At 41.8% G+C, this 72,089-nt stretch overlaps 1 protein-coding gene and 1 long non-coding RNA gene across 5 annotated transcripts; one reads left to right on the top strand and one right to left on the bottom strand.

Annotated features, from left to right (window-relative positions):
* Positions 1 to 21,978: 21,978 nt before the first annotated feature.
* ppp4ca (protein phosphatase 4, catalytic subunit a) lies at positions 21,979 to 34,634 on the bottom strand. 4 transcript variants are annotated; one of them, XM_062453130.1, is made up of 9 exons: positions 34,481 to 34,634; positions 33,545 to 33,797; positions 33,358 to 33,409; positions 33,204 to 33,254; positions 26,621 to 26,722; positions 26,166 to 26,339; positions 24,809 to 24,935; positions 22,510 to 22,699; positions 21,979 to 22,386 (listed from the first exon to the last, which is right to left on the bottom strand). In XM_062453130.1, the coding sequence occupies exons 2-9, from the start codon at positions 33,652 to 33,654 to the stop codon at positions 22,257 to 22,259; spliced, it is 936 nt and encodes a 311-aa protein (XP_062309114.1). In that variant the 5' UTR covers positions 33,655 to 33,797; positions 34,481 to 34,634; the 3' UTR covers positions 21,979 to 22,256. The 4 variants fall into 4 exon arrangements, with proteins under 4 accessions (XP_062309114.1, XP_062309123.1, XP_062309129.1 ...); XM_062453139.1 differs by having other exon boundaries at positions 34,478 to 34,594; XM_062453145.1 differs by lacking the exon at positions 33,204 to 33,254.
* A 542-nt stretch (positions 34,635 to 35,176) lies between these two features.
* LOC134038016 (uncharacterized) lies at positions 35,177 to 38,270 on the top strand. The gene is made up of 5 exons (XR_009932630.1): positions 35,177 to 35,347; positions 35,800 to 35,924; positions 36,010 to 36,173; positions 36,503 to 36,669; positions 36,941 to 38,270. It is a non-coding gene; the product is annotated as an uncharacterized LOC134038016 (long non-coding RNA).
* The last annotated feature ends 33,819 nt before the right edge of the window (positions 38,271 to 72,089 follow it).

Here is a 72,089-nt window from a genome sequence, read left to right as displayed (position 1 = left end):
TCCATGCGGTTTCCCTCTATCCCAGCGCAGGTCATGCCAAGGCATAAATGCGGCAGCCGTATGAGTATTAGAAGTAGCCCAAAAAACATACCATACACAGTCACACTGTTTTCAAAACTGAAACTGGTTAGAAGACCATGGCTATTAGAACTCTACCTGAATTGAGCTCTCTCTAGAGTCTCAGTCAAACAACTGTCAAGAGTCATGTAAGGAACTGGACCAAGGTATAGCTAATGTCCAGCTGTTAGCAAGTGTACCTTGTGATGGTACAGCAGCTTAACAATACTTTGTCATGGTCAGACTCTCTGATCCCATTAAACTACACAACATGCACAATCAGGGTGACCAACAGTATTATCTTAAGTAAAAAACAATAACATTACACACATTTAAGTGAACGAACACAACAACTGAAATCCCTTGCACAGCTGTTGTAACCAAACTATTTTCCACAGCTATTTGCGTTTTTGGTGTGCACTGCATGCTGGGTACCCAAGGGCGCTGACGCTACAATATTTATTATCTAGCTGTCTTCCAGCTGTGTAATATGACGAGATGCTAGCGATGCAAACATGAAAGCTTGTCTCGGGGGGTCATGCATGTGATCTCACTACAAGCTTTTGATTACACGTGAGGACTGTTAGCAAAGTATTTCTATTCGTGTTTTGTTAGTGATTGAATGGTAATGTCAGCTAGCTAAAAACAATGTTAGTTAGCTTGGCTAAAATGGTTTTCATAGCAACAGATATCAACAAATCAGATCAATCTAACTTTATTCAGAAGGGGGGGGGGGGGGGGGGAACATATAAACTAGAGGTGAAATGGTAGGCATTGTTCTGCCTTGAAGCTGCGTGCGCATCCTCATTGTTTGTAACCACCAACCCATCTATATGTAAAGATAACATCCAAGCTAGCAATTTCGCCAAATTTGACTGCAGATTTTTTACACCATATGTACTTCGTTATGGTTTTTGAGTCAAACAACTTGCTAAATGATTAAATGTCTGTTAAATGTCAAATCCAACTTTAAATGTATAAAAGAGAGAATTAAACCTAGAGGTTTAAAAGGCTACGTTTGTCTAAACTGACATGCACAAACTCAGAGCACTGAGTTTCAACATCCATGTACACATTTTGTCTCTATTTTTTACTCTACTCTTTAACGCATGACTTTGTTTAACTTAATGTCAGCACCTCTCTGTCATCAATTGTCTCTGGAGTGGGGGATGGGGGCTTCTTATCCAACAAATTACATCCCTGAACTTTTAAAACATATCAATGGCCTACTACAATTGTAAACATCCTTTGGCCTTCCCATGCTGGGAAGAAAACTACAGTTTTTCTTTGATTAAACGTTGACCTTGAATAAACGCTGCACCAAAAATGAACATTGTGTAATAAATGGCACCTTCGATTAAACGCCTCCCCCAAAAAATCAGAAAACGGTTATTTAATTGGTTTAAATTAAAACACAGTATTTATTACACAAGTAATTCACAAGTGTAGTGTACTATAATTCCCATGAAGCACTGGCAGGCACAAGTGTCTTACTTGCTACAGGTTTATTTGAAGCTTCTTCTCCAAATCCAATGTTAAAACTAAACTCACGCTGTAATGAGAAAATAAAGACCACATTAGCTTAATATGAACATGCAATGACATGTGCAGCATGTAAATAACGTTCACCAAAGTAAAATACAGACACAAAACAACATACTTTGTTTGCTGGATGCTGTAGTGTACACAAGGGAATAGAGGTTTCCTTAGATTGCTAACAACCTCTATAACAACCTTAAACTTATCACTTACAGTGAATGTGCATAAAGCTCCAGGACCTGACAACATCCCTGGCTGTGTTCTCAAGGCCTGTGCTCCTGATCTGGCAGGGGTGTTCACTGACATCTTTAACCTCTCCCTGTCGCAGTATGTCGTCCCCAATAGCTTCAAGGGGGCCACCATCATCCCAGTCCCTAAGAAACCATCAGTGAGCTGTCTCAATGATTACCGCCCTGTTGTACTCACTTCTGTTGTCAATGCTTTGAGAGGTTAGTCAAAGACCACATTACATCCTGCCTGTCACCTGCATTAGACCTACTCCAGTTTGCATATAGGCCGAACAGGTCTACAGATGATGTTGTAGCTTTGGCCTTGAACACTGCTCTCTTTCACTTGGATCAGAACAACATATACGTGCGGATGCTCTTCATGGACTTCAGCTCCGTTTTCAACACCATAGTACCATCCAGGCTCATCATAAAACTACAGGACCGGAACATCAGTCCTTCCATGTGCAGCTGGACAGGACACAGGCAGTACGGCTAGGTAACATCACCCCACCAGTCTAACACTCAGCACTGGTGCCCCACAGAGTTGTGTGTTAAGCCCACTGTTGTACTCTCTGTTCACCTATGGTTGTGCAGCCACAAAAAGGTCCAACACTATCATTATGTTTGCTGATGACACCACCATTATCGGCTGCATCAAGAATGGTGATGAGTCTGCCTACAGAGCAGAGGTGGCAACAATGACATCCTGGTGTCAGCATAACAGCCTGTTGCTTAATGTAGCAAAAACCAAGGAGTTGATAGTGGACTACAGGCGGCTGCAGGGAGAACATGCACCCATTCACATCGCGGGCACAGCTGTGGAGAGTCAAAAGTTTCAGATTTTTTGGTATCAACATCAGTGAGGATCTGAGCTGGACCACCATATTGGTGTGGTTACAAGGACAGCGAAACAGAGGCTCTTTTTTCAGCGGCGACTGTGGAAATTTGGCATGGACTGCACTATACTGACCAATTTTTACCGGTGCACCATTGAGAGCATACTGACTGGTGGCATTACAACATGGTTTGGCAACAGCACTGCCCAGGACAGGAAGACACTACAAAGAGTGGTCAAATCTGCACAGCGTATTACAAGGACTGCATTACCATCCATTCAGGACCTTTACAGCCAGCGGTGCAGGAGAAAGGCCAAGTGGATCATTTCTGACCCTAGTCATCCCTGCCACAGTCTTTTCTCCCTCCTGCCTTCTGGAAGGCGATACAAGAGTATAAGGTCCTGTACCAGCAGATACAGGGATAGTTTTCTCACACATGCCATCAGGATGCTGAACTGTCCTTGAAATATCTTTTTGCACTACAATTTTTCTTATTTTTTCTACCCTTTTTCTCCATTCTTTAGTATTTAATTTTTTTATTCTGCAAGTTGAACGGACATTGAGCACAAAGAATTTCATTACTTATAAATGCTGTTTATGAGTATATGATAATAAACTTGAACTTGAAACTTTTATCAGAGCTTTAAATTGTCTGTGCTTCGCTTGCTGTTAGGTTGTCGACTCTCTCACTCATGAGCGTCCCAAAAGGCCTTCAAAATAAAGTCCCGTAATAATTCTGAATACAATTATATAATTCTAAATTAAGACATTGCTTGAAAAAAAATTATACATTATTATAATGCAATTGCGACAATTGCATTCAGGCCTATAGATAGTTATACATATTGTATACAATATGGCGAGGTAGCTGACTTAACCATTCCTGAATGTGCTTTTCATCAACACCAAGTTTGCGTGCTATAGATCTGTTGCTGGTGGTGAGTGCTTTCTGCACAGGTTTCTGTTTGAAAGCTAAAGTGTAAGAATGTTACGGCATGCTGCGTCAGATTTGTACACAAAGTAGAGACACGCGCGGCATACATTTTACACTGGGCTTTTGTTTGACTTCCTTGTCTATTCTGTGTTTGTCTATGGCTGCACTGCAGCTACAATTCACTGAATCTCTCTTACCAATTAAACGTTGCCCTTGAATGAACGCCACCCTCAAATAAACGCTGCACCACTAACTGCTCTATTAAAAGGGTTCACTATGAAGCAAACCATTCTAACAAAATAATAACAACATTTACAATGATTTCAACAAGAAGTCTCTCTGACTTGACAACTCTCTAAACAAGCAACTTTCCAAAGCAATCTCTGAAACAGCTGACCAGTGTGGTAATTTTATGTTGACAACTAAACCGCTGATTGGAAGTGCGCGGCTGATTGCCAATCACGAGATAGGGAGACTGATAGCCAACCGCCAACAAACGCTGACTAGACCATACCTGCATGCAGCGAATAGAAAGAAAGAGGGGAGAAAAGAAAAAACACACAACCACAACTATACAGACTGAATTAGGACATTTTAAACATGGGTCCGTAACAAAGACGTTGTTAAAAATGCTCATTCACATTCATTTTTCTCAATTAATCTTATCACTTAAACACACTGGTTTAGCATTTTTTCCCACAAGGAAGTCTAACCTCAACAGTGGATCCTTGGTGCCTGGATCTCTGGCTGGAACATGGCATCTAAAAAACACATAGAAAAACCATCAAAAACTATGAAATGTAACATACCACACTACTGCTTAACAATTTCATAGTCTTACATTATCATAACTTCATACTCAACAGTTCTAGTATACAGACCTTTAAGAAAATATTGAAATGGTTAGGATTCTCAAAACACCAATCTCTGTACTTAAAAAAAATATTTAGACATCCATTATTTACCTTTATTCAATTTACACTGTCTACATTCAAATTTAAGTCTGTAAAATGTAAACAGAGAAACGGACTCGACTATAAATACAAATTAAGACCAATTGAGAACAATTTATCTTGCAAATGGTTTTTACTTTAAATTCATGTTTCACCAAAAGAATCATCACAGTTTAACACAAATAACCAAACCTTACTGTTAAAATACTGCCAAGCCACTGACTCACATTAGAAAATTAAAACAAATAAACATAGCCTAGAAGGTGTACCTGTAGGTCAATTACATAATCAAGAGCATGGAGTAGGAATGGATGGATGACAAAATACCCCGCCGAGCCCAATCCATTAAATATTTCCTACCCATAAGTTAATTTCCTGAAATGCAATAATTCACCAACATTTTGACAATTTCATGCTCCAAACTTTGTGGGAACAGTTTGGAGATGGCCCCTTCCTGTTCTAACATGACTGTGCAACAGTGCACAAAGCAAGGCCCATAAACACATGGATGAGCGAGATTGGTGTGGACGAACTTGAGTGGCCTGCACACAGTCCTGACCTCAACCCAATACAACACCTTTGGGATGAATTAGAGCAGGGAATGCGAGCCAAACCTTCTTGTTCCACATCAATGTTGGACCTCACAAATGCACTTCTGGAAGAATGGTAAAACATTTCCATAAACCTCTTAAACCTTGTGGAAAGCCTTCCTAGACGAGTTGAAACTATTATAGCTACAAAGGGTGGTCCGACATCATATCCTATGGTTTAAGAATGAGATGTCACTCACGTTCATGAGCGTGTAAAGGCAACCGAGCGAATACTTTGGCAATTTAGTGTATAAAATTGATACAAATATAAAATGTTATCAAGAGATGGGAAATTGTGCAGCATAGTACAACATGCCGATTACAAACGTATTGTAGCTCTATAGGCTTTCAATGGAACTCCTAAACGATCAAACCATGAACCCAAACAAAGCTAGCAAGCAAAACAACCATGGTACCATTGCTACTTGTTTAATGCTAGGTAGCTCTATCTGTGCAGCAAACTAGGCTACCTAGCTACAGTTTGGAAAAGAATAACTTACGATGTGAAGACCGTCAGAAAAACTTGGAACGAACAAACAAAATTACATCAACAATGACATGTAGCTAAAGATAGAATAACCCAACCGTAGGTACGTACAGTACATAAATTTGAAACGCCGTCCACAAAAGCAAAAACTAGCCTTAAGGGTTATAGCTTGCTCGGCATTTGTTTGACCTCCTTGTCTATTTGTTTGTGTATGGCCGCACTGCAACTACAATTCACTGAATCTGTCTTACTAATTAAACGTTGCCTTCGAATAAACGCCGCACCACAAATGATCATTGTGTAATACACGCTGCAGTGTTTAATCGAAAGACACATTTGGAACTCACCGTACTAATTTAAATTACATCAACAATGACATGTAAAAATAGAACAACACAACCGCATAGTTACGCACAGTATACAAATTTCAAACGCGTCTCACAGAAGCAAGTATAATGTTAAAGATTTTACGACTTGCTAGCCTGTAATACTGTCTGTACAAAGAGATATCCTTAGCTCAGCTAGCCTAGATAGATTAGCTGCTATCCTGTTTACGACAGTATAAAAGTCTTCAAGTTATCATACGAATACAAACGCTAAAATACATGTTTTGTACTGCCATTGTAGGATCTTATTACTCACTGTCAAATGTAACAATGAAAATCTCTGAGGGCTGCAGGAGTTCTCCAACGATAAAATAAAATGGTCGTCTTCTTGTGCGTGTACCAAGCTCGCGCGTGTGTCAAGGGGCTCTGGCCCCTTGTGTGTGTGAGAATGTGGAGCATGCGCGCACAGGAGCAAAGGGAGAGAGGATTTGGGGAAACAGCCCTAGAAATTAGCCAAGCATGCATGTTTCAAATATTCACTAAAAATCGAGTTTTCATGTTACAGTCAACTTTTTCTCAGATTTGTGTACTCAACATTCTCAAGAGTCTTCATATGAACTAGTGATTGAATCAGAGTATCATTTTTTGGCCGGCGGATGTGTAAAGCATTATTTTAGCATTAGCAATAAATTCAATTTGCTTTATATCAATCATTTTTAGAGGTATGAAGTTGCCTTTGCACATGGTAACATGTTGTAGTGTCTTCCACGTGACATACCAAGTTTGGTGTTGATATCTCAAAGATTTGCTGAGATTTGACCAAACGTCCTGTTTGGTTGCTTTGTTGCAGATTTTGATTGGCTCTACCGGACAAACGGTTTTGAAAATCAGAAATCCCTACGATAACTTTTGTGAGGCTCAGTCTGGATATCATCTATGGCAATTTTGAAGAAAATTCGACCAAAAATGTAGGAGGAGTAGTGAAAAAACGTGTTTCCTTAATCTTTATTGTACAGACAAATTCAATATGGCGGCCGTTATAGCTTGGCCTATGGCCTGCAAATGGCGTCAATTTGAAAATTGACATATTGGGGCGTGGCCTGTAGCGCCACCTATTGTCTCACATGGCCCATGTTTGGTATGGTAGTTACTAATGGTCTGCAGTTTCAACATGCCAAATTTCACAACTTTTTACGGTACTGGTCTAGGGGCTGCCATTGACTCCCATGGGTAAAACATAATAATAATACCACCAATAACAATAGGGTTCTCCTACCGGAGGAACCCTAATAATAAATATAGCTGCAAGCAGCAATGGCGGATTCCTCCAAACATTGCAAACCATTGAAAAATGTATATTCTTTACAAATTGTCACTGTATATAAAAATCCATGCTGCAGACTTACCAATGGGATACCAAATCTGAAATGCAATACCATCAAGATCCACAAGGGCCTTTATTTCAACCCAAGGAGTGAAGGGAGGGGGCTTAGTGAGCCTACCCATTCAAGAAAGCCTTGTATCTTTGTGCATCAGGGCGTGGCCAGTAGCGTCACCTATGGGTGATGTTGGGCCATTTGTGGTGTGGTAGTTACTGTTAACCTATACTATCAATGTCTCAGGATTTGAAGAACTTTTTACCATTGCATACAAAATCGGAAATGCAATACCATCAAGATCCACAAGGCCTTTGCTTAAGACCAAGGAATGAGGGGGGCTTGGTCAGCCCACACTCTCCTGAAATGTTGTGTATGCGTCTTGCCAAGCCTGCGCGTGTGTCAAGGGAAAGGCTGAGTGTGTGAGAATGTGGAGCATGCGCGCGCTGAAGAGCAGGGGAGACATTTCATTGGAAATTTTGTTAGCAATTAGCCAAGCATGCATGTTTCAAATATTCACCACAAATCGACTTTTCATCTTACAGTCAACTTTTTCTGAGATTTATGTACTAAACATTCTCAAGAGTCTTCATGAACTTGTGATTGAACCAGAGTTTTTTGACTGGCGGATGTGTAAAGCATTATTTTAGCGTTAGAAATAAATTAGATTTCCTTTATTTCAATCATTTTTTAAGATATTAATTTGCCTTCTCACATGGGAACATGATGTAGTGTCTTTCACGTGACACACCAAGTTTGGTGTTGATATTTCAAAGATTTGCTGAGATTTGATCCAACTTCCTGTTTGGTTGCTTTGTTGACGATATTGATTGGCTGTACCAGACAAACAGTTTTGAAATTCAAAAATCTGTTGAAGAATTCAGTGAGGGTTACTCTGACGATGATACCTGCCAATTCTGGGGAAGATTGGACAAAAATTGTAGGAGAAGTAGTGAAAAAACGTGTTTCCTAAATCTTTATTGTACAAAAAAATCCAATATGGTGGCTGTTATAGGTTCTTGAGGCTTTTTTGTTCCTCATGAGAAATAAGGCATATCTAATGAATTTCAGAATTTTGGGACAAATGGGATGCAAATGGCATCACTTTGTAAATGGACAATTGGGGCGTGGCCGTAGCGCCACCTATGGATAATGGTGCGTCATTTGTGGTGTGGTAGTTACTCCTGGCCTATACTATCAATGTTTCAGGATTTTGAGAACTTTTTCTAAAATGCATTACCATCAAGATCCACAGGAGCCTTCACTTCAAGCCAAGGAATGAGTGGGGGCTTGGTCAGCCCACAATTGCCTGAAATGTGTATGCGTCTCGACAAGCCCGCGCGTGTGTCAAGGGAAAGGCTGAGTGTGTGAGAATGTGGAGCGCGCGCGCTGAGGAGCAGGGGAGACATTTCATTGGAAATGTCTTTTACAATTAGCCAAGCATGCATTTTTCAAATATTCACCAAAATTCATCTTTTCATCTTACAGTCAACTTTTTCTGAGATTTGTGTACTAAACATTCTCAAGAGTCTTCATGAACTTGTGATTGAATCAGAGTATCAGTTTTTGACTGGCGGATGTGTAAAGCATTATTTTAGCGTTAGAAATAAATTAGATTTCCTTTATTTCAATCATTTTTTAAGATATTAATTTGCCTTCTCACATGGGAACATGATGTAGTGTCTTTCACGTGACACACCAAGTTTGGTGTTGATATTTCAAAGATTTGCTGAGATTTGATCCAACTTCCTGTTTGGTTGCTTTGTTTACGATTTTGATTGGCTGTACCGGACAAACGGTTTTGAAATTCAAAAATCTGTTGAAGAGTTCAGTGAGGGTTGCTCTGACGATGATACCTGCCAATTCTGGGGAAGATTGGACAAAAGTTGTAGGAGAAATAGCGAAAAAACGTGTTTCCTAAATCTTTATTGTACAAAAAAATCCAATATGGCGGCTGTTATAGGTTATTGAGGCTTTTTTGTTCCTCATGAGAAATAAGGCATATCTAATGAATTTCGGAATTTTGGGACAAATGGGATGCGAATGGCATCACTTTGTAAATGGACAATTGGGGCTTGGCCGTAGCGCCACCTATGGATAATGGTGCGTCATTTGTGGTGTGGTAGTTACTCCTGGCCTATATTGTCAATGTTTCTTTTTCTAAAATGCATTACCATCAAGATCCACAAGGGCCTTCACTTCAAGCCAAGGAATGAGTGGGGGCTTGGTCAGCCCACAATTGCCTGAAATGTTGTGTATGCGTCTCGCCAAGCCCGCGCGTGTGTCAAGGGAAAGGCTGAGTGTGTGAGAATGTGGAGCACGCGCGCGCTGAAGAGCAGGGGAGACATTTCATTGGCAAATTTCGTTAGCAATTAGCCAAGCATGCATGTTTCAAATATTCACCACAAATCGACTTTTCATGTTACAGTCAACTTTTCCTCAGATTTGTGTACTAAACATTCTCAAGAGTCTTCATATGAACTTGTGATTGAATCAAAGTATCAGTTTTTGACTGGCGGATGTGTAAAGCATTATTTTAGCGTTAGCGATAAATTCGATTTGCTTTATATCAACCATTTTTGGAGATATGAAATAGCCTTTGCACATGGTAACATGTTGTAGTGTCTTCCTTGTGACATACCAAGTTACGTGTTGATATCTCAAAGATTTGCTGAGATTTGACCCAACTTCCTGTTTGGTTGCTTTTTTGCTGATTTTGATTGGCTGTGCCGGACAAACGGTTTAGAAAATCAAAACGCCATGGGATAACTTTGGTGAGGCTTGGTCTGAAGATCATCTCTGGTCATTTTGAAGAAGATATGACAAAAATTGTAGGAGGAGTAGGCTTTCAAAGGTTTTTGATACAACCGGAAATAGCGACCGCTTGTCTCTACCGAACAAACGTTTTTGAAAATTGAAAATTCATCTGATTCCTTTTGTGAAACTAGGTCTAAAGATCATCTTTGCCAAATTTGGTAAACATTGGACAACAATTGGAGCGTGCAAAAGGTTTTTACACTTTTCCATAAAGTCCAAAATGGCGGCCACGTCCATTCGAAGTTCATGAAAAGTTATTAATAGTTAGGCTTGATATCTCACAAGAAATCAACAGACAAAGAAATTACTTTATTAAGGTAAAAACTTAAACAGTTATTAGCCAAAACACGTTTATGCTTCCGGCCACGCCCCCTTTTAGTCACATGACACAATTCTTGGAGGACATCCTTAGAATAAAGTTCCGAGTAGGCGTACCAACTTTGGTGTCACTGCCTCAAAGAACTGCTGAGATATGGTTTCACTTCCTGTTTGGCGGCTTTTCTGCAGAATTTGATTGGCTGTACCGGAAAAACGGTTGTGAGGATCAAAATTCTTTCCGATAACTTTTGTGAGGCTTGGTCTGAAGATCATATCTGGTAATTTTGAAGAAGATTTGACAAAATTTCTAGGAGGAGTAGGCTTTCAAAGGTTTTTGATACAACCGGAAATAGCCTCGCAGGGGCCTCGCAGCTTCGCTGCTTGGCCCCTAAATATAGCTGCAAGCAGCAATGGAGGGGCCAAGCAGAGCAGGACATGGCTTATAACAAGCACACAGAACAGCACAGCGTATTACAAGGACTGCATTACCATCCATTCAGGACCTTTACAGCCAGCCCTGCAGGAGAAAGGCCAAGCGGATCATTTCTGACCCTAGTCATCCCTGCCACAGTCTTTTCTCCCTCCTGCCTTCTGGAAGGTGATACAAGAGCGTAAGGTCCCGTACCAGCAGATACAGGGATAGTTTTTACCTACATGCCATAAGGATGCTGAGCTGTCCTTGAAATATCTTTTTGCACAATTTTTTTTTAATTATTTTTTTATACCCTTTTTCTCCATTCTCCAGTATTTAAATTATTTATTCCCTAAGTTGAACGGACATTGAGCACAAAGAATTTCATTACTGATAAATGCTGTTTATGAGTATATGATAATAAACTTGAACTTGAACTGAGTGATGAACTGCTGGCGGCGGTGGATGGTCCAAGTGCGACCGGAGAAGGAACGGCCGGGAGGGCGATGCTAGGTACGGTTCCGCGCTGCAAGAGAAGCCGTGTGTCCCTGAACCCCGTCTGTCTCTGGTCCATGTTAAAATTATCCGCCGTGAAATGGTCACTGCAGAGGCGGCTGTTGGAGTTTATCCGGAGCTTTCCATCAGCGTGGCTCTTCACAAAATCAATCCACCTATTTTTCCTTTCCTCATCACTATGGAAATTAAATAGCGTTGCAGCGCAGCTGAAGTTCTTGCATCCAGGGAAGATGCAGTTGCGGGTGGAGGGAGACATCCTGAAGCTAGCTAGCTAGCTGATGTAGGCTACAATAACAGTACAGCAGGAGGAGCCATTCAGTGATCTGGCGTAGATGGGTCATTTTTTGGCTCCGCCCATTAAAACCTGATCTGAAAACGGAAGAGAAACTGTTCTACGGTCTAACTCCACATTTCAGTGCGACAAAGTTTTTCACGCTTTGCACATGCTTTCAGGAACTCATTCCACACATATATAATGTAATGAGAAGTAAATCATGGAATTTGCTTTACAGGATCTTTAAATGTACATGTATGATGCCGCTAGTACACCACGGCACGATATGATACTGTCATAGATATATATATCTATGCTCGCTGTACAACAGCACATCTATGCACGTTGTATCCATGTGTCGTTGCTAACGTGTGCTGATGTTGTGACGTTTGCAATGAGTTCCCTTTGTTGACACATGGCACTTTTTGCCACAAAAACTTAAGTTCAGCCTAAACCGTGCAACGGAACGGAAATAAAAATACAAGCAACTTAACCGCTACCAAGACAAAACTTTTGAAACCGACGTTGTCTATGTAGTCCAAATATTGACAGATCCTTAGGGGTGGAAAAAAAAAGAAAAAGAATAATAAATAAAAAGGGTGGAGTGCAATCTCCGGGTCGGGGAGGAGATCTTGACCCAAAAGGAGGAGTTCAAGTATCTCGGGGTCTTGTTCACGAGTGAGGGAAGAATGGAGCATGAGATCGACAGGCGGATCGGTGCGGCGTCCGCAGTGATGCGGGCTCTGCATCGGTCCGTCGTGGTGAAGAAGGAGCTGAGTCGAAAGGCAAAGCTCTCTATTTACCAGTCGATCTACGTTCCTACCCTCACCTATGGTCACGAACTGTGGGTAGTGACCGAAAGAACGAGATCGCGAATACAAGCGGCCAAAATGAGTTTTCTCCGCAGGGTGTCCGGGCTCTCCCTTAGAGATAGGGTGAGAAGCTCAGTCATCCGGGAGGGGCTCAGAGTAGAACCGCTGCTCCTCCGCGTCGAGAGGGGCCAGTTGAGGTGGCTCGGGCATCTGATAAGGAAGCCTCCTGGACGCCTCCCTGGTCAGGTGTTCTGGGCACGTCCCACTGGGAAGAGGCCCCGGGGAAGACCCAGGACACGCTGGAGGGACTATGTCTGTCGGCTGGCCTGGGAACGCCTCGGGGTCCCCCAGGAAGAGCTGGTGGAAGTGGCCGGGGAGAGGGAAGTCTGGGCCTCCCTGCTTAGGTTGCTGCCCCCGCGACCCGACCCCCGGAAAAGCGGCAGATGATGGATGGATGGATGGATAATAAATATATATGTGAGAGAACAATGGAGAAAAGGTAGAAAACACTTAAGGTGGCTTCGCAGCTTCGCTGCTTGGCCACCAATTAAAAGATGAGGCTCCTTTCAAGCAACGAGCACAGCCCATCCATCCTAATGATTATGCAGCTGTGAGGAAACACTTGCAATCACTGCTGGAGGCTGGTCTGATACGGGAGTCAGAGTCCCCTTACTCCTCACCCATCGTTGTTGTAAGGAAAAAGAATGGTGATGTCCACCTTTGTGTCGATTACCGTAAGCTTATCCTGCAAACCATAAAGGACGCTTATGCCTTACGCCTGGGACACACTGTCTGCGATCGGCTGCGATCTGCTGCGACGTGCCTGGAAGCGCCTCCTTTTTTCTTTCGGCGCCCATGTTATCAAATGGGGCCGACCACACTGGCTGCGAAGCGCCGCGATTGCCTGCGATCGCCTGCGATCGCCTGCGATCTGCAGCGATCGTTTCGGCAGCTGGTCTAATTTTTTCGCGAGACGCTTGCGAAATCGGCTGCAGGATGATGAAATACACCATATTAGTTGATATATTTGAATAAAAAAACATGTTATTAAGATTTTACTCCATTAATTGTAGACTACGGTGAACATTTGTAAAGTTGTAGACTTTATAATTACACAATGTTGGTAACGAACGTCCTTTACATGTGTTTACCCTGATTAAAACGAATGAAAATAAACGGATTGATCCGTTGAGCTAGCATGCCCGTAGTTGTTTTGTTTGTTTGAGAGAAACGTGTTGTCACGCGTTGCACACAACACACACGCAGACATAGCCTACCGAGAGAGAACCCCCAAGTCGATTTCTAAAATCAGCATCAAATGAATTCTCGAAGTTGAAAAGCACAGGGAGTTGTTGTATGTCAGCAACAATTTTACAAGGACAAAGTAGATAAGGATCAATTCTGGGATATAGCCAATGCCATGTTTATGTACCATGTCAGCGTAAAGGAAAGCTCAGAGTAGCTGAAAGGCTTGGTGACCGGCGCGGAGAAATGCGCGTCTGGTGTGAACAGCTTTTGCTCAGTCGTAGCCGATCGTGGCGCTGCGCGGCGCGTCCGGGCGCTTCGCAGCCAGTGTGTCCCAGGCGTTACCAAACCTGGAAGAATTCTCGGCCCTTACCGGGTCAAAATGGTTTTCGGTGATGGACCTCAAGTCAGGTTATTACCAAATCGAATTGGAGTGTGACAAAGCCAAGACTGCTTTTGTGTGCCCCTTGGGTTTTTGGGAGTTTTACCGGATGCCACAGGGAATAACCACCGCGCCTAGCACCTTTCAATGGTTAATGGAGAAATGTATGGGTGACATTAACTTGAAGGAGGTGCTAGTGTTCATTGATGACCTAATCGTGTTCTCAGACTCCCTGGAGGAACACGAAGCCAGACTTTTGCATGTTCTTGAATGGCTAAGAGAAAATGGTCTCTAACTCTCCTGAGAAATGCAACTTCTTTCAAACCTCTGTGCATTATCTCGGACATGTCGTCTCAAGCATGAAGGCGCCATGAAGAGAGGGGCGGCATTTTCCGCATTTTATGTGTTTGGCGGCCTCTGCTGGCATGAAAAAGGTATTGCGATTGTGTTCGTGCCATTCGTTCCGTGTACTTGGTAGGCGCGGCGGGCGGGGGAGGGGGGCGGCAGTAGTAAACTTCGTCCCGGGGGGGGGTGTAAGGGGAAAAACTTGGAGAATTATCGTCGTTTCGTGAAGGACTATTCCAAAATAGTTAAACCACTAAACAATCTCAATTCTGGATACCCACCTCTGAAAAAAGGTCAGAAGATGACAACGTGTAAAGGGCTGTATTTCAACCCAAAAGTGTCACGTCGTGAGGTGGGGTTGGACCCAAACGCAGGGGAGTCGGCAGGCATGGCAGAAATAAGGGTTTTATTTTCTCAAAAAAACAGGAACAGATAGGGTACTCACACGGACAGGTATGGTAAGGACAAGACAAAGACTGGACACAAAACAGGAACCTAAATACACACCCAAACGACACACAGGTGGACACAATGACGCTAACGAGACAGGTGAAGACAATGACAGGGAAACACTAGGGCAGGACAAAAAACTGAAACTGGGGGGGGCACGGCTGTGGCCGTGACAGTACCCCCCTCTCAAGGGACGTCACCGGACGTCCCACAAGGCCGGAGCAGGTCCGGAGGTCGGCCCGGAGGCAGGGCAGAGGCAGGTCCGGGGGTCGACCCGGAGGCAGGGCAGAGGGTCGGGGCAGGTCCGGAGGTCGGCCCGGAGGCAGAGCAGAGGGCCGGGGCAGGTCCGGGGGTCGACCCGGAGGCAGGGCAGAGGACCGGCGCAGGTCCGGGGGCCGGCCTGGAGGCTGGGCAGAGGGTCGGGGCAGGTCCGGGGGTCGACCCGAAGGCAGGGCAGAAGGCCAGCGGCCCGGAGGCCGGAGCAGGTCCAGGGAACCACCCGGGGGCAGGACGGGCACAGGAGACAGGAGGCGCCTGGGAGCGCGGACGAGGGGGCGCGGACGAGGGGGCGCGGACGAGGGGGCGCGGACGAGGGGGCGCCTGGGAGCGCGGGCACGGTGGCAGGCTGCGGCCAGGAGTCCTCGGGCGGAGGAGGCGGCGGCCAGAAGTCCTCGGGCGGAGGAGGCGGCGGCCAGGAGTCCTCGGGCGGAGGAGGCGGCGGACAGGAGTCCTCGGGCGGAGGAGGAGGCGGCCAGGAGTCTTCGGGCGGAGGAGGTGGCCGGGGCACAGGGCAGGACCGAGGCTGGGGTACAGGGCAGGACCGAGGCTGGGGTACAGGGCAGGACCGAGGCTGGGGCACAGGGCGAGAACGAGGCTGGGGTACAGGGCAGGACCGAGGCTGGGGCACAGGGCAAGAACGAGGCTGGGGTACAGGGCAGGACCGAGGCTGGGGTACAGGGCAGGACCGAGGCTGGGGTACAGGGCAGTAACGGGGCTGGGTACCGGCGGCAGGTGGCCGAGACTCCCCGGCAGGAACAGCCTCGGTGCTCTGGGTGCTGGGCGGCGCAACCATGTTCGTCCGGGCGCAGGGCGGCACAACCTCAGGATGAGGCAGGGGCACAGGGCAGGACCGAGGCTGGAGTCGGGGTTCAGGCTGGGGCTGGAGCCGGGGTAGGAACCAGGACTTGGGGTGGGCCCTCCGCTGCAGGCTTCGGGGTCCACCAAAAGCAAGTCGGGTCCCTAGGAAAGGGTTCGGGGAACTCTCTGCTGGGTCCATTTGTGGTCTTGTCCTTCAGTCACGTCGTGAGGTGGGGTTGGACCCAAACGCAGGGGAGACGGCAGGCATGGCAGAAACAAGGGTTTTATTCACAAAAACGGGAACAGATAGGGTACTCACACAGACAGGTATGGTAAGGACAAGACAAAGACTGGACACAAAACAGGAACCTAAATACACACCCAAACGACACACAAGTGGACACAATGACGCTAACGAGACAGGTGAAGACAATGACGGGGAAACACTAGGGCAGGACAAAAAACTGAAACTGGGGGAGGCACGGCTGTGGCCGTGACAAAAAGAGCCGTTTGCAGAAAGATGGACACCTGCTTGTCAGGAAGCTTTTGAGTGTATAATATAAAAGCTGACCTCCCCTCCAATTCTGGGGTTTGCAAATCCAAAGCTACCATATACTTTGCACACAGATGCTAGCACTACTGGTTTAGGAGCTGCTTTATACCAGGAGCAGGATGGCCTTTCAAGTAGCGAGTCGATGTATCCAGCACACAAGCTGGAGCTCCTAGCTTTAAAATGGTAAATCCTAGAGAAGTTCCAAGATTATCTCTATGGTAATACCTTCACTGTCGTAACGGATAACAATCCATTAACCTACATACTCACCTCAGCTAAACTAGATGCCGCCAGTCATCGTTGGCTTGCAGCCCTTTCCACATTAAATTTCAACATCAAGTATAGGGCTGGAAAGAGCAATTGGGATGCCGACGGCCTCTCTAGGCGACCCCATGGTATGTTGGTTGATGATGACGCTGAACTGGAAGAGAAAGAAAGGATAAAACAGTTCACATCACATCATCTAGCATCATCAGCAGACCATCTAAACTTACCTGCAGATGTGGTTACAGCTGTATGTGACCGACACCTTCTAAGAGAACATGACAACTACTTACCTTCCTTTACGTTGGTTGAATCCCTGGCTCTCCATGCAGAGGCTGTACCAGACATCTATGGTGAAGAAGACTTAATAGGACATGAAACTGTACCCACCTTGAGTGAAGTGGAACTCAGAGAACGACAGGAAGCTGACCCCATCATCAAGAATGTCATTAACTGGTTAAAATCTGGAGAAACAGTACCCATTGACATCAGTCCTGACTCCCCTGACCTCAAACTGGTGCTTAAAGAATGGAAACGTCTTGAAATACGAGATGGTCTTCTGTACAGGAATCGTCAGTGTGAAGAGAAAACATCCTATCAGCTCGTACTTCCAGAGTCACTTATGGCAATTGCACTCACTTGTCTTCATGATGACATGCGGCATATAGGGATAGAGCGTACAATTGAATTAGTAAGGTCGAGATTCTATTGGCCACGGATGGCTGCCAACATCGAGTACAAGATCAAAACATGTGGCCGATGTGTCAGAAGAAAGACTGCCTGAAAAAGCAGCAACTCTTGTCAGTATTCAGACATCTAGGCCAATGCAATTGGTTTGTATGGACTTCTTATCCCTTGAGCCTGACACCCACAACACTAAATACATCCTGGTCATCACAGATCACTACAAAATACGCAGTAGCCATACCTACCAAAGACCAAAAGGATACTACTGTTGCAAAGTGCCTGTGGGAGCAATTTCTGGTGCATTATGGGTTTCCCGAACGCTTACATAGTGATCAGGGCAGGAACTTTGAGTCTCGTACTATTAACCCTTGTGTTATCTTCGGGTCATTCTGACCCATCAGTCATTGTGACCCACCGTCGTATTGCGACAACTTTACCGCATACCAAAACAAAGTGAATCATTTTCTTTTAACCGTTGGGCTGTCTCAGACCCCCCACATTGCGATGGTTAAAAGAAAATTATTTTTATTTGTTTTTGTATTGGGTAAAATTGGGTAAACACAACGATGGTTCGTTATGAACCTTTGGGTCATGTGACCCGAAGGCAGCACAAGGGTTAAAGAGCTCTGTGCCATAGCTGGTATCAAGAAAGGGCGAACAAGTCCCTATCACCCGCGAGGAAATCCGGTTGAAAGTTTCAACCGCACCCTTCTTGGTATGTTGGGTACCTTAAAGGATAAAGGTTCACTGGCGGGACTTTGTAAAACCACTCACACATGCCTACAACTGTACCAGAAATGAGGTTACAGGGTTTAGCCCATATGAGCTGATGAGCTGAGCCTGTGGATATTGCATTCAGTTTACCTGTCAGAGAGGGGAAACCAGCATCTCACTCACAATATGTGCGGAATCTCAAGTCTCGGCTAGAGGAGAGTTATCAAACAGCCACTGAAAACTCACAGAAGGTTGCTGGCAGAAACAAACTCTGTTTTGATAAGAGGGTCCGAGAATCTACCCTGGAAGTGGGGGACAGAGTCCTGGTGAGGAACGTCTGGCTGCGGAACAAGCACAAACTTGCAGACAAGTGGGAAACTGTTGTGTACTGTGTCCTAAAACAGATGGGAGACTTACCTGTTTACATGGTTCAGACAGTAAATCAAGATGGTCCAATTCGCACTCTGCACAGGGATCTTCTGTTACCATATGGGAAATTTTCTGAAGCTGAAGAAGATGAACCAGATCAGCCAAGGACCATACATCGTCCCAGGACACGACAAAGTTCTCCTCAGCAGCAAGAGGAAGATTGTGAGTCTGAAGATGAATACACCGTCTTTACTGTGAAATCCTCAGTTTTAACTGAGGAGAGGTTCACAAAGGTTTACAACATCCAAAAGAATCTGAATACATCTGCCCATCTTTCCGGAGAAAGTGACTTGAGAAAGGAAATTACAATCCCAGTCTCCAGAGGAGCTCTCGGCAGGTAATGAGTTGGGATTGCTGGCACAAGGAGCAGAGGCATGTCTTGAAGAAGTCGAAGAATTCCAGCCAGAGACTACTGTTGAACAATCTCCTACTGAGGATGTGGAGATCTTGCCTGAGCCAGGCAAGGTGATGCCAGATATCACTCTGGAAGATGATGATGTTCCTCTGTTGGATTATGGTGATCTAGAAGATGGGGATAATAAAAAAGGAGTACAGACAACTGACATTGAGGAAGTCCTTGGAGAAGTTGGGGAAGACGAGTCAGTACGTCGAAAAACAGCAAAAAGTGCAGAGCATGGCATGTGTAAAGTGCAATAAGTGAACAAATAGACACAAATAGACAGTAAATACAAACAGCAATTGGGACAAGAATAGCAGCAATGAATAAGAAGTGTAAATAAGTATGCAAAGTGCAGGTGCAATGTAGTAGTAGTATAAGTGCAATGTTCAGTGCTGCAGGAGTGCGTGATGACAGTCAAGCCAGGGTGGAGGGGGGGAAGTACAGTCACTGGTGGAGGTGGGGGTGGGGGGCTATCCCCGTGGAGTTTAGTAGAGTGACAGCCGTAGGAATGAAGCTGTTCCTGAACCTGCTGGTCCGGGAACGGAGGACCCTGTAGCGCCTCCCAGAGGGGAGGAGGGCAAACAGTCTGTGGCTGGGGTGAGAGTTGTCCATTTCGATGCTGTGTGCCCTCCGCAGACATCTCTTGCTCTGGACATTAATCCCGTAGGGAACATAATTTATTTAGGAAAATAAATTTGGAAATGCTATTGTTTGATTTTGTACCATGCTTTGGCTTTGCCAATGAAAACTATGGTCTCTAGTCAAACAGACTGGTATGGAGCATAGTCATAGGGTGATCTGAACCATTCTCGTATAACCATAGCTAATGGTTTTAAATGTGTAACTGGTTTATTGTGAAAAGAACCATAGGATACCATATATGGAAAAGGAAATAGAAATTATAATAATTGTTTTATTCATTCTGTACTACTACGTACAGATTGGTTTTATTTTATCCTGGATTTAGTTTGGTTCCAAACCATACCGACTTCGATGGTGAGCCTGTCTCAGTGAACGACATCCTACAGGAGGAACGTTTGGACACAGTGGCCAGCTGTGTCGGATCCTTTCCTGCCGAGTGACTGAACAGATTTGTATCCAGATCTCGGATACTGGATTCTATGGATTCCAGATAAGGAACACTTGAATGTGTTTTTGGTTTACTACCCGGGTAGTGACTTTCCATTTGCCCAAGGACAATCTAATTTGTTTTCCTATTTTTTCTAATCAAAGAGCTCTATTTTATGTTGGGGTATTTTGTAATGCAAGATAAAACAATTTTGTGAATAGTGTTGCTCAGTGATTGTGTAATAAACCTGCCAGCTGTTTTGTTTAAAAAAAAGTAAAGTCTCCTTGTGAGTCTTGTCAATTACTGCTCAGAGCCTAGGTAATAGATATATAGCTATCGTTCTAATACATGTTAGAGGTGCTACACCATCATGTGTATATTTTTACAGTTGTTACATACGCATGTCTACCTCTGTTACCCGACGACGGCTATCTCCGCATCCCGGGTGCCCATGCAACCTTCATCTTCATCTTCAACCTTCATCTTCAGCTAACCATTTACAGCAACACCACCACACTAACAGGCCAATAAAAATTATAATTGCTGTGATCTTATAATATTACTGATAGAAATATAAATGGAAAACATGACTACAGCATCTGTGCATTAGTTTATTTATAGATATCAGTAGGCCTTACATCAATTATGAAATAGTAGATGCATTGAATGAAGTTGGAAGGGCGAACTCCCAAGTCAATAAAGAGTAATTGGCAAGTTTATAAACTTGAATACAATGTAACTGATAGATTACCTATATTAGGCTACTCGAGTTAGAAGAACTTTTACTTTGAAGGAACAGGTAGTGCTGACTACACATTCGGCCAATGTCCGGCACTCCATTTTAAAAAGATACTATAGCTTAGTTGAGTATTTATCTCCAAGATATTAATTCCAAACACCAATATACGTGTAAAAGTAAAAGGCCATTCTTTTTTTCTGATCAGTACACTAACTCTAGACTGAAAACTAGGTCAAAGGCTAGTGAGAGTTACAACCCATTTGTGTGTGTGACTGTACTTTATAGTATCAGCATGCTTGATTGGTTTGCAAAATGTGCCTTCATAACCATTTGAACTTTTTTTCTTGTTGAAATAAAACTAAACATGCAAATGACTGAATACATGTTAAGCATTAACTGTCTTGGTTTAGTGCATTTTTATGTCTGGCCTATAAATTCTACCTCCACGTGCCTTTCAGTAAAAATCAGCAATTTGCATGACTTACAAAACTCTCTCAATCAACGGACATGCTCAAGACATATTGATACAAAAAGATTTTATTACAATATCAAACTTTGACCAAATCCTAAAGAGCAGACTGGAGTCATTGACAAGGTGGATGAGAGAAACATTTAACCATTTACATCTGCTTGTCCTTTAAGTAGACATGAAGGTGCCAAGCTGCATTAAATACAAATGCTTGGAGACAATATGACTAAAATAATGACAGTGAGGACTGACAGCAACAATTATACAAAATCAAAGATAAAAGAAGCATTGGAAGAATACAATAAAAAGGTTATGCATAATAGAAGTTCCAGCCAAGAAATATCCAACATCTGAATATAAAACACTATTTTTCATGGAATCCCTCATCTATTGGATTAAAAAAAAAATACTACAAGGTAAGGTAGCTGTTAAGTGTCTGACTAATCTACAAGGGGAGGGAGAAAGGTGAATGGATGCTGAGGGGTACAGAAAAAAACAGCTGAGCAATGGTCATTTCAGAGAGCTGGAGAGAAATTCCAACAGGATTGGGCCAAGTTTCAAGATGAGCAATGCACCCCTCAACACTTGACTCACTCTGATAAGTACTGGATAGTCATTATTATGGTGATCACTAAATAGTCCATTTAATTTGCACGGTATAGTTTACAGGCACAGATCAAATATTTTAATTTCACTAAAGATTATTGGAGCTCATCTGACACAATTGAACCATGGAAATAGTCCTACGGTCCAAACTATGCCCACCTGGCATTCTGGACAGGCTCAAATTAGTGTTCAATGTCTTCAAAAGGATTTAAAATGATTTCAACTCAGGTATGATAGCTTCAAATGACTATCAAGAGGCAAGTTCAGGAGAGGGCTGGTTAGAGGTGGAACCAACACACAGGCATCATAAAAAAATAAAAATAAGGGCTAGAACGCAGTCCTATGAGAGCTCACAAGAAGTAGTCAGCCACTGGTTTTTTGGAAGGGATGCCTCTGGTCTCCTGTGGAGCTGCCTCGAATATAATGAACTCCCTCTGCAGGTGCTCATCCAGCTCCAAAATGGCCGCCACATTGCCACATCTGTGTGAGAAAGACGGTTACAATTGTATGTCAAGTTGCTTAAAATGACAGGCTGACAAACACTGAAGAACAGTACATGATTTTGGTTCACAACTTTTCAAAATGTTTCTTTCTCACACACACCTATAGCAGTAGTTGGGTGCAGACCACACAGTGAGCACTGTCTCGTTGAAGTGCCACTTGTAGCCCTCCATGACCAGCTGGTGGGCCCGGCAAATCATGTGAATATCGTTGGCTGCGTTGAACTGGGCCACCACGTCACTACCAAACAAGTAGCCTGCCCCTCTTGGACTAACCCCCCATCCTGTGGTGTCTGAGAATAATAGTGGAAGAGAGAAACGGTAAGACCAAGACAAAGAGATTAATATATATATATATATATACACAGTTAGGTCCATAAATATTTGGACATTGACACAATTTATCATTTTGGCTCTGTATACCACCACAATGGATTTGAAATGAAACAATCAAGATCTGCTTTAAGTGCAGACTTTCAGCTTTAATTTCAGGGTATTTACATCCAAATCAGGTGAAAGGTGTAGGAATTACAACACATTTTATATGTGCCCCCCCCCCTTTTTAAGGGACCAAAAATAATTGGACAAACTAACATAATCATAAATCTAATTGTCACTTTTAATACTTGGTTGCAAATCCTTTGCAGTCAATGACAGCCTGAAGTCTGGAACCCATAGACATCAAAATACGCTGGGTTTCGTCCCTGGTGATGCTCTGCCAGGCCTTTACTGCAACCGTCTTCAGTTCCTGCTTGTTCTTGGGGCATTTTCCCTTCAGTTTTGTCTTTAGCAAGTGAAATGCATGCTCAATTGGATTTAGGTCAGGTGATTGACTTGGCCATTGCAGAACATTCCACTTCTTTGCCTTAAAAAACTCTTTGGTTGCTTTCGCAGTATGCTTCGGGTCATTGTCCATCTGCACTGTGAAGCGCCGTCCTATGAGTTCTGAAGCATTTGGCTGAATCTGAGCAGATAATATTGCCAGAAACACTTCAGAATTCATCCTACTGCTTTTGTCAGCAGTCACATCATCGATAAATACAAGGGAACCAGTTCCATTGGCAGCCATACATGCCCACGCCATAACACTACCTCCACCATGCTTCACTGATGAGGTGGTATGCTTTGGATCATGAGCTGTTCCTTCCCTTCTCCATACTCTTCTCTTCCCATCATTCTGGTACACGTTGATCTTGGTCTCATCTGTCCATAGGATGTTGTTCCAGAACTGTACAGGGTCTTTTAGATGTTTTTTGGCAAACTCTAATCTGGTCTTCCTGTTTGAGACTCACCAATGGTTTACATCTTGTGGTGAACCCTCTGTATTTACTCTGGTGAAGTCTTCTCTTAATTTTTGACTTTGACACAGATACGCCTACCTCCTGGAGAGTGTTCTTGATCTGGCCAACTGTTGTGAAGGGGTTTTTCTTCACCAGGGAAAGAATTCTTCTGCCATCCACCACAGTTGTTTTCCGTAGTCTTACGGGTCTTTTGGTGTTGCTGAGCTCACCAGTGCGTTCTTTCTTTTTAAGAATGTACCAAACAGTTGATTAGGCCACACCTAATGTTTTTGCTATCTCTCTGATAGGTTAGTTTTGATTTTTCAGCCTAACGATGGCTTGCTTCACTGATGGTGACAGCTCTTTGGACTTCATATTGAGAGTTGACAGCAACAGATTCCAAACACAAATACCATACTTGAAATGAACTCTAGACCTTTTATCTGCTCCTTGTCAATGAAATAACAAACTCCCATGAGGGAATAACATACACCTGGCCATGGAACAGCTGAGCAGCCAATTGGTAAATGGTAAATGGACTGCATTTATATAGCGCTTTTCTACCTTAGCGGTACTCAAAGCGCTTTACAATGTTTGCCTCTCATTCACCCATTCATACTCTCAATCACACATACCGACGGCAGCGAGCTACCATGCAAGGCGCCGGCCTGCCCATCGGGAGCAACTTGGGGTTCAGAGTCTTGCTCAAGGATACTTCGGCACATGGCCTGGGAGGAGTCGGGGATCGAACCGCCAATTAACAGACAACCCTCTCTACCCCCTGAGCCACAGCCGCCCCCAATTGTCCAATTACTTTTGGTCCCTTAAAAAGGGGGGGGCCACATTTAAAATGTATTGTAATTCCTACACCGTTCACCTGATTTGGATGTAAATACCATGAAATTAAAGCTGAAAGTCTGCACTTAAAGCACATCTTGATTGTTTCATTTCAAATCCATTGTGGTGGTATACAGAGCCAAAATGATGAAAAAAAAAAAAAAAAATATATATATATATATATATATATATATATATATATTAATGTCAACAACAAAAAACACCAACACAGTGTTATATTGTCAAACAACCAAACTATGGGGGCCCACTGTGCAGGTTTTATACCTTCAGGGTCTGACCACAGCAGGTCACACATGGGTCCATCGTGGGGCACTTCCTGTTTCCTGTCAATAGTTCGGATCTGGTCCAGGGTCTGGATGGAGGGAGACAGGCCACCATGCACGCAAAAAATCTAGTGGATAGAAAAAAGGATGTTAGAAAGGATACTGCAGAAAATGCTGCAGAACCGCAATCTGTACAAAAGGAAAAGCCCATTTTCAATGAAACTGTAGAAAGAAATGCAATAAAATAAAGCATTCAATGAAAAATGGCCTCAGATGGATCTTGCTTTGTGCATGGGGGCATTATCAAGCCAGTTAACAATAGTGGCTGTTTTTTTCTTTTTTTTCTTGAGCCCTTAGTTCCACCTGTGGAAATATTCATGCAAAGCATAAAAAAAGTAATTCTAGACAATTCTGTGCATCAATATTTTTGCCAACAAATTGGAGAAGGGCCTTTCTTGTTTCCACTTCGTAATGCCCCCATTCAAACCTCAACATCATTAAATAAAACCTCTTCAGTACAAAGAGAGGTCCATACAGAAATGTGTTGTTGAGTTGTGTCAAAACCGTAGATGGCCTGCACAGAACACTGACCTTAACACCATCAAACGAATTTGGGAAGCCTTCGCAAAACAAAATTGAGCCAGTTATAGAAACAAAGTGGGAACCAACTCCATATGAATGTCCATGATTTTGGAATGAGAGGTTCAACAAAAATAGGTGCCTGTATACGCGATGTACACATACCCCTATATGGCCAATAGTATCAGGGAATTATAGAAAGACAAACAATTTAATAGTGCAATTTTTAGGGCAAAGCCTTAATCCATCTATATTTAAATTGATCATTTAAACCAGAGAAATAAACATAACTAAAAGTTTGACAATTTGCCAATATTTCCAAAAGCCACCTAGGTTTAGGATTTATTTTCTTTTTTAAATGTATTACAATTTATGTAAAAGTGGATCTAGGACAGCTGTTTGATGACCAGAGAACTGCATGATAAGCTATAAACATCTAGTATTAAGATAGTATTCTCACTAGCTAAAAATGCAGGCTCTAGTTGGTATTTTCTTTTCTGACACATTAGTTGGCCATTATGGATAAGAGCCATAGCCAGAAGATTTGGTTGGATAACAGAAATCCAATTCAGAAAATTGAGGGTATTGTTTTAATTGTCAAGAGTGTATAAAAAGCAAAATAAGCAGAAGAGGTAACATTTAAATGAGCTGGACTAAGACTCCACAGACTGGTTCCTTTATATGAAGCGCTTCAAATAGATTAACAGAAAATGTGGGTGTGTGGTGTAGTCTATAGCCACAATATCAGAAAGGGAGACAAACTTGACAGAGGGCCGTACCTTGCCATCAATAATAGCGGAGAGAGACAGGTAGTCAAATATTTCGGTGCAGTATCGCCACACGGTGACTGAGCCATACTTGCGAAGGCACTCATCATAAAAGCCATAGACCTGGGTGATCTGCCGCGACTCATGGTTCCCCCGGATTAGGGTGATTCTGTCTGGATACCGTACCTAGAGGAGGGGAGAAAATAGTGATAGGGCAGGGAAGTGAAAACATACCTTTAGAAACTAGTTTATGGTTGGAGCTTAATCAGTTGAAGCATTAGCAGGCTGACAACTTTAATCCAATGAGTATTGTTCAAAGAGTGAAATATAAGCTTTTTATAAATGTTATCATCGTCTTGGTAGGCTATTCCAATTTTGTATGATAAGAGTGATATTGTACAAAATAGTAGTTCCAGGAAGTTGCCTGTCTTTAAATAAAGTTGCCAATTTTATATTAAATTTTGTACCTTAAGGGCTAGAAGCAAGAGGAATGTCTCCACACTGTAGAAACCTCTGTCAACAAAGTCTCCCATGAATAGGTAGTTTGTCTCTGGAACATCACCTCCGACCTGCAGATTTTTACAACATGAATCAACAAAACAGCAGAATTTAGCATTATAGCCTACATAAACTGCAGTGCGGTGTATAATTGAAATGTGATCTAGCTGATTGTAACAAAGCTAACGGTAATGTTAACAACTTTTAAACAAAACAATACGTAACATGGAGAGATGCTGGTTGACACATACAAATACACTCACCGGCCACTTTATTAGGTACGTCTGTTCAATTGCTTGTTAACACAAATAGCTAATCAGCCAATCACATGACAGCAACTCAATGCATTTTGGCATGTAAACGTGGTCAAGACAACTTTCTGAAGTTCAAACCGGGCATCAGAATGGGGGAGAAAGGGGATTTAAGTTACTTTGAATGTGGGGCATGGTTGTTGGTGCCAGACGGGCTGGTCTGAGTATTTCAGAAACAGCTGATCAACTGGGATTTTCACACACAACCATCTCTAGGGTTTACAGAGATGGTCCGAAAAAGAGAAAATATCCAGTGAGCGGCAGGTGTGTGGACGAAAATGCCTTGTTGATGTCAGAGGTCAGACGAGCATGGGCAGACTGGTTCGAGATAATAGAAAGGCAACAGTAACTCAAATAACCACTCGTTACAACCAAGGTAGGCAGAAGGCCATCTCTGAACACACAACACATCAAACCTTGAATCAGATGGGCTACAGCATAGGGGTGGAACAATACATGTATTCGTAGCGAACCGTACGGGCGTCACGGTTCGGTGCATGAAATTACACGGAGAATACATGGTATAAAAATAAATAAAACTTGCGTGCAAATTAATGTAATGCGGAACGACTGTTAGATACTCGTGTTCTTTCTTCTTTCTATCTAATCTGTAGCTCTGAAGCTCTGATTGGCGCCGCCGTGAGTCAGAGATAGGCTAGCTAGCAGCACTAAGGACGAGTATGGCGAGTGGTGGCGACCCACGAGAGATGGAGGACCCGCCGGCCGTTTTAAGATTGCAAGTTTGGGAAAACTTTGGTTTCCCATTCAGTTACAGTAGTACAGGCGAGAGAGTGGTGGATAAGACAAGCACTGTGTGTCGGCGTTGTTCAGCAGTTGTGGGCAGTGACGTGCAGTCTGGGTAGGCAAGGTAGGCACTGCCTACCCTGCCAAAATTCAAATGTTAACATTTTTATTAAATCATTTTATTTAATAAACTTGTATTTGTATTTTTACTGTTTATTCTTGTGATTTATACAGTCAGGAAAATAAGTATTTGAACACCCTGCTATTTTGCAAGTTCTTCCACTTAGAAATCATGGAGGGGTCTGAAATTGTCATCGTAGGTGCATGTCCACTGTGAGAGACATAATCTAAAAAAAAAATCCAGAAATCACAATGTATGATTTTTTAACTATTTATTTGTATGATACAGCTGCAAATAAGTATTTGAACACCTGTCTATCAGCTAGAATTCTGACCCTCAAAGACCTGTTAGTCTGCCTTTAAAATGTCCACCTCCACTACATTTATTATCCTAAATTAGATGCACCTGTTTGAGGTCTTTAGCTGCAGAAAGCCACCTGTCCACCCCATACAATCAGTAAGAATCCAACTACTAACATGGCCAAGACCAAAGAGCTGTCCAAAGACACTAGAGACAAAATTGTACACCTCCACAAGGCTGGAAAGGGCTACGGGGAAATTGCCAAGCAGCTTGGTGAGAAAAGGTCCACTGTTGGAGCAATCATTAGAAAATGGAAGAAGCTAAACATGACTGTCAATCTCCCTCGGACTGGGGCTCCATGCAAGATCTCACCTCGTGGGGTTTCAATGATCCTAAGGAAGGTGAGAAATCAGCCCAGAACTACACGGGAGGAGCTGGTCAATGACCTGAAAAGAGCTGGGACCACAGTTTCCAAGGTTACTGTTGGTAATACACTGAGACGTCATGGTTTGAAATCATGCATGGCACGGAAGGTTCCCCTGCTTAAACCAGCACATGTCCAGGCACGTCTTAAGTTTGCCAATGACCATTTGGATGATCCAGAGGAGTCATGGGAGAAAGTCATGTGGTCAGATGAGACCAAAATAGAACTTTGGGGTCATAATTCCACTAAACGTGTTTGGAGGAAGAAGAATGATGAGTACCATCCCAAGAACACCATCCCTACTGTGAAGCATGGGGGTGGTAGCATCATGCTTTGGGGGTGTTTTTCTGCACATGGGACAGGGCAACTGCACTGTATTAAGGAGAGGATGACCGGGGCCATGTATTGCAAGATATTGGGGAACAACCTCCTTCCCTCAGTTAGAGCATTAAAGATGGGTCGAGGCTGGGTCTTCCAACATGACAATGACACGAAGCACACAGCCAGGATAACCAAGGAGTGGCTCCGTAAGAAGCATATCAAGGTTCTGGCGTGGCCTAGCCAGTCTCCAGACCTAAACCCAATAGAGAATCTTTGGAGGGAGCTCAAACTCTGTGTTTCTCAGCGACAGGCCGGAAACCTGACTGATCTAGAGAAGATCTGTGTGGAGGAGTGGGCCAAAATCCCTCCTGCAGTGTGTGCAAACCTGGTAAAAAACTACAGGAAACGTTTGACCTCTGTAATTGCAAACAAAGGCTACTGTACCAAATATTAACATTGACTTTCTCAGGTGTTCAAATACTTATTTGCAGCTGTATCATACAAATAAATAGTTAAAAAAAATCATACATTGTGATTTCTGGATTATTTTTTTTTAGATTGTCTCTCACAGTGGACATGCACCTACGATGACAATTTCAGACCCCTCAATGATTTCTAAGTGGGAGAACTTGCAAAATAGCAGGGTGTTCAAATACTTATTTTCCTCACTGTATATGCAATATGTGTGTTATTGCAATTGTTTAGACGTTACGATGACGAATGTAGCAGTTACGCATAATCAAATAAAAAATTGTTTTTAATAAGCAGTGCTTTTACTGTCCGTTCACTGCGGACGACAAGCGAAAAACTCACTTGTGCACTTCGATCCTGTATTCTTCAACATGTACAGTACCAGTCAAAAGTTTGTACAAATTTTCCCGTGCCTCTTACTGACATCACCGCACATCACTGGTTGTAGGGTATGTGACTGGAAATACATCTAACATGCTAAGCATATAACGCATCTGGCGTGTGCTAAATGACTAAAAATATCCGACGCCATCACCCAGGTGTGCCAATCACTGGAACGAGACAAAACATTTTTTTTTAACTTCTCCCTACAGTGCTTAACCAGCCATTAGATACACATACAAATAGGGCCAAATAAATTACTGACGCAATCGGAATTTACATGTCATCTTCAATGCGCCGTATTCACTCGTAGAGGAACCTGGTTTGTTTTGCTTTTCCCTCCGTTGTACCGAACTCGTACAAAACCGTGATGTCTGAACCGCGGTATGAACCGAACAGTGACTTCTGTGTACCGTTCCACCCCTACTACAGCAGCAGAAGGGTGCCACTCCTGTCAGCTAAGAACAGGAAACTGAGGCTACAATTCGCACAGGCTCTCCAAAATTGGACAATAGAAGATTGGAAAAACGTTGCCTTTTCTGATGAGTCTCGATTTCAGCTGCAACATTCAGATGGTAGGGTCAGAATTTGGCATAAACAACATGAAAGCATGGATCCATCCTGCCATGTATCAACAGTTCAGGCTGGTGGTGGTGTAATGGTGTGGGGGATATTTTTTTGGCACACTTTGGGCCCCTTAGTACTTATTGAGCATTGTTTAAACGCAACAGCCTACCTGAGTATTGTTGCTGACCATGTCCATCCCTTTATGACCACAGTATACCCATCTTCTGATGGCTACTTCCAGCAGAATAATGGACCATGTCACAACGCTCAAATCATCTCAAACTGGTTTCTTGAACATGACAATGAGTTCACTTGTCAATCCAATAGAGCACCTTTGGGATGTGGTGGAAGGGGAGATTTGCATCATGGATGTGCAGCCGAAATCAAATCTGCAGCAACTACGTGATGCTATCATGTCAATATGGGCTACCCATCACGGCCCGCATCCGATTCAAGACCCTGGTACTGACCTTCCGAGTGGTGAACGGGACTGCACCTGACTACATACAGTCTCTCGTCCAACCTTACACCCCCACCCGCCACCTACGGTCTTCTTCTGACAACCGTCTGGTGGTCTCACCTCTCAATTGTAATATTTGTATTTTTATATTGTAAATTACGGCAACTTAGATTTTATTTTATTGTATATTTTATTTAATTCTAATTCCACTTAGTACTGCTAGTTTATGTACCCTTAGTATAGATAGTCCACATATTTAAATTTTAGGTCCCTATATGTTTATTGTATGCACCTTCCTGCCAAAGCAAATTCCTTGTCTGTGCAAACGTTCATGGCGAATACATCCCATTCTGATTCTGAAGAGAGCCCGCTCCCAACCCAAGCTCTTCTCCTGTCTGGCCCAATGGTGGAATCATCTCCCCACCTCCATCATTTACATTTAGTCATTTAGCAGACGCTCTTATCCAGAGTGACTTACAGTAAGTACAGGGACATTGTCCCCGAGGCAAGTAGGGTGAAGTGCTTTGCCCAAGGACACAACGTCATTTTGCGTGGCAGGGAATCGAACCAACAACCTTCTGATTAATAGCCCGACTCCCTAACCGCTCAGCCATCTGACCCCCATCAGAGCTACTGACTGTCTCTCCACCTTCAAGAAAAGGCTAAATATGTGTAGTGAGGTCCGCAAGACCAAACGGAGTCAACATCTTGCCACACCTGAAGAGTGATTCAATCACATCAGACAAACCTAATCAGCCCTTGTGACACCCTCAGTATGCTGATTACCCACCAAACGCCGATGAAAAGGAACCATAGAATTGGGGGGGGACCTCCCCAATCTACCTAATCAGCCCTCCTGCTAGCTTGCAAGCTTCAAAGGGCCTGATTTAGACAACACGTCTCCAGCGACCATTTGCTATCCGTTTCGGCGGCGATTTGAACAAAGAACATACCTTGATCAGAACTTTTGAGGAAAGTTCTTGAGACTTCACCTTTACCACAAGAGTACAAGGTGGAGAATTATGAGAGGGATATTTGTGCCATGTTTGTTACTTTGTTTTAATGTTGTGTTCACTGAAATCTTGATTCTAGTAACAACTCCTTCCTGAAAGATAACTACGTCATTCTTGGTATCTACACAAAGCTATCATAATAAAACAATCATTCAACTATATTTTGTAACTGTACCAAGATGTCCAGAACAATATTTGAACAATCGAATGAACCAGCCAGAAATCAGATCACACCTTTGGTAGGTGTGAAGGAAGGAGGGGGGAGTTGAGAACCCAGCTTCCCCCAATCCACATCTGACCCCAGACGGGTCCTCCCTCGAACTGTATAAAGCCCTAAGATGACCATCAATCTCTGACTCCAGCGAAACCGACCATGGCATGAACGCCATCAGGATTGGCGTTCCAAGGACGTCGCCAAGCTTATCCTGAGATTCAACTTTATAGTGATCGCGACACTATCTGGACGTTTCAACAGAAGAACCAAAAACGCAATTCTGATTGCGACTTCACTGAGATCCCGCAGACTCAGTCACATGACCCTGCGCAGCTGCGCTTTGACTTCAGAGTCTTCAAATGGACCTTTGGCGCAAACCGCCCTCAATCTCATTGATCAACCCCTGATCAAACGTAACTATGGCTAACGCTCTTTCCTCCTCGACATGGCATTGGCGTGAGCTCTGTTTATGATTTGTAAGGATGTAATCATTGACTGCACAATTTCTGTCTTTCTTTAAGTTAGACCATTTCATTCTGTTCATTGAAACCAATCTCTCATATCAAACCCATAATCTAACTTGTTCATAAGATCTGTTTACCTTACTTGAATACATTCATTGTAAAGATATTTTGACGTGCGTGTTCACTGATGTTACGATTGGCTCTATACTTAGAACGAATTCATTCCTAAAGATGAGACTGATTATTACATATTAAACATAGGATTCCCTAATGTCCTAAACCAATATTAGGGTGGTGCCCCGAGACTTTGATACATTAAGTATTTATATCTTTAAACGAGCAAACCCTGTTACATATGCACTTGTTCCGGGACTACAAAGGTACTTAAGAAATATTTGTTGTATCAGATGTTAGTTTATTTCCTCCAGGAACACAATGGTCTCTCGTTGTTTACGATCATTGATCTATGCACTTTTTGTAAAGCTCTTTCTTGTAAGTCGCTTTGGATAAAAGTGTCTGCTAAATGAATAAATGTAAATGCAATATGGACCAAAATCTCTGAGGAATGTTTCCAACACCTTGTTGAAAGTATGCCACGAAGAGTTAAGGCAGTTCAGAAGGCAAAAGGGGGTCCAACCCGGTACTAGCGAGGTGTACCTAATAAAGTGGCCAGTGAGTGCATGTTGTTGCATACTCTGAGCTAAAATTTCAGTAGAACACAGAACATGTTCATGGGTTCAGAAAGAGGCGCTTAGACTTACTCTGAACAACTCTTTCAGATCATAAAACTGTCCGTGAATATCGCCGCACACCTGAGAAGTTTGCAAGTAGAAAGAATTTGGGGTGCATAAAATGTTTCTAAGTTATATTGTTTTTTAGGCATGATCCAAGTCAATAAATTCTGGAAATACTCACCGTGACGGGAGAGTCTACCCTCTGAACGTTACTCTCCTCAACCAGAATCTCCCTGTAAAACACACAGAAACTGGACTGATTACCAATTAACTGTCTCTACAATCAAAAGTAAAGTAACCAGCCATTCACTTTGTGCTATAGTTGACGTTACAGCTAACCATCTTCTTACATAAATATATAACAGTACCTGGCTTTGGCGCAAAGTGCTTTGACTTCATTTTCCTTGATGAGCTCACAGCGTCGTAGCTGCTCTATCTGTCGGTCCAGATCACTAATGTCTCCCATAGTCACACACATGGAGAGAGTGGGTCTCAAACACTCACTCCTCCTCACTCTCTCTGGGGTATAGTAGAAGCGTGTATTCTTCCCAGTTACACAGAACCAGGCCGAAAACAGGAATAAGAACTCAACGTTTTCGGAGAAAATGTGAAGACAACGATCTGTGTGATGGAAACAAACGTCGAGTAAGTGGTTCGGTGGCCAGTATTTGCCAGTTATGAAGCTAGACTACTAAGCTATAGCTACAGTTGAAAATCGAGAAGCATACTATCCCAACATCCGCTAACTTGCTTTGCCAGTAAACATTGAGAGATTTACTTTCATCTGAACAGAAACTATTTGGAGAGTGATCTACCTACAATTATCAAACAAGCAAACGTAAATAGCCTTACTGGCTACAGTACCTAGGTAGGCCAGTGTTAGGTGATATCTTGCCAGCTATTTGGCTAGCTAACACTACTACTGTAGCTCTAAGCCAACCTCGTCTGGATAGGTTCCGCGGTATTTTTAACGATCAAATCGAAAATGAAATAGGTAGCTACACTAACTATTACCATCTTAATTAGCGGTATGTAACTCACCGCCACCGGGCTGCGTAATACAGCTCGCCAACTAAGCTGTACCACAGCGAAACTCCGAAGACAAACAGACCGGTTGGATATAGCTCGGAGTTAGCTTGCTTGCTAATGAGCTAAACGGTTCTCGCTAGCTAGCTCTAGCTATATCGACGTAACTTTGCTTGCAACTAGTACTATCAGCTAGCTCCACATAAGGAGCTGCTAGCTCTGTTTCGTGTTGCCCCTGATTTGTCAAATAACGTCGGAAATTGAATAAATACTACTACCGTGGGGAAGAAGTTGGTCTTTGATATAGACGCCGAATCCCAACTCTGCAGTTCTTATTTTCTACCGATTGTATATTTTATATTTCCTTTTCACCGATTTGCTGCTTTGCCCGAAGTCAAGTCCGACGTAGGTACAACTTCCGGTATGGGCAGGGATGTAGTGGGGGTAAACGCACGTAAACGCCGTTTACGCACCTCCCGAAATTCGGAAATAGCGTTTATCCACCTCTAAATAGCGTTTATGCGCGTTTACGCACATCTAGCGCCTCTATTCTGCCGTTGGAATAATCCGAAATAAATTTGGTGTAATTTCAAAACACCAAAGACTAAATTTCATATTGTTTAATATATTATGGAACGCCAACTGTGCCAAAACGTCTGAATTCTCGTTCGTGTACAGACGGCCGTTTTTGACGTCTGTACACGTTTGGACGTCTGTACACGGCCGTTTTTGACGTCTATACACGTTTGGACCATCTATGCTTCCATGCTATTGGTTGGGACCAACATAGCCACCCCCCATTTTGACCTAGTGTCTGCGCTCGGCTGTACGTAGTTCTACTGTGATCATGTGGGCTCTTATGTAGCTATCATTTAGTATTTGGGACAGTCCATTTGTGTGGGGAAGAAAAATTGTGCGGTTTATCCTGTATCACACTTCAGTCCAGTAGGTGGCGATGATGCACCTATACCTTGTTTGCTAACCTCCATTAAAATAACCAAAGAAGAAGACGAACACTGTGTGTGATTTCGAATTCTGGTGGAGGCAAATAGCATAAAATGAGACCACACTTTCGTAACTTTTGAAGCATGTACCCGACATTTGTCCTTAGATGACCAGGATTCTATACAGACTGTTCTAACCAGGTAAGCTTTCAATTAGCAACGTTAAGCCAATATACTTGTTTTGAATAGTTGTTTGGCTAGTCCTGTCCTCCTGGGTTCCTGACTTCTCACCAACACACTTAGTGCTAACTAACTCTTAAATAATGAGCAACTTCAAATTTACGCCGCTAAACTAGACCTTATAAGACTTTGAATATTGCTTTACTGAATGCGGTTATGTTACTGAAGCCAGCAATCTTAAACAGTTGTTTAACAAGCTTTGTTGTAGTTGGCCTACCACTCGTCATCACACTTGTAGTGCTAACTCTTTAATAATGAGCAAGCTCAAATTAACGCCGTTAAACTAGACCTTATAAGGCTTCGAGTATTGCGTTACTGAATGCGGTTATGTTACTGAAGCCAGCATCTCAAAGAGTTGTTTAACAAGCTTTGTTGTAGTTAGCCTACCACTAATATATTTTGTCATGCTAAAGGTTGGAGATCATGGCGACGAGCGTTCGCTGGAGCAGAGGGCGACTGCTTCAAACTGAAGTGGTTGATGAAATGCTTTTGCTCAGCGAGTTAATTCGGGAAGCCAACGATCAGCAACAACAACGTGGTAATGTACTCGTCATATTTAAACATGATCTGAAGAAGCAAGATTCAAAACACGATGCCTCTAACATTTTTCTCTTGAACTGCAGTTGCTCCTGGTTTCACCGTACCTCGAATGGGAGGACAGACTGGAGGAAGGCCGGTTTACCAAATCGCCCAAGAGCAGTTGCAGATGTTGTTGTCCTAACTTCTCTGCTAAACAGATTGTGGAGATCTTGGGTGTCTCAAGAAGAACGGTGAACCGACGGTTAAGGTATGTGTCAATTGAAGGACTAGTTCAGGAGAGATCTAAATAATGTCACCCATTTCTCACTGAGCCATACACAATTTTGTTTTTCTTTACAAAGCACATGAAACACTGCATAATTACCCTTTCTATACATTTCATAAAGAAATTGATATACTGTGATAGCTAGAACTCTTTCATATCCCATATCTTTGGAGAAAAAAACTGTCATGCGCATGTACCACATAGCTGCCTTGTCACTGTTCCTTAAACACATTGTTTTGTTCAGAGTTACTATAAGGGATGAATGTAAAAAATGTATCTAAGTTCTAATATGTATACATTGTCTTCCATAGACAGTACATACAATTTCTCTTTTAGAGGTCGCTACACAGACCAGATGATGCACTTGATCTGAAGGTGCTGCTATTCGGAGTATGTCCCACAGGCTTCGGAGGAGAACATATCGAGTGGCAGGGTCAAATTCGCTGTGGCATCTTGATGGCAACCACAAGCTCATAAAGTAAGTGGCTTGTTTTACTGTGATTCGTTAATTTGCCCTAACTGTGTCCCTAGCAAATGACAAGCTGATTTTATGAAGTTTGAATTTAAAATAAGATTTTCAGCTTCACATAAATGCAATAGAGGTTAGGACTTTTCTTTCTGTTAAACGCCCAACATGTTGCACAGAAATGTATACAAATCATTTTAGCTGCATTCAAGCCGTTCATATTTTTGTTATTTATAAAATAAGATGTGCAAGTGAGATCTTTTATTTTCCCTTCATCTCTTAGGTGGAGGATTGTAATCCATGGAGGAATCGATGGGTTCAGCCGACTGGTGGTTTTCCTGAAGGCTTCTAACAACAATAGAAGTGACATTGTAATGGACCTGTTTTCGGAAGCAGTCGCCCAGTTTGGTGTCCCATCCAGAGTCAGATGTGACTATGGAGGGGAAAACAACGCCATTTGTCTCTTCATGGATGTCTTCCGAGGATCAACCCGAGGGAGCACTCATAATCAACGCATTGAAAGACTGTGGGGCGATGTCTGGAGAGGCGTGACAAAAAAAACGCAAGGTCCTACCTATTGTGGTCAGGTCTGTTGAGTTTATCATCGACAGGAAGTTCCCAGCCCTACAGGACACCTACCACACACGATGCCTCAGGAAAGCTGGCAGGATTCTAAGACTGCTACCACCCATCTTTCAGTCTCTACCCCGCTGCCTTCTGAACAACAGTTTCTATCCAAGGGCCAGCAGGCTTCTGAATCAACATTTACATGGACATTTCTCACTAGCCACCTTACAGTGATGCATTTCTCACTAGTCACCTTACACACTGTCACTTTCAGCTACTGGTTGCACTATCAGCAATATTACACTAACTGTACCCCACTTGTCTTAGGTTAGTATAGGTCTAAGGTTAGTATAGGTCATTATCTGTATTAGAGGTCTAATATATTGTATACTATTTTGTATATTTAGGAGGTTTATAATTTATTATCATTTTTCTTTTAGCTTATCATAGATGTAATCTAAGTACTTATTATGTTATGCCAGGTTGCTTTGCATTGTCTTGTCCCAAAAATGTCAGTGCCCAGTCTGACGTGTTCTGTGTACCTGACAATAAGACTTGAAACGGAGGTCTACCACTCCTTGTTTACATATCTATATAGAAAATGAAGGAATCATTATTGCAACAACGAAAGGCATCTTTGAGCTCTTCACTTCGTTTACCTGGCTCGTATAAAACGTGACCTGAGGACTGCCAGATACACATGTCACCATATCATTTTTGTGCAAGGCTGTCTGACACAACAGTTGCAACATCACACTGGTATCCAAGGTATATTTGGAGCAGCCAGTTCCAGTGGGTGGCTGACCAGGGGGTGGCTGCACTTGCCTTTGACTGGCTACAAAGAGTTGTGGTTCCCCTAAACCAATTTCAACCAAGTGACGAACAGTTGGAACACCTCAGGCAACACACAAATCCTTTGGGTGGAGATAGAGACAGTTTGGGAACTGATCAGGTCCTCAATGTCCGGTCTTAAATACAGTGCACACACATAATTGGGTGTGCTTTGCCTTCGGCAAGGGCGCAACCTTTGTTATCTCACATATATATTTATTGTGAGAATGCTGTTAAGCATTCTCACTATTGTTTTCCTGTTTCTCTTTATTATTGTGAGAATGCTGTTAAGCATTCTCACTATTGTTTTCCTGTTTCTCTTTATTGTGAGAATGCTGTTCAGCATTCTCACTATTGTTTTTCAACTTCTTAGTTCTTCCGCCGTTTTTTGGCCTTTAACTCGTTCTGCATACTTTAACCGATTCCTACAACTTTTGTATCAAAACGTTCAGCTCCTTCAGGAGATGATGGCTATGACTTTTGGTATTTCTCACTTTTATACTTTTTAAGACATTAAGGTTTTTGTGCAAATTATTCTCCCATTAAAAGTAATGGTAAATCCTTTCAAATCATTAAAAAGCTTCCTCCTCTTTCAAACGTAACTACTTCAGCTTACTTTCAGCTAGAGACACCATTCAACCTTTAAAATGTTCACAAGACATTCAGCTATTCCCAAATGATTCAGCTTTTTCAAATACTCAGCCAATTTTGAATTATGACAGTTTGAAATACATTAAAATGTTTGCTCCTTCTTGATTTTTATGAATGAGCAGCAAGCAGAGTGGCACACTCTGCTGGCTGCTCTTTTTCTGATATTCAACTAATTTGTCAAACAAATTCCTCTAACGTTCATATAGTTTAACTTACAGAAACAAGTTATACCTTAAAATGTAGGAAAAATTGTCCTCTTTCAGCCAATGTAACTACTAAAGAGCTCACATTTACAGATTTTCAGCTATGAGCCTTGAAGCGAGAGCAGCCTTTCAAATTATCTCACTAACTTCAATGGAGAGGTGAGTAAAATCAGTCAGAGAAAGCAAGAAGGAACAAGATTTTGAAACTGCCGATAGAGTCGTATTTCTGACCGCACAGACATATAAAGGACATCTCTGGTTTCGGCAGAGTCTTGGGTCTCGGAAAATATCCTTATATTTTGGATTGGACGTATAGTTTTGCGTCTAGGTCAACTTGTTTGAGGTGTGGATGATAGGTAAATGTTCGTTTTTCTCTCTGCCTAGCTCGTTAGCTATCACAGCTGCGCCATCACCGTGGCAACCAAACAAACAAGCACCAGGAAAGCAAAAGGAACACGTTTTTGAAACTGCAGGTAGAGTCGTATTTCTGACTGCACAGACATATAAAGAATATCTCTGGTTTCGGCAGTCTTGGGTCTCGGAAAATATCCTTATATTTTGGATTGGACGTACAGTTTTGCGTCTAGGTTATCTTGTTTGAGGTGTGGATTCTAGCTACATTTCTCTTATTCTCTGCCCTCAGCGCGTTAGCAATCATAGCTGCACCATCACCGTAACGACAGACACGCACCACTCAGTCTCTCACACAGGTGATTGGTACGTTTACTTGACCATGAGAAACACGATTACTAGCAATTGTCGGTTTATGCCAATAATACGATTACTCCGTTTACATGTGTAATTAGTTATGCGATTACTCAATAAACGCGTCTTCTTTTTTATTAATCGTTGTATGCTCCACGGACAAAACTTGCACCATCATCCTTCTGCAACAAAGTGTCGCCGTGTCTTCCTGTATCGGCCCTACTGCTGTATGTTTCATTCCATCAACACATTGAATCCAACTAAGAAAGCCGAGTAAACGCATAGGCTACATCTGCTACTGCTAATACTATCCCAACTATAATTTAATCTGTTAAAACGATAATATTCTTGTTACGACTAGCTAGCCTACTTCTTCTTCTGTTTAACAGTTCAGCTTTCAGCTTCTCCCACATTGTAGGCTATTTTACTTCTTAGCTTTGTTAAGATGATGCAGTTCAGCTTCCACACTGCCTCTTTTGTGTCACTCACACATTTTTGAAATTCATTTCAGCTTGCGGGTATTTTCTCATTTCTCACTTTTATTCTTTTTAAAATATAAAGGTTTTTGTGCAAATTATTCTCCCTTTAAAAGTAATGGTAAATCCTTTCAAATCATTGTTGGAATGCTGCTCCAGCCCCTTTCAAAAATACCTTTCGGTTGCTTTGAAGCTTCAGCTTATAACTTTCTACTAAATTTTCACTATTTTCAGCTTTTTTAGCATGGTCAGCTATCCCCATTCAGGTTTTCAGCATTCTCACTGCTGTTTCGCAGGAACAGCCTTTTCTAGTTATTATTGTGAGAATGCTGTTAAGCATTCTCACTATTGTTTTCCTGTTTCTCTTTATTGTGAGAATGCTGTTCAGCATTCTCACTATTGTTTTTCAACTTCTTAGTTCTTCCGCCGTTTTTTGGCCTTTAACTCGTTCTGCATACTTTAACCGATTCCTACAACTTTTGTATCAAAACGTTCAGCTCCTTCAGGAGATGATGGCTATGACTTTTGGTATTTCTCACTTTTATACTTTTTAAGACATTAAGGTTTTTGTGCAAATTATTCTCCCATTAAAAGTAATGGTAAATCCTTTCAAATCATTAAAAAGCTTCCTCCTCTTTCAAACGTAACTACTTCAGCTTACTTTCAGCTAGAGACACCATTCAACCTTTAAAATGTTCACAAGACATTCAGCTATTCCCAAATGATTCAGCTTTTTCAAATACTCAGCCAATTTTGAATTATGACAGTTTGAAATACATTAAAATGTTTGCTCCTTCTTGATTTTTATGAATGAGCAGCAAGCTGCTGGCTGCTCTTTTTCTGATATTCAACTAATTTGTCAAACAAATTCCTCTAACGTTCATATAGTTTAACTTACAGAAACAAGTTATACCTTAAAATGTAGGAAAAATTGTCCTCTTTCAGCCAATGTAACTACTAAAGAGCTCACATTTACAGATTTTCAGCTATGAGCCTTGAAGCGAGAGCAGCCTTTCAAATTATCTCACTAACTTCAATGGAGAGGTGAGTAAAATCAGTCAGAGAAAGCAAGAAGGAACAAGATTTTGAAACTGCCGATAGAGTCGTATTTCTGACCGCACAGACATATAAAGGACATCTCTGGTTTCGGCAGAGTCTTGGGTCTCGGAAAATATCCTTATATTTTGGATTGGACGTATAGTTTTGCGTCTAGGTCAACTTGTTTGAGGTGTGGATGATAGGTAAATGTTCGTTTTTCTCTCTGCCTAGCTCGTTAGCTATCACAGCTGCGCCATCACCGTGGCAACCAAACAAACAAGCACCAGGAAAGCAAAAGGAACACGTTTTTGAAACTGCAGGTAGAGTCGTATTTCTGACTGCACAGACATATAAAGAATATCTCTGGTTTCGGCAGTCTTGGGTCTCGGAAAATATCCTTATATTTTGGATTGGACGTACAGTTTTGCGTCTAGGTTATCTTGTTTGAGGTGTGGATTCTAGCTACATTTCTCTTATTCTCTGCCCTCAGCGCGTTAGCAATCATAGCTGCACCATCACCGTAACGACAGACACGCACCACTCAGTCTCTCACACAGGTGATTGGTACGTTTACTTGACCATGAGAAACACGATTACTAGCAATTGTCGGTTTATGCCAATAATACGATTACTCCGTTTACATGTGTAATTAGTTATGCGATTACTCAATAAACGCGTCTTCTTTTTTATTAATCGTTGTATGCTCCACGGACAAAACTTGCACCATCATCCTTCTGCAACAAAGTGTCGCCGTGTCTTCCTGTATCGGCCCTACTGCTGTATGTTTCATTCCATCAACACATTGAATCCAACTAAGAAAGCCGAGTAAACGCATAGGCTACATCTGCTACTGCTAATACTATCCCAACTATAATTTAATCTGTTAAAACGATAATATTCTTGTTACGACTAGCTAGCCTACTTCTTCTTCTGTTTAACAGTTCAGCTTTCAGCTTCTCCCACATTGTAGGCTATTTTAGCTCTTAGCTTTGTTAAGATGATGCAGTTCAGCTTCCACACTGCCTCTTTTGTGTCACTCACACATTTTTGAAATTCATTTCAGCTTGCGGGTATTTTCTCATTTCTCACTTTTATTCTTTTTAAAATATAAAGGTTTTTGTGCAAATTATTCTCCCTTTAAAAGTAATGGTAAATCCTTTCAAATCATTGTTGGAATGCTGCTCCAGCCCCTTTCAAAAATACCTTTCGGTTGCTTTGAAGCTTCAGCTTATAACTTTCTACTAAATTTTCACTATTTTCAGCTTTTTTAGCATGGTCAGCTATCCCCATTCAGGTTTTCAGCATTCTCACTGCTGTTTCGCAGGAACAGCCTTTTCTAGTTATTATTGTGAGAATGCTGTTAAGCATTCTCACTATTGTTTTCCTGTTTCTCTTTATTGTGAGAATGCTGTTCAGCATTCTCACTATTGTTTTTCAACTTCTTAGTTCTTCCGCCGTTTTTTGGCCTTTAACTCGTTCTGCATACTTTAACCGATTCCTACAACTTTTGTATCAAAACGTTCAGCTCCTTCAGGAGATGATGGCTATGACTTTTGGTATTTCTCACTTTTATACTTTTTAAGACATTAAGGTTTTTGTGCAAATTATTCTCCCATTAAAAGTAATGGTAAATCCTTTCAAATCATTAAAAAGCTTCCTCCTCTTTCAAACGTAACTACTTCAGCTTACTTTCAGCTAGAGACACCATTCAACCTTTAAAATGTTCACAAGACATTCAGCTATTCCCAAATGATTCAGCTTTTTCAAATGTTCAGCCAATTTTGAATTATGACAGTTTGAAATACATTAAAATGTTTGCTCCTTCTTGATTTTTATGAATGAGCAGCAAGCAGAGTGGCACACTCTGCTGGCTGCTCTTTTTCTGATATTCAACTAATTTGTCAAACAAATTACTCTAACGTTCATATAGTTTAACTTACAGAAACCAGTTATACCTTAAAATGTAGGAAAAATTGTCCTCTTTCAGCCAATGTAACTACTAAAGAGCTCACATTTACAGATTTTCAGCTATGAGCCTTGAAGCGAGAGCAGCCTTTCAAATTCTCTCACTAACTTCAATGGAGAGGTGGGTAAAATTTGTCAGAGAAAGCGAAAGAAACAAGATTTTGAAACTGCCGGTAGAGTCGTATTTCTGACCGCACAGACATATAAAGGACATCTCTGGTTTCGGCAGAGTCTTGGGTCTCGGGAAATATCCTTATATTTTGGATTGGACGTATAGTTTTGCGTCTAGGTTAACTTGTTTGAGGTGTGGATTCTAGCTACATTAGTTATTCTCTCTGCCCAGCTCGTTAGCGATCACAGCTGCTCCATCGCCGTGGCAACCAAACAAACAAGCAGAAGGAACATGTTTTTGAAACTGCAGGTAGAGTCGTATTTCTGACTGCACAGACATAAAGTATATCTCTGGTTTCGGCAGAGTCTTGGGTCTCGGAAAATATCCTTATTTTTTTGATTGGACGTACAGTTTTGCGTCTAGGTTAACTTGTTTGAGGTGTGGATTCTAGCTACATTTCTGTTATTCTCTGCCCTCAGCGCGTTAGCAATCATAGCTGCACCATCACCGTAACGACAGACACGCACCACTCAGTCTCTCACACAGGTGATTGGTACGTTTACTTGACCATGAGAAACACGATTACTAGCAATTGTCGGTTTATGCCAATAATACGATTACTCCGTTTACATGTGTAATTAGTTATGCTCTTACTCAATAAACACGTCTACATGATTCTTTTTTATTAATCGTTGTATGCTCCACGGACAAAACTTGCACCATCATCCTTCTGCAACAAAGTGTCGCCGTGTCTTCCTGTATCGGCCCTACTGCTGTATGTTTCATTCCATCAACACATTGAATCCAACTAAGAAAGCCGAGTAAACGCATAGGCTACATCTGCTACTGCTAATACTATCCCAACTATAATTTAATCTGTTAAAACGATAATATTCTTGTTACGACTAGCTAGCCTACTTCTTCTTCTGTTTAACAGTTCAGCTTTCAGCTTCTCCCACATTGTAGGCTATTTTAGCTCTTAGCTTTGTTAAGATGATGCAGTTCAGCTTCCACACTGCCTCTTTTGTGTCACTCACACATTTTTGAAATTCATTTCAGCTTGCGGGTATTTTCTCATTTCTCACTTTTATTCTTTTTAAAATATAAAGGTTTTTGTGCAAATTATTCTCCCTTTAAAAGTAATGGTAAATCCTTTCAAATCATTGTTGGAATGCTGCTCCAGCCCCTTTCAAAAATACCTTTCGGTTGCTTTGAAGCTTCAGCTTATAACTTTCTACTAAATTTTCACTATTTTCAGCTTTTTTAGCATGGTCAGCTATCCCCATTCAGGTTTTCAGCATTCTCACTGCTGTTTCGCAGGAACAGCCTTTTCTAGTTATTATTGTGAGAATGCTGTTAAGCATTCTCACTATTGTTTTCCTGTTTCTCTTTATTGTGAGAATGCTGTTCAGCATTCTCACTATTGTTTTTCAACTTCTTAGTTCTTCCGCCGTTTTTTGGCCTTTAACTCGTTCTGCATACTTTAACCGATTCCTACAACTTTTGTATCAAAACGTTCAGCTCCCTCAGGAGATGATGGCTATGACTTTTGGTATTTCTCACTTTTATACTTTTTAAGACATTAAGGTTTTTGTGCAAATTATTCTCCCATTAAAAGTAATGGTAAATCCTTTCAAATCATTAAAAAGCTTCCTCCTCTTTCAAACGTAACTACTTCAGCTTACTTTCAGCTAGAGACACCATTCAACCTTTAAAATGTTCACAAGACATTCAGCTATTCCCAAATGATTCAGCTTTTTCAAATGTTCAGCCAATTTTGAATTATGACAGTTTGAAATACATTAAAATGTTTGCTCCTTCTTGATTTTTATGAATGAGCAGCAAGCAGAGTGGCACACTCTGCTGGCTGCTCTTTTTCTGATATTCAACTAATTTGTCAAACAAATTACTCTAACGTTCATATAGTTTAACTTACAGAAACCAGTTATACCTTAAAATGTAGGAAAAATTGTCCTCTTTCAGCCAATGTAACTACTAAAGAGCTCACATTTACAGATTTTCAGCTATGAGCCTTGAAGCGAGAGCAGCCTTTCAAATTCTCTCACTAACTTCAATGGAGAGGTGGGTAAAATTTGTCAGAGAAAGCGAAAGAAACAAGATTTTGAAACTGCCGGTAGAGTCGTATTTCTGACCGCACAGACATATAAAGGACATCTCTGGTTTCGGCAGAGTCTTGGGTCTCGGGAAATATCCTTATATTTTGGATTGGACGTATAGTTTTGCGTCTAGGTTAACTTGTTTGAGGTGTGGATTCTAGCTACATTAGTTATTCTCTCTGCCCAGCTCGTTAGCGATCACAGCTGCTCCATCGCCGTGGCAACCAAACAAACAAGCAGAAGGAACATGTTTTTGAAACTGCAGGTAGAGTCGTATTTCTGACTGCACAGACATAAAGTATATCTCTGGTTTCGGCAGAGTCTTGGGTCTCGGAAAATATCCTTATTTTTTTGATTGGACGTACAGTTTTGCGTCTAGGTTAACTTGTTTGAGGTGTGGATTCTAGCTACATTTCTGTTATTCTCTGCCCTCAGCGCGTTAGCAATCATAGCTGCACCATCACCGTAACGACAGACACGCACCACTCAGTCTCTCACACAGGTGATTGGTACGTTTACTTGACCATGAGAAACACGATTACTAGCAATTGTCGGTTTATGCCAATAATACGATTACTCCGTTTACATGTGTAATTAGTTATGCTCTTACTCAATAAACACGTCTACATGATTCTTTTTTATTAATCGTTGTATGCTCCACGGACAAAACTTGCACCATCATCCTTCTGCAACAAAGTGTCGCCGTGTCTTCCTGTATCGGCCCTACTGCTGTATGTTTCATTCCATCAACACATTGAATCCAACTAAGAAAGCCGAGTAAACGCATAGGCTACATCTGCTACTGCTAATACTATCCCAACTATAATTTAATCTGTTAAAACGATAATATTCTTGTTACGACTAGCTAGCCTACTTCTTCTTCTGTTTAACAGTTCAGCTTTCAGCTTCTCCCACATTGTAGGCTATTTTAGCTCTTAGCTTTGTTAAGATGATGCAGTTCAGCTTCCACACTGCCTCTTTTGTGTCACTCACACATTTTTGAAATTCATTTCAGCTTGCGGGTATTTTCTCATTTCTCACTTTTATTCTTTTTAAAATATAAAGGTTTTTGTGCAAATTATTCTCCCTTTAAAAGTAATGGTAAATCCTTTCAAATCATTGTTGGAATGCTGCTCCAGCCCCTTTCAAAAATACCTTTCGGTTGCTTTGAAGCTTCAGCTTATAACTTTCTACTAAATTTTCACTATTTTCAGCTTTTTTTAGCATGGTCAGCTATCCCCATTCAGGTTTTCAGCATTCTCACTGCTGTTTCGCAGGAACAGCCTTTTCTAGTTATTATTGTGAGAATGCTGTTAAGCATTCTCACTATTGTTTTCCTGTTTCTCTTTATTGTGAGAATGCTGTTCAGCATTCTCACTATTGTTTTTCAACTTCTTAGTTCTTCCGCCGTTTTTTGGCCTTTAACTCGTTCTGCATACTTTAACCGATTCCTACAACTTTTGTATCAAAACGTTCAGCTCCCTCAGGAGATGATGGCTATGACTTTTGGTATTTCTCACTTTTATACTTTTTAAGACATTAAGGTTTTTGTGCAAATTATTCTCCCATTAAAAGTAATGGTAAATCCTTTCAAATCATTAAAAAGCTTCCTCCTCTTTCAAACGTAACTACTTCAGCTTACTTTCAGCTAGAGACACCATTCAACCTTTAAAATGTTCACAAGACATTCAGCTATTCCCAAATGATTCAGCTTTTTCAAATGTTCAGCCAATTTTGAATTATGACAGTTTGAAATACATTAAAATGTTTGCTCCTTCTTGATTTTTATGAATGAGCAGCAAGCAGAGTGGCACACTCTGCTGGCTGCTCTTTTTCTGATATTCAACTAATTTGTCAAACAAATTACTCTAACGTTCATATAGTTTAACTTACAGAAACCAGTTATACCTTAAAATGTAGGAAAAATTGTCCTCTTTCAGCCAATGTAACTACTAAAGAGCTCACATTTACAGATTTTCAGCTATGAGCCTTGAAGCGAGAGCAGCCTTTCAAATTCTCTCACTAACTTCAATGGAGAGGTGGGTAAAATTTGTCAGAGAAAGCGAAAGAAACAAGATTTTGAAACTGCCGGTAGAGTCGTATTTCTGACCGCACAGACATATAAAGGACATCTCTGGTTTCGGCAGAGTCTTGGGTCTCGGGAAATATCCTTATATTTTGGATTGGACGTATAGTTTTGCGTCTAGGTTAACTTGTTTGAGGTGTGGATTCTAGCTACATTAGTTATTCTCTCTGCCCAGCTCGTTAGCGATCACAGCTGCTCCATCGCCGTGGCAACCAAACAAACAAGCAGAAGGAACATGTTTTTGAAACTGCAGGTAGAGTCGTATTTCTGACTGCACAGACATAAAGTATATCTCTGGTTTCGGCAGAGTCTTGGGTCTCGGAAAATATCCTTATTTTTTTGATTGGACGTACAGTTTTGCGTCTAGGTTAACTTGTTTGAGGTGTGGATTCTAGCTACATTTCTGTTATTCTCTGCCCTCAGCGCGTTAGCAATCATAGCTGCACCATCACCGTAACGACAGACACGCACCACTCAGTCTCTCACACAGGTGATTGGTACGTTTACTTGACCATGAGAAACACGATTACTAGCAATTGTCGGTTTATGCCAATAATACGATTACTCCGTTTACATGTGTAATTAGTTATGCTCTTACTCAATAAACACGTCTACATGATTCTTTTTTATTAATCGTTGTATGCTCCACGGACAAAACTTGCACCATCATCCTTCTGCAACAAAGTGTCGCCGTGTCTTCCTGTATCGGCCCTACTGCTGTATGTTTCATTCCATCAACACATTGAATCCAACTAAGAAAGCCGAGTAAACGCATAGGCTACATCTGCTACTGCTAATACTATCCCAACTATAATTTAATCTGTTAAAACGATAATATTCTTGTTACGACTAGCTAACCTACTTCTTCTTCTGTTTAACAGTTCAGCTTTCAGCTTCTCCCACATTGTAGGCTATTTTAGCTCTTAGCTTTGTTAAGATGATGCAGTTCAGCTTCCACACTCACTCTTTTGTGTGACTCACACATTTTTGAAAATCATTTCAACTTGCGGGTATTTTCTCATTTCTCACTTTTATACTTTTTAAAATATTAAGGTTTTTGTGCAAATTATTCTCCCTTTAAAAGTAATGGTAAATCCTTTGAAATCATTGTTGGAATGCTGCTCCAGTCCCTTTCAAAAATACCTTTCGGTTGCTTTGAAGCTTCAGCTTATAACTTTCTACTAAATTTTCACTATTTTCAGCTTTTTTAGCATGGTCAGCTATCCCCATTCAGGTTTTCAGCATTCTCACTGCTGTTTCGCAGGAACAGCCGTTTCTAGTTATTGTGAGAATGCTGTTCAGCATTCCCACTATTGCTTTTCAACTTCTCAGTTCTTCCGCCGTTTTTTGGCCTTTAACTCGTTCTGCATACTTTAACCGATTCCTACAACTTTTGTATCAAAACGTTCAGCTCCTTCAGGAGATGATGGCTATGACTTTTGGTATTTCTCACTTTTATACTTTTTAAGACATTAAGGTTTTTGTGCAAATTATTCTCCCATTAAAAGTAATGGTAAATCCTTTCAAATCATTAAAAAGCTTCCTCCTCTTTCAAACGTAACTACTTCAGCTTACTTTCAGCTAGAGACACCATTCAACCTTTAAAATGTTCACAAGACATTCAGCTATTCCCAAATGATTCAGCTTTTTCAAATGTTCAGCCAATTTTGAATTATGACAGTTTGAAATACATTAAAATGTTTGCTCCTTCTTGATTTTTATGAATGAGCAGCAAGCAGAGTGGCACACTCTGCTTGCTGCTCTTTTTCTGATATTCAACTAATTTGTCAAACAAATTCCTCTAACGTTCATATAGTTTAACTTACAGAAACAAGTTATACCTTAAAATGTAGGAAAAATTGTCCTCTTTCAGCCAATGTAACTACTAAAGAGCTCACATTTACAGATTTTCAGCTATGAGCCTTGAAGCGAGAGCAGCCTTTCAAATTCTCTCACTAACTTCAATGGAGAGGTGAGTAAAATCAGTCAGAGAAAGCAAGAAGGAACAAGATTTTGAAACTGCCGGTAGAGTCGTATTTCTGACCGCACAGACATATAAAGGACATCTCTGGTTTCGGCAGAGTCTTGGGTCTCGGAAAATATCCTTATATTTTGGATTGGACGTATAGTTTTGCGTCTAGGTCAACTTGTTTGAGGTGTGGATGCTAGGTAAATGTTCGTTTTTCTCTCTGCCTAGCTCGTTAGCTATCACAGCTGCGCCATCACCGTGGCAACCAAACAAACAAGCACCAGGAAAGCTAAAGGAACACGTTTTTGAAACTGCAGGTAGAGTCGTATTTCTGACTGCACAGACATATAAGAATATCTCTGGTTTCGGCAGAGTCTTGGGTCTCGGAAAATATCCTTATATTTTGGATTGGACGTACAGTTTTGCGTCTAGGTTATCTTGTTTGAGGTGTGTATAAGAGAAATGCTAGCTACATTTCTCTTATTCTCTGCCCTCAGCGCGTTAGCAATCATAGCTGCACCATCACCGTAACGGCAGACACGCACCACTCAGTCTCTCACACAGGTGATTGGTACGTTTACTTGACCATGAGAAACACGATTACTAGCAATTGTCGGTTTATGCCAATAATACGATTACTCCGTTTACATGTGTAATTAGTTATGCGATTACTCAATAAACGCGTCTACATGATTCTTTTTTATTAATCGTTGTATGCTCCACGGACAAAACTTGCACCATCATCCTTCTGCAACAAAGTGTCGCCGTGTCTTCCTGTATCGGCTCTACTGCTGTATGTTTCATTCCATCAACACATTGAATCCAACTAAGAAAGCCGAGTAAACACACTCAATGGTAGGCTACATCTGCTACTGCTATTACTATCCCAACTATAATTTCATCTGTTAAAACGATAATATTCTTGTTACGACTAGCTAGCCTACTTCTTCTTCTGTTTAACAGTTCAGCTTTCAGCTTCTCCCACATTGTAGGCTATTTTAGCTCTTAGCTTTGTTAAGATGATGCAGTTCAGCTTCCACACTGCCTCTTTTGTGTGACTCACACATTTTTGAAATTCATTTCAGCTTGCGGGTATTTTCTCATTTCTCACTTTTATACTTTTTAAAATATTAAGGTTTTTGTGCAAATTATTCTCCTTTTAAAAGTAATGGTAAATCCTTTCAAATCATTGTTGGAATGCTGCTCCAGCCCCTTTCAAAAATACCTTTCGGTTGCTTTGAAGCTTCAGCTTATAACTTTCTACTAAATTTTCACTATTTTCTGCTTTTTTAGCATGGTCAGCTATCCCCATTCAGGTTTTCAGCATTCTCACTGCTGTTTCGCAGGAACAGCCGTTTCTAGTTATTATTATTATATCAACTTCTTAGTTCTTCCGCCGTTTTTTGGCCTTTAACTCGTTCTGCATACTTTAACCGATTCCTACAACTTTTGTATCAAAACGTTCAGCTCCTTCAGGAGATGATGGCTATGACTTTTGGTATTTCTCACTTTTATACTTTTTAAGACATTAAGGTTTTTGTGCAAATTATTCTCCCATTAAAAGTAATGGTAAATCCTTTCAAATCATTAAAAAGCTTCCTCCTCTTTCAAACGTAACTACTTCAGCATACTTTCAGCTAGAGACACCATTCAACCTTTAAAATGTTCACAAGACATTCAGCTATTCCCAAATGATTCAGCTTTTTCAAATGTTCAGCCAATTTTGAATTATGACAGTTTGAAATACATTAAAATGTTTGCTCCTTCTTGATTTTTATGAACAAGCAGCAAGCAGAGTGGCACACTCTGCTGGCTGCTCTTTTTCTGATATTCAACTAATTTGTCAAACAAATTCCTCTAACGTTCATATAGTTTAACTTACAGAAACAAGTTATACCTTAAAATGTAGGAAAATGTGTCCTCTTTCAGCCAATGTAACTACTAAAGAGCTCACATTTACAGATTTTCAGCTATGAGCCTTGAAGCGAGAGCAGCCTTTCAAATTCTCTCACTAACTTCAATGGAGAGGTGAGTAAAATCAGTCAGAGAAAGCAAGAAGGAACACGTTTTTGAAACTGCAGGTAGAGTCGTATTTCTGACTGCACAGATATATAAAGAATATCTCTGGTTTCGGCAGAGTCTTGTGTCTCGGAAAATATCCTTATATTTTGGATTGGACGTACAGTTTTGCGTCTAGGTTATCTTGTTTGAGGTGTGGATTCTAGCTACATTTCTCTTATTCTCTGCCCTCAGCGCGTTAGCAATCATAGCTGCACCATCACCGTAACGACAGACACGCACCACTCAGTCTCTCACACAGGTGATTGGTACGTTTACTTGACCATGAGAAACACGATTACTAGCAATTGTCGGTTTATGCCAATAATACGATTACTCCGTTTACATGTGTAATTAGTTATGCGATTACTCAATAAACGCGTCTACATGATTCTTTTTTATTAATCGTTGTATGCTCCACGGACAAAACTTGCACCATCATCCTTCTGCAACAAAGTGTCGCCGTGTCTTCCTGTATCGGCTCTACTGCTGTATGTTTCATTCCATCAACACATTGAATCCTACTAAGAAAGCCGAGTAAACGCATAGGCTACATCTGCTACTGCTAATACTATCCCAACTATAATTTAATCTGTTAAAACGATAATATTCTTGTTATGACTAGCTAGCCTACTTCTTCTTCTGTTTAACAGTTCAGCTTTCAGCTTCTCCCACATTGTAGGCTATTTTAGCTCTTAGCTTTGTTAAGATGATGCAGTTCAGCTTCCACACTGCCTCTTTTGTGTGACTCACACATTTTTGAAATTCATTTCAGCTTGCGGGTATTTTCTCATTTCTCACTTTTATACTTTTTAAAATATTAAGGTTTTTGTGCAAATTATTCTCCCTTTAAAAGTAATGGTAAATCCTTTCAAATCATTGTTGGAATGCTGCTCCAGTCCCTTTCAAAAATACCTTTCGGTTGCTTTGAAGCTTCAGCTTATAACTTTCTACTAAATTTTCACTATTTTCAGCTTTTTTAGCATGGTCAGCTATCCCCATTCAGGTTTTCAGCATTCTCACTGCTGTTTCGCAGGAACAGCCTTTTCTAGTTATTGTGAGAATGCTGTTAAGCATTCTCACTATTGTTTTCCTGTTTCTCTTTATTATTGTGAGAATGCTGTTAAGCATTCTCACTATTGTTTTCCTGTTTCTCTTTATTGTGAGAATGCTGTTAAGCATTCTCACTATTGTTTTCCTGTTTCTCTTTATTGTGAGAATGCTGTTAAGCATTCTCACTATTGTTTTCCTGTTTCTCTTTATTGTGAGAATGCTGTTAAGCATTCTCACTATTGTTTTCCTGTTTCTCTTTATTATTATTATTGTGAGAATGCTTAACAGCATTCTCACTATTGTTTTCCTGTTTCTCTTTATTGTGAGAATGCTGTTAAGCATTCTCACTATTGCTTTTCAACTTCTCAGTTCTTCCGCCGTTTTTTGGCCTTTAACTCGTTCTGCATACTTTAACCGATTCCTACAACTTTTGTATCAAAACGTTCAGCTCCTTCAGGAGATGATGGCTATGACTTTTGGTATTTCTCACTTTTATACTTTTTAAGACATTAAGGTTTTTGTGCAAATTATTCTCCCATTAAAAGTAATGGTAAATCCTTTCAAATCATTAAAAAGCTTCCTCCTCTTTCAAACGTAACTACTTCAGCTTACTTTCAGCTAGAGACACCATTCAACCTTTAAAATGTTCACAAGACATTCAGCTATTCCCAAATGATTCAGCTTTTTCAAATGTTCAGCCAATTTTGAATTATGACAGTTTGAAATACATTAAAATGTTTGCTCCTTCTTGATTTTCTGATATTCAACTAATTTGTCAAACAAATTCCTCTAACGTTCATATAGTTTAACTTACAGAAACAAGTTATACCTTAAAATGTAGGAAACATTGTCCTCTTTCAGCCAATGTAACTACTAAAGAGCTCACATTTACAGATTTTCAGCTATGAGCCTTGAAGCGAGAGCAGCCTTTCAAATTATCTCACTAACTTCAATGGAGAGGTGAGTAAAATCAGTCAGAGAAAGCAAGAAGGAACAAGATTTTGAAACTGCCGATAGAGTCGTATTTCTGACCGCACAGACATATAAAGGACATCTCTGGTTTCGGCAGAGTCTTGGGTCTCGGAAAATATCCTTATATTTTGGATTGGACGTATAGTTTTGCGTCTAGGTCAACTTGTTTGAGGTGTGGATGATAGGTAAATGTTCGTTTTTCTCTCTGCCTAGCTCGTTAGCTATCACAGCTGCGCCATCACCGTGGCAACCAAACAAACAAGCACCAGGAAAGCAAAAGGAACACGTTTTTGAAACTGCAGGTAGAGTCGTATTTCTGACTGCACAGACATATAAAGAATATCTCTGGTTTCGGCAGTCTTGGGTCTCGGAAAATATCCTTATATTTTGGATTGGACGTACAGTTTTGCGTCTAGGTTATCTTGTTTGAGGTGTGGATTCTAGCTACATTTCTCTTATTCTCTGCCCTCAGCGCGTTAGCAATCATAGCTGCACCATCACCGTAACGACAGACACGCACCACTCAGTCTCTCACACAGGTGATTGGTACGTTTACTTGACCATGAGAAACACGATTACTAGCAATTGTCGGTTTATGCCAATAATACGATTACTCCGTTTACATGTGTAATTAGTTATGCGATTACTCAATAAACGCGTCTACATGATTCTTTTTTATTAATCGTTGTATGCTCCACGGACAAAACTTGCACCATCATCCTTCTGCAACAAAGTGTCGCCGTGTCTTCCTCTATCGGCCCTACTGCTGTATGTTTCATTCCATCAACACATTGAATCCAACTAAGAAAGCCGAGTAAACGCATAGGCTACATCTGCTACTGCTAATACTATCCCAATTACAATTTAATCTGTTAAAACGATAATATTCTTGTTACGACTAGCTAGCCTACTTCTTCTTCTGTTTAACAGTTCAGCTTTCAGCTTCTCCCGCATTGTAGGCTATGTAAGCTCTTAGCTTTGTTAAGATGATGCAGTTCAGCTTCCACACTGCCTCTTTTGTGTGACTCACACATTTTTTAAATTCATTTCATCTTGCGGGTATTTTCTCATTTCTCACTTTTATACTTTTTAAAATATTAAGGTTTTTGTGCAAGTTATTCTCCCTTTAAAAGTAATGGTAAATCCTTTCAAATCATTGTTGGAATGCTGTTCCAGCCCCTTTCAAAAATACCTTTCGGTTGCTTTGAAGCTTCAGCTTATAACTTTCTACAAAATTTTCACCTTTCAACTTTTTTAGCATGGTCAGCTATCCCCATTCCGGTTTTCAGCATTCTCACTGCTGTTTCGCAGGAACAGCCGTTTCTAGTTATTATTATTGTGAGAATGCTGAACAGCATTCTCACAATTGTAGAAGTGTAGAATGAAATGGATGTCTTCTCATTTCCCCTGCAAGAGGCAGCCTCATCGTTGAATCAAAAAGAATACATTTGGCAGACCGGTGTACAAATGGACCTAATCTCTATGACTTAAACGTCCTTTTAAGTTTTTCCCTTCTCGTGATATTTTCATGCATTTAGCCTACTCATTGCATTCATTCATTAATAAAGAACCCCCTTTGAAGATTATTCTACGACGTTACCCGGCAGTAGAAGATGGAATCGCGATTCAAACAGTACCATCTGCTAACTGAAAATATGCCCCCCAAAACGTAAATAAGCTTGACATTTATTTAGTGGAAAATCGCTCATTCATAAAAAGCTCACTGGTAGCGATCATTGTAAGGTAACAACGCAAAATGCGATATAGCCCTGTGTGGAGAAGCTGCCCCGGTAAATTCTACTACTACGGTACAGTACTAGACTACTGCTGTGTTCGTCTCGGTAGCGATTGTGTTGGTTGAATTCGATTAAACGTTCCGTTGTACGGTTTAGGCTGAAATTAATTATTTTCATGAACAGATTGACAAAGTTTAGGTTGTGGCAATGAAGTTCAGGTTAGTAGTTAGATAGACTTTTGATTTAAGTAAGGGGAGTGCCGAACATGTTCTGTCGCCGTTTGACTTCCTAAACAGCTGTGTATGTTAGATGTTTTTGTCGTGTGTCTCGCGTAGGCTACAGCGTTGCAGTGATACACTGGATTGAAACCACAGGTAATGATAATTTCACCCACAAATCGTTTACTTGTAATCTAATGTCATAATAAATCCTACAACGAAAATGTATATGTGAGGAATGTTTATTTTAACGATTGAAAACAGATACATCATAGACCACTGTAGTATGTGTTGCCCGGGCAACAGAGGCTAATGTCATGCTAATGCTTCAGTGAAATAGTAGACTACCGTTTCCGAAAGTAGATGTGGGCCTACTTCCTTAATAATATCAGCTAATATTGTACATTACATTTCATAATAGTGTTTCACATCACAAAGTAAAATGAGTAAATAGTTATCACCCTGGCCGCTTTGCTTGTGGCGTTTCTGCAGCTGCCTTGCAGTAAAGCTATAGTTAGCCTAGCTATCCCCCAAGTTAACAGATGCGAAACGAATGTTCTGCTACAGGTAGTCACGTGTGTTTTCGTGACGTAGTGACGTAGTGACGTTAGTAACGTCAGTGACTGTGGCTAGCAAATTAGCCACCGTTAGCTTCACTTTTCGCCACAAAAACTTAACTTAAGCCCAAACCATGCAACGGAACGTAAATTCCAATAGAAGCAACGCAATCGCTACCAAGACGAACCTTTTGACACCGCCGTTGTGTATGTAGGCCAAATATTGACTGAGTTTTAGGGGGGCGAAAATAAACAATAATAAATATATATGTGAGAGAACAAAGGTTGTGCTCTCGCCGAAGGCTTGAGCACACCCAATGAGTAAATAGTTATCACCCTGGCCTCTTTGCTTGTGGCGTTTCTGCAGCTGCCTTGCAGTAAAGCTATAGTTAGCCTAGCTATCCCCCAAGTTAACAGATGCGAAACGAATGTTCTGCCAAAGGTAGTCACGCGTGTTTTCGTGACGTTAGTGACGTAGTGACGTTAGTAACGTCAGTGACTGTGGCTAGCAAATTAGCCACCGTTAGCTTCACTTTTCGCCACAAAAACTTAATTTCAGCCTAAACCATGCAACGGAACGTAAATTCCAATAGAAGCAACTTAATCGCTACCAAGACGAAACTTTTGACACCTACGTTGTCTATGTAGACCAAATATTGACTGAGTTTTAGGGGGGCAAAAAGAAATAAAAATAATAATAATATATATGTGAGAGAACAAAGGTCTCTCTCGCCGAAGGCTTGAGCACACCCAATAATATAATGTTTTTTATAAATAAAAAGGGAAGATTTGCTCAATTGCCTCAATGCACTTCATTAAAGTTCAGGGGTGTAATTTGTTGGATACAAAAGGTGCAATACAGACAAAGGAAATTAGATTTTCCTGGGAACCCTCTGCTGCTCCGTGCTGTTTTTGGACTTTGAAGAAGTTGAATTTGGACATGATCAGAACTTTGAAAAAAGTATCCACAACAGTGCCCCTGTCAGTTGTGTTTCTATGTAAACTGCAAAGGTAGCCCACATGACCTCAACTTGCTCACTTTGATTGCTTCAAAGCACTTCATTAAAACGTACAACAGACCTGAAAGCGGCAATTTAGGTGAGGGGGGGAGGGTTTGGCGCACGGGTGTGATTGTCTTTTTCAACTGATACCGTCTGGCACTTTTGGCCTCGTTTGAACACACACTGGAGCCCCGTCTTGTAACGTTTGTAATATATATTAAAGAAACTTAATATATATTAAAGAAACTTGGGTTCATCAAAGATTTATTAACTAAGTAGCAACTAGCAAACGCGGTCAACATGTGCCTTCAGTTTGGTGTGTGTCTTCTACTAAAGAACCTGCTGCCATGTCGTCAAGATTGTAGGTCTGCAGATCACAGGAACATTTTTTTTAAAGCTAGTCGTTGCTGCCCTCTGGTGTTCGCAAGTAATAACACCCCCAATAGTTTAACATTTCTCCCCCTCTCTCTCTTTTTCACTTGTGCCAGTATGCATAATACGGCCGATCAAACAAATGAGTAAATGGCTCGTTATACCGTTTGTGTTATATGGATATTCCGTAATTCCAAAATGAAACAAAACAACGGAAACCAAGCCTTTCCCCATAATCTGGTTCTGACATCCAAAATGGACAAAACGATATTACGAGGCTATTTTTAATTTTTTGATAGATACCAGCATATGCTGGTATCTGCAATGAATAAATAAAATAAAACAAAACAACGGATACCACGCATTTCCCCATCATCTGATTCTGACTTCCGAAATGGACAAATCGATATTACGAGCCTATTTTTCATCTTTTGCAGATATCAGCATAAAGGAAATGGAATAATCAAAACAACGATTAATGGCTCGTTATACCATTTGTGTTATATGGTTATTTCATTATTCCAAAAAAAACGAAACAACCAAAAACAAGCCGTTATACTTAAATGTGTTTTCGATTTACTAAAGTGACAAAACGATATTACGGCCCTATTTTGCGTTTGTCAACACGGGTTGCAAATTAGAAAAAACAATGGCCACAAGGTACACGGACCGTCGGACCTAGTTTACACAAGTTGTAATTTATTCGAGGTGATCCCACCCAGCTCTATGGCAGGCCGTTTTAACATTTATTTCTATAAACGTACTAGTCACTATTTTAAAGTTACTAGTACTTATTCTTTAGTTACTAGTAACTAATCCAATAGTTACTAGTATCTATTCCCGTTTTACTAGTAACTTTCATTAGATACTAGTAACTATTCTTTAGTTACTAGTAACTATTACAATTGTTACTAGTAACATTATTATTCTTACTAGTAACAAATGCGTTTTTACTCGTCATTGCTTATGACGAGTAAAAATGACTACTTGATAGTAAAATTTAAAATGTTACTAGTAAAACGGGAATAGATACTAGTAACTATTGGATTAGTTACTAGTAACTAAAGAATAGGCACTAGTATCTAATGAAAAGTTACTAGTAAAACGGGAATAGATACTAGTAACTATTGGATTAGTTACTAGTAACTAAAGAATAGGTACTAGTATCTAATGAAAAGTTACTAGTAAAACAGGAATAGATACGAGTAACTATTGGATTAGATACTAGTTGGACACAAATAGTAGATATCTGTAAAGCAGAGCCCCATAGAATACAATTGTACAATTGTGCAATTTGTTACTAGTAAAACGGGAATAGATACTAGTAACTATTGGATTAGTTACTAGTAACTAAAGAATAGGTACTAGTATCTAATGAAAAGTTACTAGTAAAACGGGAATAAACTAAAGAATAATTACTAGTAACTTTAAAATAGTGACTAGTACATTTGTAGAAATAAATTTTAAAACGGCCTGCCATACAGCTCGTCTGGAACTCTCGCTGACCGTTCCTCGTCACTGATTAAATATTGAAAACAGACTCATCTAATTGGTTTAAACAATTAAACAACATTCCCCCGATTGTCCCTTATGGACTTAGTATTAGTGTGGCATTATTCAAACCGTTGAATAACTGCAAATGGAAAAAACTTGTGCAATTTTATTTTTCACTGATAGAGTGGTGGAAAAAAGTTAAAAAATCATAAGCTGAGCATCTTATTTTCGGACATACACAAGGCAAAATATTTTCAGGTTGCTTAACATGAGAATATTTTAACCATAAAACTGAGAAAAATAGGGTGACATATTTCTCTAACCTATAACGTTTAAATAACATCCCGACCCGCAAAATGTTCGTTTTAATCACAAGCCGCCCCGTAAATAGAAATAGTTGTTCCCTTAACCCGAAGAAGTGTATTTTAGAGAGAAACGCCTGTAAATCTCTGGAGTCGAGTCCGTTCGGCTTGAAAAAAGAGCAGACCGTTAACCATCGGGGCACTCACGAGACGGAGTCGGGCTGTCAGGGAGAGAAGTCTGAAAGATCTGTAAAAAGCCCCACTTTCTCTGCCCCAGACAGAAAATCACAAAGCTATAGATAAAGTCAGGCAATAGTTTTGTGTGAGCTTACGAAAAGCTCAATTCCAATGTTTCTTGGGTCCTAAGTTGTGAGGCATAGGCTATACAAGTCTAAAGCCTTAGGGTGGGTGATTGAACAAAACTCGGGCTGGGAGCAGAGACAGCTTGTGTGTTGAGGTCATATGAGCGTTTTCTCTCTGCCAACTTTTCTCTCTCAGCTCTGGGACCCCTGGACTCTCTCTCTTTCTCTCTTACTCACTCACTTAGCCACGCCCTGCTTGCTCTCCCCAGCTGGAGTTGAGGCTCTCCCTCTTTCCTCTCCTCTCTCCTCACTCCTATCTCCTAACTCCCAACTCCTATCTCCTCCTTCCCTCTCCATCATACACTCACACACACACCTCACACACCCACCCACACACACCACACATACAACGCACACACTCTCTCCCCCCCCACACACACACACCTCCCTCACACAACCTCCCCCTCCCATTCACACACACCCACGACACTCACACTCACTACACACACACACACAACACACACACACTTTCCCTCTTTCCCTCCCACACACACACACCTCCCTCACACCACCTCCCTCTCCCATTCACACACACAACACTCAAACTCACTCACACATACACATCCTCACACACACACCTAGACACACACACACCGCACACACTCTCCCACTCTCATTCACACACACACACACGCTCTCACTACTTAAACTAACACATCCTCACACACACACTCACTCACCGCACACACTCACACTCTCTCTCTGTCTTTCTGCCTCTTGTTGTTTCTCACTGAGCTATGTTTGATTTACTGAGCTACAATAGATAAGAAAGCCAGGGGCATTTCATAACGAGCTGGGAGGAGAGGCATCAGAGGCCTGTGTAACACTAACGGCAATCCGAAGTCAGAGGAACAGGACAAGGATTTGTGCAAAGTATTGTTTATAAACTAAAGTAAAAAGATTATTCTTAAACACATCAAAGACCCGAGAAGATCCAGTTGAAGTCGGTGTGTCACTCTAATGAATTGACATACTAGATAATAGTGATTCAATTCCACCCACACCTATTCTACCATTGATTGAAACAAACACACACACACATATTTATAAATTGATTTATAAACTAACACAGACGATCAGCTGAAAAACTCAAAGCCTGGCAGATCACCAAATCATTGATACAGCCCCAAAAGAAGGTTTTTCCCTGGCGTGTCTTGGCAACAAGCATTATATCATTGGTTTGACTCTACAGTCTAGTCCAGAGTCTGGAACAGACTGCAGTAGCCTCTATTCTGGTGACTTCCGTTTAAAAGTGCCCATAGGGCAGACCATAGCAGTACGGGACAGGCCAGCCACACATCAATCACTCAGTATTACCGCTGTCTAACCTCCAAGAAACTATATATCAGAGAAGCTGGTGTACCCCAACCGAGCTTCAGAAAACTAACTAGGACGACTAATAAGCTATTTGGTAGAAATTATGAAAAACAGGGAAACCGACGACCAACCAGATCTTTCCAGGTCCTTGGTCAGCAGAACACATTTATACGGGGATCATTCACGGGAAAAACAGTGGAAAGGCTTTGGACAGCCAGGTGACGGCTCCAGTGGAGGTAATACAAATAAAAAAATAAAAACACCACCCACCCAGACGACAAAAAGTTAATTCAACAGTTCATAAAGAAATGCAATTCAGTTTGGCCGAAAGGAGGGATCCTTTGATTTAGCGTGGTGTGAGGAGGTGGAGGTAAACATAAAGCCCCATAAATTTAAAAGCCAGAGCAATAAGAGATTAAGACTAAATAACCAAGATTAAATAATCAATCCTACAGAGACAGGAATAAAGGAAGTATAGGGACAGAGCCCCCACCAGTATGACCATTGGAGCCCCCATATTTAGACAGTAAATGCTAGTTTACGTACCCTTAGTATAGTTTAGACCTCATATTTAAATTTTTAAGATTCCTATATGTTTAATGTATGCACCTTCCTGCCAAAGCAAATTCCTTGTCTGTGCAAACTTTCATGGGATTAAAAACCCATTCCGATTCTGATTCTAAAGAAACTGCAGCACCTCCAATGCAACAATCAACAGATCGCTCATTAGGGGAATGCCCCAAACTAAAAAGCAGAGAGCGATCACTGGAAGAGTGGGACAACATCAATCAGAAATGCCAAGACTGGGAAGAGTCATTGCAAAGGATGCAGTATGAAATAAACAACCTGGAGCCGAGTGCACCAGCTGGGCGTACGCCTGGGTGTAACGCTACGTCCGACGTAGAACTGAAAGTTACGACTAACTTAAAGTAACGACTAGTGCACCAGTTAGACTTAAGCCCTTTATGTGCTACACCTGGGTGTACATTTTACGCCTAGTGGGGAGCAGGCGTAAGTTGGAAAATCGGACTAATATCCATGGTAATTATAATGTACAACAGTTTGATTGCACATGCAGCGCGTCTTGTTTATAGGCAACATATGGAAAGGGCATTAAGGCGAGAAAAAGTTGTCCGTGATCACACAAATCCACTGTTAATTTTATTGGTGATCGATTTCCAAGCTGATTGTTTCTGTTTGTTTGTGTTGATATTATTAGATTTCCCCGTGAGCACGCTTCTATTCTGAGTAAACAACTCTAGAAGTTTTCTAATTTCTCTATCAGTAAAATGTATTTTCCTTTTCTTTCTTTTTTTAAATCCATGGCTTGTTTTGAAGGGAGATAGGCTAGCTAAGTGCGCTTTGGATAGGCTCTTAAATGTGTTGCTTGGCAACGATCGACGCTTTCGCATTTTCACAAGGACGCGCATCTTAAAACCAGGCGTAGCTACGACCGTGGTCTGTCAAGCTTGGTGCACTCTGTGTAAATTCAAATCACAAAGTCGGACGTAACTAAGACCGACGTAGGAGTTAAGACCAACGGCTCCTGATGACTAAATTGCGAAACCGCTGTGACAAAATGTCCACACCCAGACCAACATCTGAAGTCAGACCAAACGTGGACCCCCACAGCGCATGGCAAAAGCTCAGCAGCAGAGGGGCCGTGCACTTAAGTCATACAACAGCAGCACTGGGTGAGAGATGGAGGAAGACTGGGGAGCAAAGCAGGTGGAGAAATGAGACTGGGAGTGCCTGGAACGCAAACAACACCACACAGAGACTGTTTATGCTGATGGTGATTAAGGCAATGCTTCAAGATGTACAAAAGTGTCGAGACTGTGTGGTAGGCCTGATGACAATGGACTGGCCATTGCTCTCAGGACACATAGTCCATCATGTCAATAACTGCAGAAAAGAAAAACAGGAAGCGGAGGCCCAGGTTCCCGAGAACCCGACACCCCAGGCCCCAGTGATGTTCCAGCCACCACCCCAACCTCCTGCTCTACCAGGACCCATGCAGGCAGCACCAGTCAACCCCCCAGATACCACCCTGCCACCAATCCAAGTGCATGGTGGCCCCTCAGATGACAACTATCAATCCTGGAAGGGAAGAGGTGGACCTATGCAACGTGGAGGGAGACCCCGTGGGGGAGGACGAGGCCCACCCCAACAGCAGGACAGACAAGTGCAGTCCAACCCCAATCTGACTGACAATCGGCAAGCATGGGCGTGCTGGAGATGCGGACAACAAGGACATCTCAAAGCAGACTGTCCATCAAATTCGTATGTGGTGCCAGCTGCAGGCTGGCAGCAGAGGTTTCCAGAGGAGCCTGAAGGGGAAAAGATGTCACCAATAATCTCACTACCAAAAAAAAAAAAAAAGGAAAAGATGGCTTCAATCTCCCCCTCTCCAAATTCATTCATCCGAACTATAGGCTTAACTGTGATACCACTTACGGAGCCACTCACAATGCAAATTGAAGGGAAAACTATCGTGGCACCTCTGTTGTATTCAGCACACACTCCAATCAATCTACTGGGAAGAGACATTCTTTGTATATTAAAGGCCAATATCGAATGTACCCAAAGTGGCTTGCGAGTAGAGTTCCAAGAAAATCCCACAGTAAACCAGATAATGCCAGTAATGGTAGAAAATACACTACAGAACGTTTGAAGTTCACTGACGAATGCAACAGCAGAAGACAATCGTCGCCAGACGCCACCGCTGGCGTATTGGCTACAATTGGCCCCACAAGAATCTTCACTAACCCAATTATGGGAAGAGTGGGAGCCGTGGGTGCAAGCATTAGTAGGGAAACCAAGACCACAACAGATACTGCTCCACTGCACTCTTCTATATGACGAACATCAAAGTCACACAGACTATTTTATTTTGATTTATTCATTTATTTTGCAGGGACAATGCACACCAATCAACAACAAAACTATAAGTGAGCCAGAGTTGGCCTGAGAGGCTAATTTTCATCTGCTGTCCCCTGCCAGATGTTTGAAGGCAGCCACACGGAACACACTGTACTCTATCATCAACCAGGATATCTTTGTAGGCCCCGAAGGAGCAGCCGCAGCTGTAACACTCCCACCAGAACTACAAGAATGGTACCAAGTACAGGATTCTGCCCCTACGTTACATTAATGACAACTGAAGACCATAGATCTCGTGAATTAGGACCAATAATAAAAGTAGCTTTAGAGGTATTAGAATGGAGGCCCACAAATAATACACACATCCCTTGACACACGTTATTCTAGAACTTCAAGACAAGTTACAGTGTAGGGCAGGGGTCTTCAATAGGCGTCCCGTGGGCCGAATCCGGCCCCCGAGCAGCTTTGGACTGGCCCCCGGAGTGTGGTCCGGTAACCTCATTCAGTTTGTGACTATGACAAAAAAAAAAAACACTTGTGACCAGGGCCGGACTTACCATTGGGCTTGACTGGGCTCCAGCCCATGGGCCCCGTCCTGTAGGGGGCCCCGCCCGTTTACGTGCAGCGGAGGACTGAGCTATTAGCCAGAAAGCTAAGTTATGCTAGCAAGATTCATAGACAAGAACATTGTGTACGGTTGACAAACCGTAAATATAATTTGACAATATGTTTGACAAGAAGACTAGCTAGCTAACAAGCCATGTCATTGTCCCCAAATCAATATCAAGGTTTTCACGAACAAGGTATCGGCCATATACTAGTACTAGGCTACAGTACGGCCGCAGCATGTGTAGCGGGTTGAATAGCAAATGGATGTGAGATGATCTCATCAAAGTTGACATTCTCCAAACAGTAATTACAATTTGACAGTATGTTTAACAACAAGACTAGCCAGCAATCTAGCCATGTCATTGTCCCCAAATCAAATCAAGATTTTTATGTGTTGGCTGCAGCATGTCTGAAGTAGAGCTAGGTTGACTAGCGAGGTGAATCGAATGGGATGTGAGATGAGCGGTTACGTGACACTGACTGACACAGTAAATTCAGAAAAGGAACATTTTCCAAATAGGTTAAAAGAAATATTAAAGTCACTCATTGTTGTAATTACATGTTAGCTTGGTAAAGTTTCTCAAAATTGTAAATGGAGGTTTTGACTGCGTGACTGCGTCCCTGATGTTATTGTTACTTATTTCAGACACTTTGTACAGGCTCATACCAAGGAAAGATGTTCTTTGCTCATACAACGTAGCCAGCTCAATAATTTAGAACGGTGAACAATTTTGCTGGAACTACTTGGCTGATTGGCTGCAGCCAATCAGAAGAAAGTGGGGAAACAAGAAGTATTCACCAAGACCATGGTATTTTAGATGCATTCGACTTCATGCAGCGCCGGCGTCGTCTGCAGCCGCCTGCAGCCCGGCTGACTTGAAGCAGCCAATGGCATTCTCAGATTCGAGGGTGCTGCATGAAGTCAGTCCATGTCGAACGCGCCTAATAATTTAAAAAAATGTTTTGTCATTGGGGAACATTTAGTCATTGAATCGTTAATTCAGGAGATTCGTTCAAAAATGCTGATTCATCAATGAAACAAGTGAAGTATTTGAGTAGTTGAATCATGCATTCAAACCAAGTTTTTTTTAAATAATTCAGATTAATTAAACATTTTAAATAGACTTCAGCAATTCACATAAATAATGTTATTTTGTTTAGTTGTTTGTTCAGAATCGTGATCTCTAAATACATATAGTAGCTTGTGTATGTATCATTTTGTTCTATTTAAAGTCATGTATAGTTGGTAGGGCCCTAAAATGACCCCCACCGCCCTTAGTCTTCCATTTTTGTTAGTTAATTGCATTTTCTCCAATTGTATGTAAATATGATATAAGATTTTTGAATCCTTGGGCCTATGCGGCCTCTTGGGCATATGTTGTTATATGCACTTACAAAATATAATATATTGACTCCTTCAGTATGTTGTTGTAATTTATTTATTTGTTACCGTGATTACTCATATCCTCCGGCCCCTGACTTTGCCTCAGTTTCAAGAACCGGCCCCAGCTCCAAACTAATTGAAGAGCCCTGGTGTAGGGACAGCTGAGACAGTGGTAGTGAATATAAAAACACCAACAGAACTATGTAAATGTAAAAATATGTCATGTCAACTTTTTTTTGTCAATATTTGATAGGACAGGTATCCCCAACGTTATGGTACGCTACCAGAGACAACACCCTCTCCGACACCACGCTATAGACAGGATTAGACCCACTATTAAGGGTCTAGTGACTGCAGGAGCACCGATAGAAACAAAAAGCTCCTGTAATACACCCATCTTTCCAATAAAGAAGCCACACTAATGATTATCAATTTGTACATGATCTGCGGGCTATTAACTCCACTGGAGACTTTCCAGAGGCGATTATTTTTTATCCACACATATTACTTTCCAACATTCCGCCAGGCACAAAATGATAAACAGTTGTTGACCTATGCTCTGCATTTTTTATGTTTCAGTACATCCAGATACCTCACGATACCTGTTTGCTTTCACCCATTGAAGGTAAACACAGTACTTAAACCCTATTACCCCAGGGACTCCTGGACAGCCCAGCTGTGTTTGATCAATGTTGGCCCAGGACCTGCAGAATCTGCAGGTTACCAGTACCGTTATCCAGTAGGCTACATACAGTAAGTAGAGACCAGTTACAATTTTGTCAGACGACAGTTGATTATCTAGGCAGGTGGCTTAGTGGGGATAAGAGACAGATAACCTTGTCACAGATAGGAGCCATAGCCAAGGCTCAGAAACCTCAGACGGTAGGGTAAATGCTTACCTTGGTGGGAATGGCGGGATACAGCAGACCATGAATTTGTGATTGTGCCCTCAAATCAGCACCTTTGCGAGCCCTTACTAGGGCTGCAGGGCAGACAAGTAATGCTGCTACATTGCAGTGGACCGAAGAGGCGGAGGGAGCTTTTTCAGCTCTCAAAAGTGACATGCAGTCCGCCTTCGCCCTTGGCAATCCCGATTACTCAAAACCATTTAATCTATATGTCATCATCATCTAAAGATCTGGATATGCTACTGCTGTATTGTTACAGGACACGCCCATGGGGAAACAACCTTACCCTATTACAGTACATAACTAGATAGAGGCAGGACTGCCACCCTGCTATCAGGGACTGGCAGCCGCTGCTTTTGTTTTCAAACAAGCATCATCAATGACGATGGGACACCCAGTAACTTTCTACACATCTCATCAACTATACGCCCTACTCACAAACCCACATTTTGTCTTAACACAGGCCGGAAGACCTGATTACGAGGTCATACTGTCTGCACCAGAACTAACCATTCAAGGGTGTGGCACGTTCCAGAGAACCTGCGGTTCTCTGGAACGGTTGCTCCTGGATTGGGTCTACGTAAAGGTGACAATACCAATTGGCTGAATGACCAACAACCCAGACCGCCGGCAGAGACCCATCTCCACCAGCCCTACTGGTTCAAGCCCTGTGTGGCCACCATCATTCAGTTCACCAGGACCATCACACCGAATCCAGCGGCTCGATGACCCAGTTGGACTGTCCTGATCTACCCCTTCCCACCCACGGGGCCTCCTCCCTCACCCCCTCTACAGTGACAACTCTCTCCATTCAGGAGGGTGAAGTTAACAGACTTTTCAAGAGGCAGAACCCCCGCAAAGCAGCTGGGCCGGACTCTGTCTCTCCTGCCACCCTCAAACACTGCGCTGACCAGCTGTCTCCGGTGTTCACCTACATCTTTAACACCTCCCTGGAGACATGCCATGTGCCAGCCTGTCTCAAGTCCTCCACCATCATCCCTGTGCCCAAAAAGCCAAGGCCAACAGGACTCAATGACTACAGACCCGTCGCCCTGACCTCTGTGGTAATGAAGTCTTTTGAGCGCCTTGTGCTGGCACACCTCAAAGCCATCACAGACCCTTTCCTGGACCCACTGCAGTTTGCCTACAGAGCCAACAGATCTGTGGATGACGCCGTTAACATGGCCCTCCACTTCACCCTACAGCACCTGGACTCCCCAGCATCCTATACCAGGATCCTGTTTGTGGACTTCAGCTCTGCCTTCAACACCATCATCCCTGCCCTGCTTCAGGACAAGCTCTCCCAGCTGAACGTGCCTGACTCCACCTGCAGGTGGATCACAGACTTCCTGTCTGACAGGAAGCAGTGCGTTAAACTGGGAACACAAGTCTCTGACTCCCGGTCCATCAGCACCGGATCTCCTCAGGGCTGCGTCCTTTCCCCTCTGCTCTTCTCCCTGTACACCAACAGCTGCACCTCCAGTCATCCGTCTGTCAAACTTCTGAAGTTTGCGGACGACACCACCCTCATTGGGCTCATCTCTGACGGGGATGAGTCTGACTATAGGTGGGAAGCTGACAACCTGGTGACCTGGTGTAGCCAGAACAACTTGGAGCTCAATGCTCTTAAGACAGTGAAGATGGTTGTGGACTTCAGGAAGAATACAGCCCCACTCACCCCCACCACCCTGTGCGACTCCCCAGTCAACACTGTGGAGTCCTTCCGCTTCCTGGGCACCATCCTCTCCCAGGACCTCAAGTGGGAACTGAACATTAGCTCCCTCACCAAAAAAGCACAACAGAGGATATACTTCCTACGGCAGCTGAAGAAATTCAACCTGCCAAAGACAATGATGGTGCACTTCTACACAGCCATCATTGAGTCCATCCTCACCTCTTCCATCACCGTCTGGTACGCTGCTGCCACTGCCAAGGACAAGAGCAGACTGCAGCGTATCATCCGCACTGCTGAGAAGGTGATCGGCTGCAATCTGCCTACCCTCGAGGACCTGCACACCTCGAGGACCCTGAGGCGTGCAAGGAAGATTGTGGCCGACCCCTCCCACCCTGGTCACTCCCTGTTCCAGCTACTCCCCTCTGGCAGAAGGCTGTGGTCCATCAGAACCAAAACCTCACGCCATAAGAACAGTTTCTTTCCATCTGCTACTGGCCTCTTCAACAAGGCCAAGGACTCCCATTGACATTCATTCACTTATTTAACTATTATAAGTCCATCTAATGGCAATTCAGTACGCATAAGCCACTTTATCTCAGTATCCGATTGCACTATGTTGACCATTCACGCTGCTCATTATTCTTATTTTTATATATATTTTATTTTATATTTAAATTGTTGTATTCTTAGATTGTTTAGTTCTTAGAAATAGTTAAACTTTTGTACTTTTACTTAATTTAAGATCTGTATATGTTTAGTGTTTTGCACCTCCCTGCCACAGTAAATTCCGTGTTTGTATAACATACATGGCGAATAAACCGAATTCTGATTCTGATTCTGAGATGCATTGGCTGTGGAGGATGTAACTCCTCTGGCGGGAGGATGTCATCCGACCACTTGGTCTGTCCTACCTTGGACTATTCAGTTCCCCCATTGGACATACTGCCCACCCTTGGAGAACCAGCCCATTCCCTGAACATCATCAGATGTTCACCTTCACCACTTTGTATTAATTACATCACGCACCGTTATTATGTGTTGCATGGAGCGCTACCCCACTGTCTCAATTCATTCAAAATTCAAATATATGCCATCTCCATGTTCTTGTTCCCCTGTTTTGTTTTGTCACCATATTGTTTTTTGTCACCATATTGTATTGTTTTGTTTTGTTGTCATTGCAGCATTTTTTGTATTAATGTCATTGTTTGATTTGTTTGTCGTGTATACTGTTCAGAGATGCCCTTAAAGTTTAGGCCCTCGGAACAAGGATGCAGGGTTATGTGGGATGTGTAGAGGTGTAATTGTTAACTCCAACATACTGCTGCAGGGTACAGTAACGATACAAGACCCTGTTGCTCACAAGCCCATCATAGGACCAACAGACCTTGTGTGAGAGATAGTTGCTGTCATGATGAAACGTAACAAACACCTATGCTAATGAAATGGACCAATTTTAATATAAGTATTAGAACCTCAGCGCTGAGCTACTCAATGTGGATGGTAGATGGACCCTTTTACTTAACACCCCGCTATGCGTTGCAATAAGCAGATAGCTTAATCAAGTATTGGAAAGTAGGAAAGTCAACCAGGCCACCACGGTTGAGCTTTGCACATGATGACATTTATATATAAGATGGAAATTAACAATACCCTGTTCTGTATTTGTGATGGTTCTACTGTTACAATGCATACTTGGGAAGTGTATGATTTAGTTGCCTACGGTGTTTTTGAAAGTTTTTAATTCTATCAGCACTTATGTTCTTCCAGTTTTGCTTCTATTCAATAATTACAGTAGAGTTTCCAGTATGGGTTGCGTTGGGACTTTGTCAGTCCCACAGGGGGAAATGTTGTGGAAAAAACATCACACTGCTGTAATTATGAAGATGGAGAAATGATTATGGATTATATGATTGAAAATGAACCTCTTAATCACCTTTATTACTTTGATATGCTATATTACTGAAAACCAGATGCAAAGCTGTTGACCGATTAGTATTACCACTAAAACATAGAAATAGAGACCAAATGTGGAAGACCAGATAGATAGAGTTTGAGTGCAAGAGAGAGAAGTATGTGTGTAGGCCTCTCCCATGAAGGACTACAAAGCCCAGATATTGAGAACTACAAGCGCCAGACATCAGGGGACAGATTTTTGTCCTTAAATTCAGTATCCCTGTGCAGCTGGGCCGCAAGGCCTCACGAGGGCCCTGGAAGGGGAAGATAGAGGAAAAGTACTGGCAATGTAAATTCTGTGACAATTGACCAACCGGGTGTGAATACATAAATGCATCTGTGACCAACTATAATGCACCAATGACAAAATATCACAAAATAATGGAGAGTAAATATATAAGCGAATGTCCGGAGAAAAATTCCAGTCTGATCTCGAGACCACACTCACGTTTGTTGGAATCAATCCTTTGTGTTAGATTCAAATAAACACTTTGCATCATACTTTGCTGCCGTTTCTGTGCTGTTTTAAAACTTGGAATTGGTTAAAAACTTAGATTATTAATTTGACGACACTGGGAGCCCATTAATCCCAGATTTATTACTGCAAGATTCAAAACTACCCATAAAATAATAAACCTACAACTCATACAGTGTTATGCACTCACCAACAACACTGAGGAGGAAACGAAAGACATTTTCTATAATCAACTACAACAGCTACTCCAGGCCAGGAAAGAAAAAGACATCACTCTACTCATGGGTGACATGAATGCAAAGGTGGGAAACAACAACAGTGGATACCAACTGGTGATGGGGAAGCATGGAATCGGCTGCATGAACGAAAACGGCGAGAGATTTGCAGACACCTGTGCTGACAACAATCTGGTCATAGAAGGGACAGTTTTTCCACATAAACCCACCCACAAAGCCACCTGGATGTCACCTGACCACACTACCGAAAATCAAATCGACCACATATGCATAAGCAGGAAGTTCAGGCGCTCTCTCCTAGATGTCCGTGTGAAGAGGGGGGCAGACGCTGGGTCAGACCACCACCTACTGGCTGCAAAACTCCAGCTCAAGCTGAAGCGATGCGACAACCCCATCAACACAAGAGCACAGTTCAACACCTAGCTCTTCCAGGACATAAGAACAACTGAACTGTACCAAACCACCTTACAGAACAGGTTCCAAGCCCTACAAGAATAACAGCACAAATCAGTGGAAGAGCACTGGAGCAACCTGAAAAACATATGGAAGGAGGCGTGCCTAGAAGTAGTGGTGAGAAAAGCAACAAACCATAAACCTTGGTTATCAACAAACACACTGAAGAAAATTGAAGAAAATAGGGCAAAAAAAAGACACTAAACAAAAGCAAAACCTGAGCAAAAAAGGCAGCAGCTCACAAAGAATATGAATAAGAACAGAATTACATTGAGAATTTGGCACAGGAAGCAGAGGAAGCAGCTGGAAAAAACAACCTCAAAGAACTCTACATGACCACCAAGAAACTAGCTGGAAAGTTTAGGCAGACAAACACCCAGATCAGGGACAAACAGGGACGACTCCTCACCATCAAGGAAGAACAACATCAAAGGTGGACACAACACTTTAACCTTTTAAGGAGTGAGTTCTAAATATTACCGACACTTCCACCAGAGTGAGTTATTTTTCCAAAACGGAAGCTAGCTAGTTTTAGTTAGCTTCCGTTACCTAGCAACCCAGCATAATACTTGTAGCAATGTTACTACCTGCTAGTGTTACTTATTAGCCTCCTAATTGTACATTTTGAAGCCATACTATAGCGTTTGTCATATAGTTTTTGTCTATCGGAAAATAGTCGGTTGGAATATTCAGA

The sequence above is a fragment of the Osmerus eperlanus genome, chromosome 2, assembly GCF_963692335.1.
Source record: "Osmerus eperlanus chromosome 2, fOsmEpe2.1, whole genome shotgun sequence".
NCBI classification, from domain to species: domain Eukaryota; kingdom Metazoa; phylum Chordata; class Actinopteri; order Osmeriformes; family Osmeridae; genus Osmerus; species Osmerus eperlanus.
Note: the sequence above shows the minus strand (reverse complement) of the source record. Positions and strands in the feature narration are given on the sequence as shown.

Bases quoted from the DNA above. Each gene is read 5' to 3' on its own strand.
- ppp4ca (XM_062453130.1), bottom strand. From the start codon at position 33,654: ATGTGTGTGACTATGGGAGACATTAGTGATCTGGACCGACAGATAGAG. The intron at 26,723-33,203 runs GTAAGTCTAAGC...AAAAATCTGCAG, and splicing joins ATCTGAAAGAGTTGTTCAGA to GTCGGAGGTGATGTTCCAGA. The intron at 22,700-24,808 runs GTATAAAACCTG...TATTATTCTCAG, and splicing joins GCTGTGGTCAGACCCTGAAG to ACACCACAGGATGGGGGGTT.